This window comes from Ruditapes philippinarum, unplaced genomic scaffold (assembly GCF_026571515.1).
Source record: "Ruditapes philippinarum isolate M1 unplaced genomic scaffold, ASM2657151v2 ctg3574_1_1_1_1, whole genome shotgun sequence".
NCBI lineage: Eukaryota > Metazoa > Mollusca > Bivalvia > Venerida > Veneridae > Ruditapes > Ruditapes philippinarum.
In genome coordinates, this window is record NW_026857614.1 from 55,512 (window position 1) to 127,600 (window position 72,089).

The following is a 72,089-nucleotide window of genomic DNA, read 5'->3' on the forward strand; positions in this document are numbered from 1 at the left end:
CTTTGAAATAAATTTTGATGGAAAAAATTGAGGCAAAATAGTGATTTTTGGCAATTTTTAGATGTCCCCTCGTTGCCATGGTAACATGAAATTTAAGACTGAGCATGTTGTTACAAAGGCAATGGTCCAGTCAACATTTGTGCCAACTTTGATTAGTATTGAAGCATTTTTCATAGTTTCATAGCAGTTTGAACTTGTAACAGGAGGCTTTTCAGTGAAAACGGCAATTTTTCACAATATGCTCATGAGGGAAAGGGTTAAAAAAAATTTATACCTTAGCGGCAGAAGGGTGCGAAAAAGAACAGCCTTCTATGAAAATCAGCAATGTAATTAATCTCCACTAAAAACATAGTGTTAGTGATGTCCCTTATTCTATCCTGTTAGAATCAAAGTAATATCTGTTTGAGCTGTGTTTATCGGCTATTTAACACCAGTTTGTTGTTTTGATGTGTAGGAATTGACCACAGAGGCTGTTTCTTAAACATACGTAACGATAAAAATTATCATAAACTTACCAACAATACATGTTTGACTATGAACACTGCCGGTTTGGTCTATTTCTCCTAAAGGGAGGTTTGAGTATCTGGTCGACCCTAGTGGTAAATCTTGAATCTGATGAGCCAGGTTACTTTGTCGGAACACATGATCAGTTTCAAACTGTTGTTTCGAGAATCTTTTTATCATTAAGCACCGGTACGATATACAAGCAGCTCCGATCAGAAATATGGCAGCTACCACACAGATACCTATAACAACAGCTGACGATATACCTGCAGCCACTTCCTCATGATCTGTTAGATAAATAATATAAACATTAACATTTCATCTGCTGAATTTGTGAAATATCTTGTACTTTTTTTGAATTTAGTTTATATATATAGAATTTATTATTGTTTGATTATGTATAAAGATATAAGCTAAAAAACATTCTCTTGAGTCCGTTTTTGGAACCAACTAGTATTAGGCAATAAGAATGTAGGTAGTATGTGTGTGTGTGTGTGTATTTGAGTTTATTTATACTCCCCACCAGTTGCCCATATGGGTGAGTCCGCCAGAATAGTATCAGTCATTTTAGATTTTTGGAAGATAGTCCAAGATACAGTAACAGATACAGAAAAAATGCTGCCAAACTTCCAGAAACACCTCTTGGTTCTTTAACATGCCAAGTGTTTAAGCATTCATACACAGAACCTCAATTTAAATTCTCATTCAAAAGACTGATAAGTAATTTAAGTTGGCCAGCCTAGAAATCGAATCCACACTGTTGAGATTACACAACCGATTGAGCTATGCAGGCTGGCTAAAAAGGTAGTTGCCAGAGATTGTATTTTAGTCGAGGTAGATCTGCAAGAGAATGCTAAGATTTGTGCAGCCAACATTAGAGAGACTGGTTAGACACCCGCCTTAAACATTTAGCTATTTCACTAATTGTAGAAAGCTCATAAATCAAAAGTCAATTTCCTATATAAACCTCCAATATTTTTGAGACCTCCGAGACAACTGGTTCAATAACAAGGCTTGATAACATTCTGTTTTACTTCTTTACATAGTAGATCTGATTTTACTTAATGAAAGAATTTAGAAGAAAACATTAGCAGCATTCACAATGTCAAGTATATGATTACAAATCATACTCACCTTTCTTAAACTTCTGCCCTGTTCTACATTGTTATAATTTAATCAAGCAAAAAGCAAATGGATCATTAAAAAAAAATGTCTCACATAAAGCAAGCAGCAAAATTTGTGTAAAAATCTCACATATAACAAATATTTTTTTATTTATTTATATTTTTGGGGGTTGGGTTTTACCTCACACCAACACAGTAAAGGTCATATGGCGACTTTCCAGCCTTACTGGTGGAGGAAGAATTCAGGTGCACCTCTGTACATTATTTCGAACGGGCACCCTAGTAGAACCACTGATATTCCGTAACTTAGCTGGATATAAATAATTTATTACCATCCCAACAAATATACATCTGTTTATATGTAAATTCAGACTTAAATTATTTACACAATTTTCTGTGTCACTCATTTAACATTTATCAATGAAAATGAATGATTTCCAATTAGTCGTAAACATAATTAGAAATTTAAGTAAATTGCACAGCACAACTGATACTGGATAAATCAATACGGTATTACACTATTTACAGATAACATTTCATGTAATTATGCAGTACACATTTTGTATGAAAATAACATTTGACATGACATAATTATACATAATTATACTTTCATTCATTGTTAAGTTCCATTAATAATTAAGTGTTGTAAACGTAAAAACGAAGTTAAATCAACTTATTGGAAAATGGCCGGGCTGGTAATTTCAGAACATAAAAGACTGGTATATTTCAAAATCGCATTTCTTTACACACATTTGTTTTACTATTACTAAAAGTAACCCCTACACTTATAAATCTTCTTTTACAGATAATAATTATGTTTCAAGGCACCTCATTAAAATCTCTTTGTAAAAGTATGATTATAATTCCTTGAGAAAAGTACGAGTTAAGCATGGAAGATACTATATATCTCCAGTAAGAAGGCCTGCTGACATTCATCTATCTAATAGTAATAACAAAAGTTTTTCATCGGAAATCTTTGTTAAAAACTCGCAAGACTTCAAATGTACTTTATATTAATTAAAACCTATACGATGAGAAATGAACATCTAAATATACATTTATGATTGTCACTCTTTTCTATCATGATATACATGTATATTAAAAGGGAAAAACCTGTACTTACCAACTAAAGTGACGTTCAATATGAAGTTATAATCTAGCAAATGTCTGTTTTCTTTGAGTAGGAATATTTTTATATTGTTGTTAGCATCACCATGATACTCTAAATTTGATGCTGGCTTTGTATGGCACGAGAAATTAAACTGAAATCAATATTTTTATAATATACATTTTTGTATATGCTATTTAAAACATAAATTAAAACTGTTCTAATATTAGTTCTGTGAATTGGCTATGACATTGCAAAAATCATTGCAATGCTAAAAAGACACAAAATTGGACAATTTTTTTCAATGGCCTGTAGAACTATTTATCCTCAATATAATTATTGTTTTCAAATAAATACATGGTTAACATGAGACCTACATGAAGATTCACGAAGTCGAAAACGTTGCCAATTCAAACACTTCATGGTCAGTCTCTATATTGACAGCTAAGCTTCGATAGAAACCATCTTTTCTAAAACCAATATTATACACGCCTAGTGCTTTATTATTAATATCATTACATGTATTTAACAAGCAGATTTTATCTAAATTAATGGCATATTTAAACTAAGAAAAAAATACAATATTCTTTCTGTAAGAAGGGCAAACATTTTATTTATATGTTGTAATAATGGATTTAGAGCATATCAGATGCTTACCTTTAATATGAAAAAAAAAGTTGAGTGTCAAATACATATACATGTAATTTGTCATCAAAGTAGCAAAATAATTTTTTTGTCTTTCATATAAAATACTAAATCATGACTAGGAATCAAAGGATGGCTTAGCCATATAGCCAATGTGTAGCATATAGACACAAAATATATAGTTTTCAGTAAATAAAAATACAAGCATTTATAGGCTTTATGCGCCTTTAACATTATTATTTTATAAGCTGATGGTATAATACATACTAGCGTTGAAACATCTGTATCAAAAAATGTCCTCGGTGATTGTTCCACTGCTAGATATACTCCACAAGATGTAATATAGAATGATTCTATTTTTAGTTTCACTGTTTTTTTAGTTGAATCAGGGTCAGGCCCTAATTTTATGACACATTCTGGGAACAGTCTGTTTCTTTCCACGCTGCTTTTGGCATTAATTAACACAACATCATTTTCTAGAAGCCATGGTGGGGTGAATACATTAGCTGATTGACATATATTTTGTTGATCAAGCGTATCTGTAAAGTAAGAAATACACACCTGGAAATAAGTTAACCACACCCCAGAAATTTAAAATTGGTTGTGATTGAAAGCACTGTGAAGAGATGACGACTATTGAGCTAAGAAATAGAAATCTGATAAGTAGCGATACCAATTTTGTAATCATATACCAGTAAATTTATGAGATTAGTTTATTCTTAATCAAATTATTGAAGCATAAGCAAATGTGTTGTTTTTTACACAAAATTTAAGTGTGCATGGTGTTGGGAGCATTTACAAAACATTTACTGGTGGATGTTTTTGGTAAATGTTGAAGATTACATAACCTAAAATAACATTATGTAGCCAAATTCTTAATAACGTGTGTAATTGCCACATGCCTGGATGATAGCCACATAACTTCTCCTCATACTACCATGTAAGGCATCTAATATGATTTTGAGGTAAATTTTGCCATTCGTGGTGCAGTGCTTGTTCCAGTTGTTGCAGGTTGACTACAGGTGGTTTGTACCATTGTCCAAATAAAATTTCAGTTATGGTCATATCAAAAATGCCGGGTGTGAGGAGAAGGGTTGAAGCTATCATCCAGGCACAGATTCTAAAAGTTGTTTTTGGGAGGGTTTTTTGGTGAAGTTGTAGAATTTAAAACTGTTACCATATGAATTTGTATAGAAAATGCATATTTCTCGAATGGCCTTTTATGAGTCTCTCCTTATTTTACGACTAGTTTGAATCTAAATGTATGCTACTGTACAAAATGCATAAATGGAAACATTTTTAACTTTCTAGTTAACATCATTTACTGCTTAAGCATGGTTTTCCTCTTTTCTTTATACACTTGCGAAACTAAAACTTATATATAAATTAATATAATGGCATTTTTTGGGGCCAAAGAAAGCAAATACTTACATCTTGAAACTTTTCCAGACACTTCAAATGTTTGGGTTATTAAAACAGCACCAAGAAGGCGAACCATCCACATCTGAAATTAGTTAATACAGAATTTATGTTACTTTCATTCTGTAGGAAGATATAAACTAAAAGAAACACCATCAGATATGTTCATGAAAAAAAAATCAGTATTGAGCAATAAGTCTAAAGATCCTTGGTCAAGGAATAGTTGCTTGCTCCTGATTGGTTATATACTCATATGGAGACCAAGTCTAAGAATACTGGCCCGACATGTGACCATTTGGTTATGCCACCACACCTGAAATTTCAAAGGCAAGTGACATACATGTATCATTTTGCAGTTTTATGTAAGAATTTCATCTCATTTATAAATTATAATAACCAGTACTTACAACTTTTATTTGGTTTTGGTTGGGCATTACGTCGCGACAACACAGCAGAGGTTATATGGCGACTTTCCAGCTTTAATGGTGAATGAAAACCTCAGGTGTCCCTGCATGCTTTACTTTAAGCACAAGTGGGCACCTTAGTAGAACCATCAATGTTCTATATGCTAGCTGAATAGCTTCCTCACATGAATAAATCCACAAGTTGTTTGAAGGCAATGACCTTCACAACTTGGCCATGAGCTCCGCTTACAACTGCACACAGACATAAACTGGATATTCATAAAAACATATGTCAAACATATAGATTGTTGTATGTAATTTGTTAACAATAGTATGTAATTGGCTTATTTATAAAAATTTATACTTTATGCCATATATAATATCTATTCTATATCTCCTACCAAGTCAAAGATAATTATTGAAAGATTGTATTGGATTGGTTGAAAATGAAAGGAAAACTAAATATTTACTTACTATCTTATACATTTTAATTTAAGAGTTTTATCATACAGACATCTGTAGTTATTAAGGAGAATATAAAAAACTATTAAAGTAAAATATAATAATTGTCACAATTGTGTGTTAATTTATTTGAAAGATCTGAAAGTAATTTAATACAGGTGCATGTATTATCAAAACAAATTCAACTTAACCTATTAAGTCTTATTATAAAACTATCTATCATTTAATAATATATTAATACATGCACACTGCAGGGTGTTCAGAAGTCATGAAATCCTGAGGGTCATTTTGCCTAAGTTTTACCGACTACACGGCTAAATCCCCATGATTTTAACAAAATTTGACTCTCCAGCTAAAATCCTGAGGGTCAAATCAGACCTTTTGGAAATTTGAAGGGTCAAAGAGTCATTTCAAGGGTCAAACGGACACGCAGCTGACTTGTTGTAAAAGTCAAATACAGAGAAAACAAATCAGTTAAGGCCACTATTCATTGATATATAGTTTTTCATATCGCAGACCCTATTTTTTGGCAAATAAGAAAAAACAATTGAAATTTGAAGAGTAAAAAAAAATTTATACCATAAATTCTATTGTCCTATCAAAATTTAGCGGTGTTCAATTCTGGAGTGTCACGATTTGAAACTTACTTAGATTTGCAGAGTTTCATAACAAAAGCAAGATGACTTTGCTGCGCTTTTTGTTACTGCATGTCTTAACTGCATGTAATGTTTACGTAAATTAACACACAGTGCTTGTCAATAATTTTAGTTAGTAAATCCTACTTAAATAAATATGCAGTCACTGCCAATTCGAAGCAAGAACATATTTGTAATATCACTGTTAGTCCAACTAATTAGTCTCGATGAAAAGACATCAAGATAATTTTTCTATCTAACCTTCTGACAGTATGAAAAAAACAGTCTGTAAAATGGGTCAAACTGTTCATGCCTAATTATTTAAGCTACTAGGATAACTTTATAGTGTATGAGTTTCCCCAAAATAGATGTCTCAATATTTCGACTACAAGACCTAGGGTAAATCCCGGTAAATACGGACAATTCGGTAAATACGGACGCGAGCAACATAAATATCATTACCACCAGCGCTTGACAAACTGTAATGTCTATTAATGACGATGTCGCTTCTTTTAATATTCGTGTTCGAATATATCTAACAGTGATGATGTCATAAGGTATGTATGACGTCATTTCCTTTCTTTTAAACCAACCATCTACGCTTCCAGGCTATTTTTTTCAACATTTAAATCAAAGATATACCAGTCACCTTGGTTTTGAGGTCTCAGTTTTGAATTTATTGTATAGCCTTCTCTTTAAATTTGATAGATTTTTCTTAAATTACATTTATTTTTTTTAAAAATGTACTTGCACAAGACATTTTAAGATTAACTTAATAGATATTTGCAAAAAATAAATCGTCCGTATTTTTTCCTACGACTTTTTCTTCAGTACTGAAAATACAGACAACCTGATCGAAGAGCAAAATTTTTACGAGATTCAAATAAAAAAAAAATAAAGGCATTTTCTCAATTTTCAATGCATAGAACTGACAATGTTTTATAACAATAAACAACTACTCTTAATCTATCTTATAATCATTGCACACGCGCTGAATTTCAAACCTGACCCTTAATATGGGCTATAATTACAAGGCCACTTCCTCAAGGCCACTTCATCATGCTAAATTTATACCATTTTAATCTGTTTCTAATTAACCTATTATTCAAACATATCTTAATCAAACCTCTAATATCTTGGTCTGTCAAAAGTACATATTTATTTCCCTTTGCTCTTCCCTCTTTGACAATTTTCATTATAACTATAATTATATTATTTCATCATCCCAACCATTCCTTCTTTTTCAGGATGCCTAAAAAGTATACTTATAAAAATAGGGGGAAAACTATGAAATATGAACAAACGTCCCTAGAAAACGCCATTCGAGCTGTTGAAGCCGGGATGTCGGTACGAAATGCGGCATAACAGTTTAATGTGCCGAGGTCAACCATCGGTGACCGCAAGTCCGGAAAGCATGGTCTGAACACAAGTCATGGCAGACCCCCAGCATTACCTGCTGCTGTAGAAGCAAAAATTGTAGGTAGCATAAAGGCAGCTGCTAAACTTGGAGTTGGCCTTAGCCGTAAACAAATCTTGAGAAGAACACATGTGTTGTGCGACCGGCTTAAGACTAAGTCCAGTTATAATGACTTCAAAGCTGGAAAAGCATGGTTCGAAGGTTTAAAGCGCCGATTCCCGGACCTTGTTTTGAGAAAGCCCGAAAAATTGTCTTCTGTAAGGGCACGCATGTTAAATCCAGAAGTGCTTGGAAAGTACTTTGATACACTAGAGTCAGTTGTTGCTGCAAATAATCTGCTGGATAAGTCGCAATACATCTGGAATTGCGATGAATCCGGCTTTAATATGGAGCATAATCCAGTCAAGATTTACGCTGAAAAAGGAGAGAAATCAGTTGTGAGCAGGACCAGTAACAAGTCATCAAATATTACGTTGATGGCTTGCGTTAACGGTGCAGGTGATCGCATGCCTCCCATGTTTATTACCAAAGGCAAAACCAAACGGTCTTTACTCGGATTCAATACCCTTGGAGCGCCTGATAATTCTGTATGGACGTTTCAACAGAATGGATGGATAACAGATGACATTGCTGAAGAGTGGTTTGACACAGTTTTTCTGAACACTGTGGTCCTGATCGCCCGCAGCTTCTCATAATGGATGGTCATGGGTCGCATGAGAGTTTGGCTATAATAGAGCGGGCTATTGAAGAGAATATTGTCCTCCTGAGTTTACCACCCCATTGTACCCATTTTCTCCAACCCTTAGACCGCACAGTCTTTGGGCCGTTGAAAAAGGCATACAATGATGCATGTTCTTCTTTTTTGCAGGAAAATGTTCTACATGTAGTTGACAAATGGACATTTCCTGCTCTATTCTCACTTGCTTGGGAGAAAGCTGTGTCATCAACGAATGTACAAAATGGTTTTAGAGCCTGTGGTATTGTACCTCTCAATAGATGCGCAGTGCCAACAAGGGCCTTCTGTCCAAGTAAGCTTACTGATCAACCCGTCACTCGCATCACAAAATATGCCCGTTAAACAAGTTGTTAGTTCGCTTAAGTCTGTTATAGTTTCGGAAAATATCTCTTATGTACCAGTTGTCCCTCCACCAGAGCCTGTTTTAGCACTAGGCAATATTTCCATAGAGGAAGTGAGTATGCCGGCTCCGATCAATGAATCCCTCGAAGAAGTCACAATGCCTTTTACAAGTGTCTCATTCGATGGTGACAATCTGTCTTCTTCTGACAGCTCACTTGCTCCAATTTTAGATATAAGTGAACCTGGTCAGTTAATGAGTCTACTTGCTACCGGCGATGCCATTGTCATGGATATTATTCCTGAGGAAGAGGAAATTTCTGTTAACAGCAGCATCGACGCACTTTTTCTACCACCACAAATTGAAAAACGTTCAGAGTCTGTAGAAAAGCGTCGCTCTAAGCCGACAAGTCATAAATTGCTTACCAGCATAGAGGTTTTGGAGCAGAAACGGGCATTGATAGAGAAAAAATGTCAAAAAGAAAATAAAAAGGCAAAAAGGGGCCGTGCTCTGAAAAAAATTACAAAAACTGAAAAATAACTGACATTTCCATACAGTTTAATCCTGGATGAATCATAAACAGATTGATAATGAAAAAAACTTCCAAAGAGGTTGTTTTATTATTTTATAACCATACTCTTGTAGTACACATGTATATTTAAACTTTTACCCTGGGAGTGTTTTTGTACAAAATTAAGTTATTTGTGTATTTGATATTTAAGTCTAACAGGCATATATGAATTACTTTGCCTATAGTAATAATTGTATTTAACGGACAAATTAATGGGAATTTATACTATAGATGTTAATATTTGAGTAAATAATACTAAATAGTAAATGCACAAACTTTTATGTTCTAACAAATTTTTTATTGTCAATGAAATTATATATCTCGTGAATATATGTTGATGTGTTCTTTTTTCTATTTCCTATTTTTTTAAAATCGACCAATGTGTCCGTATTTTCCCTATCGCTAAGTTCTATGTCCGTATTTTACGTACCACCTGTCCGCATTTTCAGTACTGTGTCCGTATTTACCATGTTTCTACATGGAGCATAAAAAATATAAATACCGCAACGTTTTGGTCCAGAAACGCATTGGTTCAAATGAAAATGACCGAGGAATATGTATTTGCAAATAGCAACATCAACGAACATAACAGATAACGTAACTCTTCTGCCTATCAGAAAGCTTCTAAAGAACGTCATTCAAAATCTGTCCGTATTTACCGGGATTTACCCTACCAATGTTAGAAACTGATATAACATGGTATTGACCAAGGGTGACCATCATCTAGTAAATAAAAAGCTCTTGTGCACAAAATTGTTGAGCTACCAAAATAGAAAAAACAACACAAAAAAGATTAGCTAAAAATGAAAATTATATTATAAAGTGATATGTCTATATAGGAGTACAGGACAAATCTTTAGTGTAAAAGTGAGAGTGTATCTTGAAAATGAATCTTTAGACATTATTATAATGATTATAAATATGTTACCACTGACAAGTGACAGCTGAGCTTATTCTATTCAACTACAAAATAAACAAAATATTCACTGAATTTGCCCATCCTATTTTTGGTTATACTTTCTAGAAAAGCTAGTTTAGGTGAAAGCTGGATGATCCTTCCCGTGTTAATGTATAAGAAAAAAGAATCAAATTAAAAACTAATAAACGTAAACATAATCACTGACCATTAAATCAAATACAATTTTTTCAGTTTCAGTAACATTTCCAAAACATTTACAACAGCGATAAAGTACGAAAGTTCCGCATGTCGTAGACTGGTAAGTTAAAAAGATAAGATCTAAACTCAAACTGTAAAAATACATAAAAGGAACAATATATTTTATAAAGAGGGTGTCGTATCGATTTATTCAGGGAAATATACATAAGCACATACTATATTGTCGAATATATCAACACACAACACACAAAAAGCAACAAAAATAATTTTAAAATTAATTAGTATGTTTTATGTTGCCCATTAAGCTAAAAACATATCTTGAAACAAAGTGATCCCTCGGAAGCATTAATCACAACAAAATTACAAGAGAATTGCAGACTAGGTTTGATTGAGTCTGTACATGAGGGATAATGAATACGTGCAACATCCCTCACGCCCCCTAGCACCGGCTTGAGTGGTACTCAATTCTTAACACTTAATAGTGCTGGCATCAATGATCCCGAACAACCAGAAAAATATAACAACAGTGAAGTGAAGTACTGGGCAACTTTTTACAGCTGCCACACAGCACTTGACACCTGCTGTTGTGAAGTATAAAAACCTGGAAACAAAGTGATCCCTTGGAAGCATTAATCACAACAAAATTACAAGAGAATTGCAGACTCGGTTTGATTGAGTCTGTACATGAGGGATAATGAATACGTGCAACATCTCTCATGCCTCCTAGCACCGGCTTGAGCGATACTCAATTCTCAACGTTGAATAGTGCTGGCATCAATGACTTTGAAGGACCAAAAAAATATAACAACACTGAAGTGAAGTACGGGGCAAGCAAGTAAAAGCTTTTTTCCAATGGGGTCCAATTTCTTTAATAATAACGCACTTAATTATATAATGATAAAAGCATCATCATGAAGTTAAAATAAATGAAATATTTTTGTAAACATTGTACTACAATCAAGACACATTTATCGACATGATGAGACAAATACATGGAATACAATCAAACTAAATTAAATTCCGTAAAAACTAATTACATTGTCAAATACAACATCAGCATGGAAAACATTATCACGGAAGTTGCAAATCAATATGGTAATTTATAAACATACATTTCATCTTTTTGTCATTTTTAATTATTTAAGAAAAATTTTAACTTTCGTTTAAATTGTTTTGATATTTTCTATTGACCTAATGCTGTCTGGTATTTTGTGACATTGTAGAAAAACTTATTTTGTGGCAAAACAAAATTAAAACTATTGCATCACAAATTGGATTCTCTACGTACATACCTAAAACAAGTCCTAAATAGGAAGGGCTTTTGTTATAAGATACTTTATGAATATTTCCAAAATAGAGGTATAACCTGATTTAATCAAATAAAATTCATTCTATAAAATTCACTCTATAAATGTTAACATAAAATGATTATTTAAAAAAAAAAACACATATTTTTTTCAAAATTGCCATTTCGTCCTTAGTTTTAAAAACTTGAGGAAACCCATACCATATGCAATCAAAAATAAGAGCTCGATCTGTACTGAAACATGAAGATAAAGATCAACATAATAGAATAGCATTCAATAAACGTATCCCCAACAACAAAAACAAGCCGCGTGGACAGGTGTTCTTATAGACAATTCACTACAGGAAATCATAGAGAAAAAAAATCTGGGAACAAAGTGATGTAAAAGTAATGTTGTATTTGATCATGTTTTAGTTTATACGGAATTTATTTCATTTTGTTTTTGTACAATGTACTTGTCTTATAATATTGAAAAATGTGTATTGATTGTTGAACAATTTTGCAAAAATTGTCATTTATTTTATTTATTTATTTTAACATCTTTATAATTCATTTATTATTATGTAAGTGTGATAATTTTATAGTAAATGGATCCCATTGGAAATAAGCTTTTAGCTTAATGGGCAATCCTAGGGTAACATAGAACATACTCATTAATTAATCTTATAATTATTTTTGTTGCATTTATGTGTGTGTTTTTATATATATGCAAGTTGATATATGTGCTAACATTGTATTTGTTTATGTCTATTCCCTAAATAAATCGATACGATCCATCGGAAGCATTAATCACAACAAAAATAACATGAAAATTGCAGACTCAGGTTGAATGAGTCTGTACATGAGGGATTAAGAATAGTGCAACATCCCTCACGCCTCTAGCACCGACTTGAGTGGTACTCAATTTTCAACACTTAATAGTGCTAGCATCAATGATCCCGAACAACCAGAAAAAAAAACAACACTAAAGTGAAACCGACAGAAAAGTTAGGGAAGTCAAGTGATTAAAAGGTCAACAAAAGGTTAAGGGTAAAAGGAACGCGACCAAAGGACCGGGGAGGGTGGGGACAAAATAAGTAGGCATTAATGAAAATTAAAATAAAAATATATAAATAAATGCCAACAATCCCTTCAGGAGGAAATACAACATTTTGCAGCCTCCACACGACACAAAAAAATGCAGTTAAGAGCATAAAATATGAAAATAAAGATCAACAATGAAGTAGAGAATATGGCAGTAAATGTAAATTTAGATCTATTTTTGGCGTTTTTCTTATATCTTTGATTATATAGGCAGACAAAAATCTAAATCTGTTCCTTACATTATCAAATGCTTTTTATTTAAGTAATGGAAACATGATATGTAAAATACATTTATATTTTTATATAAAGATAGTAAAAAATGGAGACCTTAAAGTGAGTTGGTCCACAATTGGTTCATTTTCCATATCATCTTGATGAACGGGTGTTAGAGAATTGATTGCACCACTGTCGTCCATAAAAGTACTCAATAAAACTGGGTCATTTTAAAATTGTTTGCTGGTTTGGGATGTTCTTTAAAGAGAGATTGTCCATAATAAAAGTATTTTATCTGATAGTAATACGTATCAAACATGATAACAAACCACGATATAATGATATGCATGTATGGATGTTGTTGGTAAAAGTGAGATACACGATCCGATAAAACATATTTGTATGTAGCAGATAAAATAAATTGTTCTAGAACAAAATATTATTTTTCATCATTTAATAGTTCATACTAATCTTTTTTCTTTTTTGCAAGAAATATTTTGTAAGATCTCTATTTTGTTTTTACAAATATTTGAATTACTTGCATAATATTTTTTTAATTAAGATTTGTTTAATCACGGATTTATATTACAATCCGTGGTTTAATACATTTCTGGTGCATGTGACTGGTAAAGAAATAGCAAATCATCCAATCATCTTCAATACAAACAATACAACAAAAAATGCCAAATAATGTTCATTTGGCGAACAGTACCTATTGGCTTTTTATGAAAGAAGCAATTGATAAAATTTGTTTAATCCAACGGGCAAATAAGGAAAAAAGTCTTGGGCGTGATCTTTGATTTCGTAATGACATTTAGTAAACACACAACCAGTAAAAACACTAAGACTCATAGGAACCTAGGACTACATGTTAAAAAAATTACCTATATATAGGCTTTACCAATCATTTATCGGGCAACATCTTTATTAGTCCCCTACCGGTTTACCGGAGGGGACTTTAGGTTTACCCTCCGTCCGTCTGTCCGTCCGTCCGTCTGTCCGTCCGTCTGTCTGTCCGTCCGTCAGTCCGTCCGTCCACAAAACTGGATCCCGCGATAACTTGAAAAGTACTGAAAATATTTTTATGAAACTTGGTATATGGATAGATGGCAGTATGGAGATTATGCACGTCTTTTTCTTTTCTTCCTATGTTGAAAATTCTGGTTGCTATGGCAACAAATAGGCTGAAAATATGGCAAATTTTACACATAAACTGGATCCAGTGATAAAGCAAAAAGTACTGGAAATATTTTTATGAAACTTGACATATGGGTAGATGGCAGTCTTGAGATTATGCACGTCTTTTTCTTTTCTTCCTATGTTGAAAATTCTGGTTGCTATGGCAACACATAGACTGAAAATATGGCAAATTTTACACATAAACTGAATCCAGTGATAACTCAAAAAGTACTGGAAATATTTTTATGAAACTTGACATATGGGTAGATGGCAGTCTTGAGATTATGCATGTCTTATCTGTTCTTCCTATTTTGAAAAAATATCAGTTGCCTTGGCAACAAATAGGCTTAAAACATGGCAAATATAACAATATTTGTGATTAGTCAAAAAGAGCTGAAATTTTTTTTATGAAATTGCATCTTTAATTCAAGAGTTACCTCCTGTTTAAGAATTTTGCTTTTAAAATGTTATATTTTGGTAACAGGGATGTTTCAAATATTAACTTTAGAGTGTCCTCCAGTCTGTCTGTCTGTCTGTTCATAAAAACTGTTTCCTGTGATCACTTTTAAAGAACTTTTCCAACAAATTTACTTAAAATAGAGAAAAATTGAAACATTAGTGAATGGCCCTTCAGAATGTTGATGGGGTTCTAACCGGTAGGGGACTTATGGATTGCTTGCAATACTATGATAATTGCTTGTTTAAATAAAGATACAATAGCTAGTTTTACTAAACATATTTATATGTGTAGTTCTATCAGGTACATAAATTAATACCTGGTGATATACATGTATTTCATCAAATCGGTACTATAAAAGAGTGCTTTTCTCAGTCTGACTAATATTAGCCCTTAATTAAAGAACATGCAAGAAATAACTTAAATAGATCTGAAACTTAGTCAGATTGTCCTTTTCTTGATATGATGTGGGCACGATGAAATCTTAATGAAGATTTCAAGATTTATTCAATACTGTTATGGTTCATAAGAACATGCGACATAAAAACATGTAACAACCGGAACACAGAAAATAGTTCATAAAAACAGGAGAATGAGTGCCCGTTAAATAAATTAAAGATATGACTCGATTCTTTATAATAACCCAAATGTTTGCTTCATTAAAAAAAAATTCTAATAGACTAATGATAGAATGTTATAATTATTAATTGCATGTAGTAATTATTTCTAAAAATAAAAACAAAGCAAGATTTTTCCTATTGATTTTTCCTAAAATGAACAGTTTGAACAGTTTGAACAGTTTATTGAAAATGCTGGGCCTCATAGAGGCATCAGTCACATATACAATAATATATACATATAGTATGACATATAAAGAGATATCCACGAAATATGCTGGTGTATTACATGGCAAATATAAATCAAAAATGAAAGTGTTACATTATGAAAATAAGCTTAGTTATCAGTTACTTAAATGCTGAAATAATTTTTTTACAGAATACTGCAAGTTTTAACAATATACTCCTATCTGTGCTATTCATTAACATAGAAAACTTGATTGAATTAACATTAGTACTATACTCTCTAGTAATATATTTTTTTCTATCAGTATTAAAGAATTGACAATTAAATAAATAATGATATTCATCACCAAGTGAGCTATTATTGCATAAATTACACACTCTTAATTCTCTTGGTATATTACAAAATCTACCAGACTCAATAGGCATTTTATGGTTCATACATCTAAAGCGCAATAGTACCAAAGCTAAATGAGATGGTAAAATATCTAAAAACTTTTCAAATCTGAATTCACTTTTGTACATTCTATAATTCAGACATTTACTTGATTGTGACATTTCACTATGCCAATTTTGAATGAACTGATCTTTCAGTCTATTTTTAACAATTTTCTTAAACAATGGAAGAGAAGTGGCAACATTATTAATCCAAAAATTTGATAAACCCAGTTCTTGTTTGCTACTTAAAATCTTATTCCAAAAGCACAAAACTCTACTTTTTATATGAATAGATAAAGGTAATATCACTAAATCTCCATAAAGCATACAATTTGGAGTACTTTGCTTCAAATTTAATATGAGTTTATAAAATTTTAATTGAAATCTATCAATGATATTCACATTTTCAATTCCCCACACTTCGCTACCATATAACAATATAGGTGCTACCATGCTATCAGATAAATGAATTTGCATACTGATAGGCAAATCCAATTTTCTAGCCTTAACTATAATTGAAAACATAGCCTTCCTTGCCTGTTCTAATAAATGATTCTTTGTTTTAGCAAATTTACCATGATAAGAGAACTTAACACCCAGATATGAAAAATCATCAACAATTTCTAGCAAATTTCCTTCAAAACTAAAGGCTGGAATATTACATAAACCTCTTTTACTTTTACAAAAAACAACAATTTTAGTTTTACTAGGATTAACTTGTAAATGCCATAATTGACAATAATTTGACATTGCATCTAGTGCTTTTTGCAGTTCTTCAGCAGATTCAGCAAATATAACAGTGTCATCAGCATATAAAAGAATATACAATTTAAAATACATTTCAACATCAGAATCACTCAGGGTATCATTTACAATGTTTGATAGTAGATCCAGACCATTAAAATGTTGTGACAGGAAATAGTTTAAATCATTTAAAAATAAAGAAAACAATATGGGAGATAAATTTTCACCCTGACGAACGCCTGTATGACTTGTAAAAAATTCCGACATATGACTAAAAGAATTAATTTTAACACAAGATTTAGCTTGTAAATACATGTTATAAATGATCTTTATACATTTACCATCAACATGTGAATGAAACACTCAGCGTTTGGCAGTTGTGTGTCTTTCTTGTACTTCTATTGAGACCCAGTCTACAATTGCAAAACATTCAAAATGGCGGTAGCGTTTACTTTTCGCACATGCAATTTTTAACTTCTTGTTGAAACGAAATCTGAGATCGTCTTGTCATCTTCTGTTGTGGTAAAAATCTTGTTTCATAAATTATTGTTATAACGACATGACCAATTTACTGTTCATTACCAAATTATATTTGAAAAGTGGAAATTGTTTTTATTTTTTATTCAACTGTTCAAATTTTTTGACAATATGAAAATAAACAATGAACGGCTGTATTAAACACATTTAATTTTGACTAGGCTTAAAGCCACTTGCGATTAAGTCAAGCAGCTTAAAACAAAAATCATAATTTGCACTGTACGGTAAATTTTGGGTATTCAGTTTATCAATTTAAAGACGATGTCTGTGGCAAAGGGACCCGGCACAGTGTTGGGATAGTGTAAAAAAAGTAATTCTAGAAAAAAATTTATACTTTATATATAATATATAGACAAGGGGTGGAACTCGCCAAATCGGCCGAACGCCCCTAGTCCAGTATAAGTCAAAATTGCAAAGTCATTCTTGCGTAAATCATATAAAGCTATATATCAAATTACAGCTAAATGACACCACTAGACGTTGACAATAACATTACTATCCCAACTTAAACCGTTTTTGAACAACAAACCGATATTTCGGATGACACATCGTATTTTTGCTAGGTCGGACACAACTGTGCAACCTGTCCCCACTCGATTTTCTACTTGTAAAAACGCAATTCCAAACCATGACATTATATCAACCCGCAATAAATCGATAATACAAAACAAAAGAAACAACTTACCGCCGGAAATTGATTTTTAAAATGTTTTATAGCGTCTGTAAACAATTAATTCCTGAATGTGAAAATGAAAGTTGTAATCAGCATCCATTGGCTATCACGTGACCAATTTGAAACGGATTATTTCATTGGTTGATTAAAATACAAAGCATTGCTGGGTCACAGAATCGTCCAATCAAACGATGTCTTACAACCGTTGCCGAGTATGTATCATGGCTTCAAAAAATATTTTGACGGAAGAGAAATAAAAAGAAATGAATGTTTGCTATAATTGATTGGTTTTGGAACAATTTCCAGCAGTAAGTTGTTTATTTTGTTTTGTTTTATCGATTTATTGTGGGTTGGTATATTGACATGGTCTGGAATTGCGTTTTTACACGTAGAAAATCGAGTGTTGAAGGGTTGCACAGTTTTGTCCGACCTAGCAAAAATACGATGTTTCATCCGAAATATCGGTTTGTTGTTCAAAAACGGTTTAAGTGGGGACAGTAATGTTATTGTCAACGTCTAGTGATGTCATTTAGCTGCAATTTGATATATAGCTTTATATAATTTACGCAAGAATGACTTTGAAATTTTGACTTATACTGGACTAGGGGCATTCGGCCGATTTTGCGAGTTCCACCCCTTGTCTATATATTATATATACAATATATATTTTTTTTAAAAATTACTTTTTTACACTATCCCAACACTGTGCTGGGTCCCTGTGGTCTGTGGCTAACTGATGAATATCTAATGGTTATTATAATGTTGGACAATATTTTGAAAGTTCTTATACAAATATATACATCAGATCTCACACAGTGTTTCCGCTACTGTGTGTTTCTTTCGTTTTTGACGCAATAGTTACACAAATGACGCATTGAAATTTGCAAAGCGCCTTTTTTATGACGCAGTAACCAATTATCACACCAGGCTCCGCGATAGTCGCCGGACCGTCGGACATGTCCGGCAAAAATCAGGTCTGTCTGATATTTTTTCCGAGTTCCAGACCTTATGTTCGGTACAAATATCGGGATATATCCAAGACCGATCAAGACCGAGTTTTCTCCCTTAAATAAAAAAAAAATGTAAAACCAGTTTTGATTTGCCGTTTCATAATAAGTGTCCAATCAAATTCTAGATACATACGACATTCAATGACCTTGTACTCTGAAGAAAATGTTGGTGTTACTGCATTTATGATTATTACGATGGCGTTACGCCAGGCAAAAAACGTAAATTATCTAATGAAGAAAAAAATGCGAAACAAAAGGAATACGAGTCCAGGCGCCCGCCGAGAAAATTTATAGGTAAATGGAAAAATGGCCGCTTCTGGTTGGTTTTCAACGAGGAAGATTCGGTCAGACAAAAGATCTTTCGGTCAGACAAGAATTGAAAGTTTGTCTGACCAAATGTCAGGCGAATTTTTCAGCAGTTTTGCGAAGCCTGTCAAGCTGAATTGGAAATGAACGTTCGTATCAATAAGTTATTCCTTCGATTATTAACGCCATCTGTTTATTTGTTTATCCGAATTGTATTTATTTCCAGTAATTGTTAGTATGTATAAGTTGCTACCCAATTCAGTGTCGTTATTGGCACATTTTCTGTCCGACTTTCAACCATTCTATAACAGGTATCAGTATCCAGAATTTAGACATGTGAGTTTTTAAAATATGAATTATAGCGTTTCAATAGACTTTTACAATAATTATCAGAAATTGATAATATTTATCAAAATCTGCCAATTTTTTAGATGTACATATATGCCAATCTTATAAAATTATCACAAATGGCGTCCGACAGCGTGAGCCCTGACTTGATATTTGTCACCCAACTTGATGTTAGTTGTAGTAAGAGTTACAAGGTGTCAGTCTAATTTCTTTGAAATTTTTTATAATTTAAATAATTTTTAGCAATTATTCATTTGTTCATTTTTATGCAGTTGGAGAGTTATGTTTTGATTCTCTTTTCAGATTGACAAAGCACAATTATGGCAGCTTTAGACTCTTTAGCGGAGTTAAACAGTATTCTTGAAGAATGGAACAATGAGAATGCTGCTGCAGGATTTGCTACGTCTAATCCAGTTCCAAAAATAACCAAGTAATGTACCATACAGTTGTAACACTGGCCCTCTTACTTGGGTTTAGTGGGGGAAATAAGTCGCAGTTTAGTCATCACTCTGTCCCCATTCTGATTCTTTTGGCACTAGAATACTAACTAATGTAGTGTGTTGAGTATGGGTTTAACATATGACTTTTGTACAGAATGGGGCATTCACTGGGGTGTTTGATAGTCTAAAAGTCAAAGTTCCTGCTATTCCTTAGACTAATTGTTAGGGAGGTAGAGTTACAATTGACTGGTACATAAATTCATAATGTGTTGAATAATTTACATATTCTGTATAAAGTCTGCATGTATAACAATTATTGTCATATACAATTATGTAAAAAAAAATCACAGTCAACAATTTTTTCTTTCATTTTTGGTAAACATGTGTATAATCTCTACAATTGTTTTAATTTTTTATTTCTTTTTTTAAGTATTTTCATTATAATGATAGGTAATTAGGTTGTTTGAATAAAATAAGGTTGATCGACCAATATAGTTAAACTTAGCTTTACTATCTTAGAATGTTTTAATTGGAAGTATATTTTATACTTTAGACTGGCAGAGATAGTTGAGAGGGAAACTGAAGCCTACTATAAAATGGATCCTGACCCTTTTGATGACAGGCATCCAGGTATGTATACTTATTACAATAGTCTAAGTAATTTTGGTAAAATTGAAAAGAACGAGATATACATGTAATGTATATAATGATAACCAGCTTTGAATCTTTAAATTCCAAAGTCACTAAGTGCATGGAAATGAAAAGGAATAGAATATACATTCACATCATTAAAGTTTGTGATATTTTTTTTTTGTGTCAAATTTAACATATTCTGAGAAACAAACCAATGTTATGAAAAATACAGATACGGTAACTAGATAAACTGGTATCTCCATGCATCATGAAATTGAATAATTGCGTAAAAATTATATGATGGTAAATACTTTGTATAAAATGATATAATAACACTTTATGTGTTTATTACTGATATAATGGATTATTATATGTATTGTAATTTGCAGTCATTATGTTATATAGTGTTATAGCATACTATGCATTTCTTCTGATTATTTCAGGTAGAGCCAACCCAACATGTACACTTGGACATTTGTTTAAGGCCCTGTTTAAGAATGAGGAATTTATGAACAGGGTATGTGTAACAAAATTAATACATCATTAATAATAATAATTTAAGCCACTTTCAGTATTTTTTTACCGAACTATGAACTGTTCCAAAGTCACGAGTGGCAACTCTTATTAATTAAATTCAAAGCATAAAATGAAGTCTTGCATTTTCATAATATTCTGTAAGTTCTTATACTATGATTTGTTGTCATAATTGTGGGGAAATATACAATATATACAATTTATATGCTTGTATAAAAGATTTGATTCTTGGCAAAATTTATTAAATCTGTGACTGTGTGAGAGAGTACCTGCTAAGTGTTACATTCTCCTTAATTTGTTAATCTTACAGATTCAATGAAGACTTGGTATGTTGTTGCATTTGCGTCAAAATTTTTTGACAAAATACAATTGTGACTTATAAGCCAAGTCAGTCTTAGATGGATAAATTCTTCAAACATTTCATAGGCATTGATCACTCAGAAGGTTAATTTGTTCTTTTAATTGCTTTATTTCTTATGAGGGTATTCTTATTTTACTGTATATGTACAATGTATATGTTAAATATTACAGTTGGTCTGTGAATATCTGCTAGATCCCCATGGCAACACTGAATTATGTGTACAGACTGCTAGATTTCTGTATGGGGTAGCACATGGCATTGATAAACGTGATTTATATGTAGACACGGTATGCAAAAACGTGGTTGATGATGTTATAGACGTTAGTCTGACAATGTTATTAGTTCTTTATTACTTTTCGTGTTACATTAAACTGTTTATTGTTCTGATTTTGTGACATTGTCATGAAGTTCTCTGCTAATTAATAGCTGTCAGCTCGTATTTGAATACATTCATAAACATTAATTTAAAATCTTATTATTTTTTTTTAAGATATTTTCTTTTACACTGAAAATTGAATTTAAAGTCTTACATTTATTTTACACTGAAACTGATAATTTGATAGATTTGAAAGCAAAAATAGTTCCTTAGAATATCGATTTACAATACTACATAAGAGTAAAGCTGAGAAAAAAAAATGTCACAAAGTCAGAACGTTTCTGTCATTTGTTGTTGATTTTGTTATGTAAAGTTTTCATGTTATTTGTAATTTCTGGTTGTTTCTCACAGCTCGTTTCAAGTTACGTGTTACACGCACAACGTGATCTTACTGTACAGACACTAGCTTGCCGATTACTATATGATATTCTCCCAGGACTTGAGACGTCTGTTGTGTTTCAAGAAACGGTATGTTAACACACCCATACATATTGAAATATCTCACTGGTCTGTTGTCTTACAAATGTTGATAAAGGAATAGGATTTATTTATTGATATTTAACATAAGTATCCAGTATATATGGTTGTATTTGCAACACTATTTGCATAGTTAAATGACATCAGCAACAGATCTATAATATCTTGAAACCCAATTTTGATTTGTATAGGCAGATTTGTATGCATATTGTAACACTGATACAAGGGAGTAGTCTGCCCCTTTAACTCTTTAGGGAAAACATTGGATTACTAATCCAGGGTTTGTTGGTTTGAACCTTAGGTGAGAAAAATTTGACAATTGATCGCAGATATTGAGTCTAATGGTTATTTGTCTCTTACCACTGATTTAAAAATCATGTTGGAAAAGTTGTTAGTCACTTAAAGAGAAATTGGTAATTAATGGTTAGTTATACAGGAAAGCCAGTTTGGTGGATTGACAAAGAATATATGAAAAAAGGTATTTCAATCTGCATAATAAACCAGAAAAATAAATGAACATACACACAGTGATCATAGAAGACAATTTAAGGCCATTAATATAATCCACTGATTCCTCATAGTTTGGTGAACAAGTTAACACTGGTTCAGAATTAAGGAAAGAAAGTTTAGGTTGAATGAGCATTGGTACATGACAGAGATATTATATGAAAGACAAGGGCTAAACAATAAATGTTTATACAAGATAGACTTTCAGTGTTGATATACATTTGTAGGAGGGGCTTGTGGAGCAGTTGTTTAAATGGGCGGAGAAAGCAGATGAACCATTGAGAACATACGCTACAGGGCTACTTGCTGGTGCCATGGAGCTACAAGATGTGGCAGCTAATTTTAAGGAGAAAAATTCAGCATTGGTACTTACTTTAATTTTGATTTAGAAAAATGTATTTACAGTTGTAGGAAAAATAAAAGAAGGACATGTAAATAATTTAAGACCAACTTAAAGTGGCATGCCTCCAAATTCATGCTAATTTTCATGAAAATTCAAGATGTGTTTAAAAGAAAAATAAGATACATTTTGGTAAATTACATTTTTACCTAAATTATATGTAGATGCTAGCCCTGGCTATCTTTTGATCTAAGTAAGGTGAATTTTAATCAATGAGAAATAATTGTAAAAATTCTTGAGAATTAGCTAGATTTGAAATCATAATACCCAGTTCTTTATTAAGATTGCTACTTTCAGGTATCAGTGATGCTTCAACGTTTACATGCTCTTCAGAAGGAGATGCATGAAGAATTCCTGAAAGCGGAGGCATCTAGAGTGGAGGAGAACCAGAGAAACTTTTCCATGTTTGGTTCCCCTTGCAAGACTAGCTCAAATAGTGCTTTTTCTCCAGTAAAGGGAAAGAACTCTAAATCTCCTTCAAAGGGAGATCAATCAGTATCCGCAAATAAAGTGTCCCCAAATAAAGTGTCTCCAAACAAATGGGAAAAACCTCCTTCAAAGTCAGAACTGTATAATAAAAGTCCGGATAAATTAGTTTCAGTGAAGGAGAATGATAACAAAAGTGAAACAAAACTAAATGAAGTTTTGACAAATTCCAAAGTGGATGTTCTGGAGAACAGCATCACAACTTTGAATAACAGTAAAGGAGTCGGTGAGAATAAACCTATAGTCAGTTATAGCCAGACTCCTGGATGTAGTGATGTATTGTCAGAGAAGAACGTGAAAAATGATAACAAAATCAAGACTGATTTAGACATTGGTTCACATACAAATGTCGTGGAAAATGAGGAAATTTTGATTGAGAGTAATGGTAAAGGTTTATTGGATGGTGTAAATTTGACGGACAATTTGGATGATTCTGAATCTGAGGATGACGAACAGAAGAATGGTATAACTGTTGAAGAGAGACGAGCTAGATTGAAGCGTACTTTGTCTCCTAGTTTCTACAGTGAAGATGTGTACAGGTTGAAGAGACAACGAATTCGGGATGACAGCTTCATGTGTAAGTCAAGAAATCTTGATATTGTTAAACAAAATTTAAATGTCTCTTTAGACAATTGTAGCCTTTACTATATCATACTCATTCAGCAAGCTGGAATGTTCATAATACAACAAAAATTATCTTTGAGAGCTTCCTTTGAAAATATTAATATATATGACCTTGACCTGTAAATGTCTTGTCAAAGTTTTCAAAACTTAGGAAATATCTTTAAACATCTTTTGTAAAAATGCATTTTGTTTTGTGTTCAAAAAAGGATCTTCTTTCAGTATATTTATATCTTTAAAACTAAAATATTGTAGATCAGGTAGTGTAAGTTTCATTGACCGATCATTGTTAGTAAAATTACGGATGATGTTGTTGTTGTTATAGTGAGTGACGTCAGTAACAGTAGTTGGGCAGATATACAACCATATGTGATAGGATCATACAGTCTAGAACCACTTAGCCTCGGTATGAAACAGAGGCTGATCTTACAATACCTCACACCTATGGGAGAGTATCAGGAGGTATGTTACACTAATTGTCACAGAGTAATGTATTTTTACCATGTATTTACTATTTGTATTCTGTTATGTGTAAGGAAAAATTAGAGTTCCTGACTGGGCTTCCATTAAAGTTCTAAAATTTGGAAGTCTAGAGACTGCAAAATGTCTGACACTGGAAGTCACATTATATGCTGATAATACATACTGTAGGTAAAGAAGGAAAAGGGTCACAAGCCAAAATCAGGAGTAAATGACTCACAAACTTCCACTTATAAGCCCTGGTTCCTGATATGAAAATATAGCTAATTACATAGTTAAAAATCTAATCCAAGATCTATATTTGTTTTAAAACTGATTTAAAAATGTATGTAATCTTCTAAGTTAACTTGCATGGGCACTAGCATGGGGAGTACAAATTATGGCACAAGTACTTTTAGCTCTTCAAAGTCTGGCTTAATGCTGAAGTTTTTACAAGTTTTATGGCCATTTGCTTTGGCAGTAAAATTCTAGTACACATACTTTTTGCTTTTCAAAATGATTAAACAGACATTATGTTGTAGAATTTACAAGTTTTGAGCATACTATTTATTCCTTTTGTTACTTTACTATTACAGCTGATCAGTGCAGCATTTGAACATAGGGCAATGGATCTAGTATTTTACTATATTAACCTGAAGTACAACAGAGATGTGCGCTTAGCTTTTGAAGCTTTAAAAGTAAGTACAGGTACTTAAAAACAGAATATTTGGTTTTAAATGTGTCTATAGATTATATAAATGCATTTGTGAATTATGACTTTAAATTGCAATTGAAAGACATAAAGAAATAAAGTCAGTTCAGGGCGTGAAGATTTTTCCCTCTTCTTAGGCGATATTTAAGGCAATGTTGTGTTTCCTGTTCAGGGTTTATTGAATAAATTTAGATAATAAGGGCTTCAGTGCTAAACTGTTCTGTCTTCTCTCATTATATCAGACTGAGAGTTCAATTTCATATGACATGTATAACTAGGTGAATATGTTGAATGAAAATAATGTGCTAACTTAATGAATTTTATCAGTACAATCTAAGTTGTGTATATTATGTAAACATTTTTTATGGATGATAGATATACTTGTTGTATTTCAGTACCTGGCTGTGTTATTATGCCATAAAAAGTTTGCTATAGAGTTCTTGAATCGTGGAGGAGTACAGAAACTGTTAGATGTATATAGACCTTCTATAGCTGCCACTGGTGTATCCCTATGTCTCTATTATCTATCCTACTTTGAAGATGCCATGGAACGGGTAAGTTAATTTCACTATTTGCCTGTATGTGTGATAAAAGTTTTGATTTTACTAATGAAATATAAGTATTTGTGATGGTCTTTCAAGCTCAAAGTTGTCATGTGACCATCATTGTCTCTTCAGTAGCCCCAGGTGTTAAAAGTTATGTAATATACTGAGAGTGTAATGAATTCAAGAAAACATTTTCAAATCGTTATAATCTTGCATGAGATAGAAAAATTATCTTATAGTTTTTGATTATGTTATACAAATTCATAATGATTATTTAGTTTGAAATGATGCCTTTTGATCAACATTTTTAAGACATTTTTTAGTGAAATGTTTTTATTGCCTGTACTTGTTGGTTATATTGTGCATCTTATAATTTCAGGTGTGCCTGCTATCAGATCATATATTGACCACACTTGTAAAGTAAGTTTACTGTGTTAGAAAGTGTTATTACTATTAGTTAAATTATTTATCGGCCACATAAAATTTTACACTTTTAATAAGTTTTACCAAAAGAATAATTATATTTCACAGAAAAATCATGACTTATACTTAGTTGAAAGGTCATAATTATAAGTATGTAATTATAAACACTTTGCTGACTTGAAATTTAAAGTTGTTAGAATCTCTTGTGATCATAGGAAATGTTTTTCATATGTTTAATTTATCTGTTGAGAATTTCCATCTGACTTACACATGGCTGTAACAAAAAGTATGAAAGTTATACATGTATTTCTTAATGAGGGCATCTGTGGCTATGTGATTCTGGCTGCTTACCTTTAACCACTTGCCCCTAAGAGCTGTTGCTTTGAATACTAAGATTGACAAAGGACTCTTTTCACATGTGGTAACTTCTGCTACCGCTATAAAGGTCTGTGATTCTACCTAGGTGCCAACTAGTCACTTCTATAATCTGTTAGAATATGAAGGTCACCATATGATTCTAACTATGTTATAAGGTCTTGAAATACACCCAAGAAAAGAAGAGGAAAAAGCACATTACAATTAATGCACTTTTATTTCATTTCATAGTTATGTGTTATGGTTGATGGAGTGTTCCCATGACTCTAGTAGGTGTCACGCTGCCATGTTCTTTACTCAATCCTTCACATTCCTTGTCATACTGAACAAGTTTGATACACACGATGGTCTACGCAGACTCTACAATGTTGTATGTATTACTTACTCTTTCATTATTACCTCCTTGTGAAGTGTATTGAATTATAAGATTTAATTTGAAAATAACTTTAACTTGTGGCTGTAATGAAAGATAAATTCTTTTGGATATACATCTGCAATAAAATAGGAAAATGAATGGTCAAAATATTATTTTAGGAGACTTCTTTTATGAAACAAAAATAGATATAACAGATTAGGATGATTCTTATGACAATAATTTTCAAATAATTTTCATGTGTAATACTTAAATTATATAAGCTTTAATATAACATACATTTCTTTTCATAGCTTTTACATTTCATTTGAAATATGCAGGTAAATATAATAAAACTCTAAAAAAAATCAAGCATGCTTGAAGATCTTGTTTTGCAGCAGTATGAACATTCTACTTCTGAAGCTGAATTGAATTAGTCTTGTGCATCTTTGCTTAAAATTAACACAATATAACTATCTCTTTGATTGATTGTACTTTATGTTAACATAGAAAGGTAATGTCTGTCAAGGCCTGAGCAATGTCAGCAAACCATCTGTCAAGCTTTTTAAGGTTGAATATTCTACTACCCTTTATGCTTGTATCTTGAATAAGACAAAGTCTTCCCTCACAAGCATTTTTTACAGATCTCTGACCATATCCAAAGGAAAAAAAACTTCATAAAATATATATCATGTTGTTTTATTATATATAGATCAGTACACTGGAGATTATGAACATAGACAGTAGTTCCTCTCCGAATGAAGATCAGATATTCACCATGAGGCAGTCAGCTAGGCATGTATGTGTAGCACTCAAGAGATATTTTGAGGCTCATCTTATACTGAAGGTGAATGAACTGAAGAGATCTCATGCCAGGAATGAAGGCGGTTCCCCGCAGCCGGAAACTCCAGCTTATAAGGTATATATTTATCCCTGAACCTGTTGGTACCCGAAAGTGATTAGCCTTTTTGCCACCAGTATAGAACCAAGCCAGCCTACACTAAATATTCAGCAGTCTGGTCAGTCTATAATGTTGGTAGCTCAATTTTGGTATCATGTTCATGATATCCTTTAATAATCCAGATTCAAAGCAGGGTGAAATCTATTACACAAATTCAGGTTAATGGTTAGGTTTATATGTGAGATATAAGGGAGTTTAAGGTTTTTCTTGATTCTTACACATTCAGCTATTCCTTTTTGGTTCTGTATGATGGACTTATAATATTGTTGCTATAATTATTTAGTAGTCTATTGTCAAATGGGTGAGATTTGGCTTTCTTCACATGTTAAAAATCCTGATATTAAATAAAGGTTATCAAGATTATGTATGAAAAATGATGTGAGTTGTTTTTCAAGGAACTGACTAATGGTTAAAATTATGGTAACAATTATTTTGTGGACGATTTTGACATTTTCTTGAAAGAATCATTCTGACAAATATTAACATATCTAAATAATTAAAATCAATGAAACTGGTAAGCATTGTTAAATAAAAAGATTGCATTATCCCTTAAGTTTTTGCATTATCTCTTAAGCTTTAAGTTTGCATTGGCTTTAAATAAAGATGGTTAGAATGAATGTTGAATAAATTCAGGAAATATGAACATTTACTATAGTTTTTCATTTTGTATATATCATCATGTTACTATGACAGGCTATGAAGATAACACCAGAGTTGGTACAGGAGAACATTGAGATCTTGATGGAGATGATGCCAGTAAGACAACAGTGGCAACCTGAGGCTACTTTCCATAAACTAGGGGGAATTACTCTACTTACACAGCTTCTAGGCATTTCACCTGACTGGAGTAGCTACACTGGAAAGTATGTGTTATTTAACTGCTGTTTTCTTTAACTCCTACGTAGTTGAATATTTATTCATATATTATTATCATATTTCATTATCAAATGTTTTGTGACTAAGTGTTGAAGAGAAGAAGGCTTGGAATCATTTCCTTATCATGTAAATCCTGCCTTTGTAGAATTTTAGCGTAATGAAGCCCTTGTTCTGTTATTACGGAATGCAACTTGTGCCAGACCTGGCATGTACATGTATAATTATTGGTCAGTGGCACTTCTGTAGGTCTGTGCTTTTGATGTTCTTAACATTTTTTATGCTGGGACTCTGGCATAAATAGATTTAAAGAGGGTTGTTTGAATGGTATGTAGAAATTTGTGTTACTGCTCTATAACTTTGTAAGGATTATATTTTATTTATCACACACCCGTGCCGATTTCGCGACTCCGTAAATATGGTATTGCACGGCCATGCATATATTTTGACGTGACATCATAAGCGTTATACAAACATAGTGTAAAGATGCGCTAAATGTTAGCGTTATATTATAGGCGCGTCAATGAAAAATGACTTTTATTTCACTTTTAAGGGTCTTTATTTCACTTTTAAGGGTCTTTATTTTGGGTATGTGATAAATAGAATATTGAATTCGTGCAAGTTCATTACTGAATTTATTGCACTCATTGAATAAAATAATATTATGCTCGCCAGAGGCTCGCATAATATAATTTTATTCAACTCATGCAATAAATTCAGTACTGAACATACACTCATTCAATATCCTCTATGTAATAATATAAAATTTGAATTTTATGAATATGCATAAGTATTTACATGTGTAATTGTGACAGCTAATGAAGTTTGGGTGTAAGCGTCCATAGATTTCTAGTTATATGATTATATGATGACTGTTAATTGAATTATAAGGTGGTTTTGTGAATGTATGTAACCATTTACTAGTCTAAAATGTTAAAATGCTATATGAATTAATTACAGGCCGGAGACATTGAAGGCAGCTTTGGATGTTATTGGACTATGTTGTGTTACTCCAAAATCCCAGCTTCAACTGCTGGCCCCTATACCAATGCCAGATGATGCCACAACTCCAGGCATCAGGTAGAATTTGATCCTTGAACATTTGATTATATGCTTATTCCTTCATATACTATATGTTTCATGGTGTTGTACACAACAGATAATAATATACCGTATACTCCCGTTCAAACGCCCCCCCCTCTAATAAACGCCGCCGCCCCCCCCCCCCCCCTTCAGGCAAAAAAAAAAATTTTTTTTTCCAAACAGAAAGAAATTGACAAAATAATATGAAAAGTCCTACCTTAATCTGATGATAATCCAAGTACCATAAATCCAAATCCGAATTTTAAACACAAAACACTTCCTTAAACTGCTTATTTAATAATAAAGATTCAACAATTTGAACAAAAACTCCATGTATTTAAACACTGATGAAATATACCGTAGTATAACTTGTTAACTATCACTTCACAAAAATGTCTGAACAACACTTGCACTCAATGTCCACTACTATCATAGTCTGTTTCAATGTTACTGTCATGATCTGAGTCACTGTCAGACTCGGGCAAGAGAACTTGCTCTTCAGGTCCCCCAATTGCCTCTTGTACCATTTCAGCAACTTCCAGTTCATTTCTGTCAAAACCTTCAAAATCATCTTCTCCTTCTTCTCCTTCCTCTCTTTCATCATCACTTATCATCCCAAACAAATGGTCCTCACTTCCATCAAGCTCTGAAGTAATTCCACATTTCTTGAAAGACTTTCTGATAATTTCAGGGGTTATACTGTCCCATGCCTCCTTGATCCAACGTAGAAGAACTGGCTTAGATGGAGCCCGCCTGTTGCCCTTGGGTGTTGTACTTACTGGGCCACGAAATAACCAGTCATCATACAGCTCTGCCAGTTTCGCTTTAAATGGCCTGTTCCAAGAAACATCAGCAGGTTGTAGCTTGGAGGTGCACCCCCCTGGAATTACACACATGTCTGTATTATAGACAGTTTTTACCTGCTCCTTCACAGATGGTGTTATGTGTCCCCTAAATGCATCCCACACTAGCAAACGTCTACGTTGGTTGTTGCGGCCCCACAGTTTATTCAGCCAAAATTTAATACTTTCTTCGTTGGCCCATGATTTCTGCCCTGACCCACACATGTAGACGACCAAACCTCTAGGGATATCATCCTTATTTGGTGGTCTCACTCCAGGTAGATGTACCAGAGGTGCCATTTTAGTCCCATCTGCGTAGGCCCCCAGGGTAACTGTCAATTTTTGTTTTTCATGTCCAGTTGACGAGACCCTTACTTCACTGTCCCCTTTACTAGCAAATGTGGACTTCCCAGGCATTTCCAGCCATACTGGTGTTTCATGCATATTTCCAATTTCACCCATGTCATATGAACGACTGCGGCGTAACTTTATTACAAACCTCAGGAATTTATCAACCCTGTCATCAGTTAGTTCCTTGGAGTGTTGGGCTATGTGGGTCGATCTTCTGAAGGAGAGATTATGGCGCCTTTTAAATCGATTAAACCATCCCTTGGAAGCTTTGAAAGACTGGTTGCCATACTGTTGATGAAGATGTAATGCTTCTAGACGAAGGGCCTTTCCTGTCACCCTTACCCCCATTTCTCGTCTCTCAGTAAACCATGTAATGAGCCTCTGTTCAATGTCCTGAAAATAAAGCAAACGACGAAAAATTAGAAAAAGAAAAGTCAATCTTCAGTAATTTTTAGGCAAACAATTCATTTCATTTTTTTTAACATGAACAAAATTAATCGCGGTTCAATTGTAGTCTACAGTATTTTACCTGAAAACGTGGTTTAGCAAGATCTGTAATTAGTGCTTTTTTCTGGCACCACTCCCGAACCCTCTTACGGTCCACTTTAAAGAATTGACTAGCATAATGCTTTCCTTTCTCTTCTGCTAGCTGAATAACTTTCAATTTAAATGCTGCAGTGAAAGAGCGATGCCCTCTGGAAGCCATTTCTTCGAAATGCAGTGATAAACCGCCAAAGTTTCGGCAACACACGCAGCAGCGAACATGTGACATCATCCGATACACTAAAATGCTGTTAACCGGATTACCTTATTTGGGAAGCGATGCGTACATGACTTGTGTCAAGCGTGTATACCGTTAGGTAGAATCAGCTGATTTAAACTTTACCTAGAGTGTACACGTACAGGGGTCGACTCAAACGTTAGTTTCAAGGTAGTAACTGGAAGCTGGAAGAGGGGGCGTTTAAAAGGGACCGGTAAAAATTGGGAACTTTGTTTTGGTAAAATGTAATGTAACGCCCCCGGGGGCGTTTAAACGGGGTTATACGGTAATAAAACTATGCATAAAGGAACTGGACTAAGGACATTAAAGGAACTCAACTGAGGTCCAGAAGCCTTTAACTGTTACATAGATCAACTGAAGATTATAAAATGGAAAGATGTGCAAAGGGGTAATAAAGTAATATATACTCGTATATAAGAATCAAATTGAAAATTGTATTTTTGTGCGATTCTTTGCCTGATTTGAGTACAAAGTATTTGAAAGCTTGGCAGTGTTAGGTTATTTTCACGCTTAGAATAGGGAGTTAATAAATGATCTGACATTTTGCACACAAGTTATTGGTCGAGAGCGTATATCTCAAAAGCTTGATGGAGTCCCTTAAATGATTTAACATTTATGGTGATAATAATAGATGTAGCCACTAGTATTGAAGCAGGCCAGCTTGCAGATCCTTGCAGACGCACTATACTGTTTGTTGCTTTGTGTTAATATTTTGATTTCTAAAATCACATTAAATAATAATGAAAAGTTCTTAATTGAAAGCATAACAAGTCTATTTCACAAATTTATTTTGGTTTAAATGTTAGGTCAAAGTATGAAATTATTATAACATAATGAATGATTTGGTTATTTTACAGTATATTGATTGGTCTGGCAGATGGTGAGATTATACAAGACCCTGATGTACAGAGGGCAGCCCTTAATGTTATCATTAACTGTGTATGTGGACCTCTAGAACGGGTAAATAATACCACATTTTTTGTTCATTTATATAGAATTTATATCAGTTCTGGTCAAATAGCATTGTTTGTTGCCAGTTATAAGTTGAACTAATTTTGATATGCACTTATCCACCGTAATATACCCTTTAGTTTTGCTTTACGTGTTAATTCATATACTATTATTAAAGCAGTTTTTGTCAGTTTTATGTTTTTAGTCCCCTACCGGTTTACCGGAGGGGACTTTAGGTTTACCCTCCGTCCGTCTGTCCGTCCGTCTGTCCGTCCGTCTGTCAGTCCGTCCGTCCACAAAACTGGATCCCGCGATAACTTGAAAAGTACTGAAAATATTTTTATGAAACTTGGTATATGGATAGATGGCAGTATGGAGATTATGCACGTCTTTTCCTTTTCTTCCTATGTTGAAAATTCTGGTTGCTATGGCAACAAAGAGGCTGAAAATATGGCAAATTTTACACATAAACTGGATCCAGTGATAACGCAAAAAATACTGGAAATATTTTTATGAAACTTGACATATGGGTAGATGGAAGTCTTGAGATTATGCACATCTTTTTCTTTTCTTCCTATGTTGAAAATTCTGGTTGCTATGGCAACAAATAGGCTGAAAATATGGCAAATTTTACACATAAACTCGATCCAGTGATAAAGCAAAAAGTACTGGAAATATTCTTATGAAACTTGACATATGGGTAGATAGCAGTCTTGAGATTATGCATGTCTTTTCTTTTCTTCCTATGTTGAAAATTCTGGTTGCTATGGCAACACATAGACTGAAAATATGGCAAATTTTACACATAAACTGAATCCAGTGATAACTCAAAAAGTACTGGAAATATTTTTATGAAACTTGACATATGGGTAGATGGCAGTCTTGAGATTATGCATGTCTTATCTGTTCTTCCTATTTTGAAAAAATATCAGTTGCCTTTGCAACAAATAGGCTTAAAAGATGGCAAATATAACAATATTTGTGACAAGTCAAAAAGAGCTGAAAATTTTTATGAAATTGCATCTTTAATTCAAGAGTTATCTCCTGTTTAAGAATTTTGCTTTTAAAATGTTATATTTTGGTAACAGGGATGTTTCAAATATTAACTTTAGAGTGTCCTTCAGTCTGTCTGACTGTCTGTTCATAAAAACTGTTTCCTGTGATCACTTTTATAGAACTTTTCCAACAAATTTACTTAAAATAGAGAAAAATTGAAACATTAGTGAATGGCCCTTCAGAATGTTGATGGGGTTCTAACCGGTAGGGGACTTATGGATTGCTTGCAATACTATGATAATTGCTTGTTGTGATTAAGTTCTGCCTGTATAATTTATCAAATTGTGAGTATATAGGGTATCCTACTTACACATAATTAACCCCTTTAACAATAGTAGCAAAAGTAAAGCCATGTCATCAATAAGATCATAGGCTAGCCATCTGACCATACTATTGGCTTCTTAGCCTGAGCATCAGCTACTTTATAATGTGGAGACTTGTATTTGTAATTGATATCTGTAATGGATGATATTTGTTTCTCTTATTCATGTGTATATTTACAGCTTGGAGGAGGTGTAGGAAGATATATGGGATCAGGGTCAAGGAAGAAAATTAACTGGAAGCTGGGAGAAGATGTTCTTACCAAGATGTGGAACAGTGTGAGGGAGAATAATGGAATTATGGTAGGTTTTACCTTATATCTTTTTGTATACATTTTGTATCTAATGTAATAGCTTGAACAACATTTACTTGAATAACTTTCCCCCTGCTGGACCTGACATTGTACAGCCTGTGCAGTCTGACCATGCTCTATACTGTTGACCAAACAACTTCCAGTTTTCATCTGGATATCCCCAAAATTGATAATGGATTGTTCCATAAACAGGAAGGGGGGAAGCCCATTTATACCATTGAGCTACTTAAAGGTTATAATACTCAGAATCATTAAAATATTGGCTGGTCATTTTTTTCTGATCTGTGCAAATCTGAACAGGCTCCATACTGGTAACATCCATTTCTTCATCTTGAAATAGAAAAATGTTATTGTCAATATCCTTGCTTAAAACTAATCATACTGTGCATTAAAATTATACAATTTGAAGTTATTGTGATGCATGATGCTGAACATGTCCTTTTTATTTATTTTTAGTGAAGATTCTAACTAGGTTCTCATTTTGACCTTAGTAAAGAAGTTAGCTGTTTATTATTTCAGGTGCTATTAAAGTTGCTGTCAATCAAGACTCCAATAACAGATGCTGATTCTATCAGAGCTCTGGCATGTAAAGTAAGTTCTTGACATGTCTACATGGACAGTCCTGAGGTTTTGTGGTTTTCATTAATTAAAAAAAGAAAAAGAGAATTGAAATATGACAACCAGCTGTGAAGAATTATAAGATTGCCAGAAGAAAGGCAGAAAGGCATGAATTAATACTGCTTGTATAGGTTAGTGTTAAAAGGAATTTAGTAGCCAGGGGTTGTGGTTTTAAGTCTTGGTTTATACAGAATTCATTTTAGTCCATTTGTGTAGGAAGCTATAAGCTTATTGACACACTTTCGAATCTGTTCCTTAAACCAACCAGTACTGAGCAATGAGTTATAAGTTTTCTGCTCAAGGAAACAACGACTTGGCTCTGACAGGGTTTTAAGTCTTAACTGGGTAATCCCCATTTGGCACCTGTACTGGTTAGTTTCAGTTGTTCAATAAATTTCAAACTTTCATCACAGTCAAACTAGAATAGGTAACCAGTCTATGAACTGTTACTTATGTCAGTATATATTTTTCAGGCACTGGCTGGTATGGCAAGATCAGAAACTGTGAGACAGATTATCAGTAAACTACCTCTTTTCTCTAATGGCCAGTTACAATGTAAGTTTATACGTGTTTACAATATTAACATATCATTTTCTTCTATATGTATATCAGTTGGATGGTTTTTTCCTAAATCCTTGAGAAGATTAATTTTCTTAAAATCATTGTAAGGTTACTCAGGAAAATTCAAATTTGATGAGCTATGATTGATGCTAATGCAAAGAGTAAAATATTTTGAAAAAAAAGACTGTCAACCACTTGAGTAATTTTGACTTAGAAAACTTTGTTGCAAATCATTTATGCTCTTTGCCCATAACCATGCTCAATATTTAAAATGGACTTGTCCTGCTGTAAATTTTGAGCTGTCCATTGATGTATTTTGAGACTGACTATATGAAATACCTTAAACAGAGAAGCAAATGAGATAGAGTCTGGTCAAATTAGATTGTTCTTTATTGCCATCAAAAACTTGATTAATGTTGAAAACAAGGTTGAGATTAATTTTGATCAATTTAAAATAAAGCTTGTTATTTTCTGTTTTAAGCTTTAATGAAGGAACCTATTCTACAAGATAAGAGACAGGAGCATGTGAAGTTTTGTAGATATGCTACAGAACTTATAGAGAAAGTCTCTGGAAAACAGACCAATAAATATAGTGATGCTACACTGGATGATATTAGAAAGGTATGAAGCTCTGGCTCTGTTTCTGGTCCTTCTAATTACTCAAATTTTTGAATCCCCCCTCAACTTTTTATTTGCCTGTTTAGCTTTATCAAAATCTTTGAATATTGATACTTTTTTGTGTATTTATTGTACTTGTATGTATTTCAACGATTGGAAATGCGTTACTGTAGCTAGGGCGTCTGTGGCTGAGTGATTATAGTCAATGACCTCAAACCACTTGACCCTTAACAGCTGTGGGTTTGTATTCCTCTGGGGACTTTGGATTTTTACATGTAAGGAAACTATCTAGTGATAGTTTACAGAACGTCAGTGGTTCTACTCAGGTTCCTGTTCATGCCTGAAATAATGCTTGGACGGACATCTGAGGTCTGTGAAGCTGTGGTCATATGATTATTACAATGTTTGTGTGACATAGAACCCAACCAAAAACTGTAGGCTTAACCTTAAAAGTTGTTAAAATAAGTATTAAAATGAAAGCATTAATATGTTTTCTTCAAGAAAATTTAAAAAAAGAATAATTATTTAATATACATTATAACATTGTCGTATTTTATGTTTATACAATTGACAAACTAATATTAAAACATTTCTTGCCAAATAAAGTGGAGCTGTGGCCCCCAATTTGTAAAGATTTCTGTCTTATAGACCTTAGATCACTATGGGCTGTGTCTCTACCTAAGTGATGCTCATAGTATTTAAAGCTTCTGTAAATGAGGATGATCAAATTTGATATGACTTTAAAAAAAATGAACAAATTATATTTATTGGCAGCAATGTTTTATTATTACAGGCAGATATTGTTGCCCAGTCTAAGATAATCTATAATGAAAAGGAACTTCTTCAGCTTATATATGATCATTTACAGAGTAAAGGTGAGTATTCCTTAAATTTGAAGACCAAAAGGTGTTATTTTAGTGTTTAAATGATTACAAGTAATGGATTTCTTGTACTGAAATAAAAACTGCCAACATAACATAGTCATTTACCAGGCAGGTAGATTCTTAAGGGTTTATTACAAATTTACAATGAGTAACATTTATTATAAAGAAGATTTGCTTTTAAAATATGTATGGCTCTCACATCTTACTTGAAACAGTCATGAGCCTTTACCTTATGTTGAATAGTTTATAGTGAATTTTTTTTATGCCCCCGAAGGGAGGCATAATATAATCGCACCGTCTAATTATCCGTCCGTCTATCTGTCTCTGCGTCCCCACTTCATTCGTTTCCGGACTGTAACTTTGTCATACATTGAGGGATTTTGAAATAATTTGGCACAACTGTCAACCACATCTGAATGGTGTGTTGCGTTCAAGAACCACGTCCCTACCTCAAAGGTAAAGGTCACACTAACATTTTGAAGTTACTTTCATTCTCTTTTCTTTTTAAAATACCTGCATGCTTAAGAAACCTTTTCGGGGGCATTCGTCACTTGGGTGACAGCTCTTGTTTTAACTGTTCATATAGGGGGAAAAAGTTCAAATGTGATATAGGACTCTGCAGGTTGGGCCGTAGTACATAAACTGGTTCCTTATACTGTGTAAAATGAAAAAAAAAGAATTCTATTGAATGAGTGTGTTTAAATTGTTTCAGGATATCATGAAGCTGCAGATGTGTTACACAGGGAGGCGGGACTACCAAGATGTGTTACCCCTCCTCCAGCCCACCCCTCAAACCTTCAAGTGTTCCCTCCAGCACATGCTGGAAGCCCATGTCTATTTTCACCTTCAAATCCAGGAATATCAGCCCCTAGAGCATTAGTAAGTCAATTAATACATGTCTTTACTATTATGGTTTTTGTTTGCCTTTTGTTGATGCATTTTCCCATTCTTTTCAAATAAGATTTTGCTTGTACAATGTAATTACTGGGGGAAAAAAAATCTTATAAAGTGTCTTTGTATCTTATAAAGTGTATTTCAAAACAATCAGTTCGAAAAAGAAACCCTGAAGTGTAAGCTATATCCATTCTATTTACTAAGTTTGGATTTTGGTAGTAATTTATGTATGTGATGATATCTTTATATTAATTTTTTCTCCATGTTATCTTATTTTACTGAAAGAATAATGTCTGACTTTGTTGTTACAGAATCGTCAGCTAAGTCAACCAGCTCCTATATTATCCATTGGTGTCACATCCTTGCCAAATTTGCCAGCCTCCCAGCTCAATCCTAATGGTGTAACTCCCAATACTACATCAACAACTAGATTACCATCCGCGTATTCCAGTCAGGGGAGTCAACCTTCTCTGTCACCTCAGGGAGCATCATCGTCAAGGTTACCAAGTTCTCAGTCAACGTCAACTCAAGGGTCAAGTGGTAGCCAGATTGCAGGGTCAACCGCAGGACCTATCAGATTTAGTATAGGTAGACAGACACAACCATTACAGCCCCCTAATACACCAGTTTCTTCAAGCAGAGTATGTCCACTTTATACATATAGTAAAAAAGTAAAAGACCTTTTTTCAAGGGCAGTTGTCTTTAGTTAAGATACATGTATGTGATGCTTAGGTCTTGAGTCTGATACCAGGAACTTACCTTTCACTAATATCATTAAGGAAACAGGGTCAATTCTCATTCATGTAAAATTTACAGTAAATTTTGAACAGATCTATTGCTCAGGCAATTATGATAGCAAGAAATATTTTTACCTATACCTTGACTATCATTTTTTGAGGAGTCAAATAATTAGGCATAAATTTGGCATTTCTTTTAAGCTTAATTTTTATCAGCTTATTAAAATAGAAAAATCCAATGTCACCTCTGACAAGGTCTATAAATGGGCTTTTCATTTTTCAATTTTTACTCAAATGAGGCACCAAAGGTTTTAAAGTAAAAAAAAAACAACCAATCTATAGCTATCAATGCAACGGTAGTTTGATGTTTTTGTGGGTTTGTGTTAGTAAGGTAGGGTCTTCACTTCTATCTGAGGCAACAGATGTGCCAACAAAAACAACCGATTTGCCCAATGGTCAAGGGGGATATTAATAATGAAAATGAAAATCCTGGTAAGGGAGGTCATTGTTGGCAGCTATGTCATACTGAAGAAATAGATCAATTATAGAATTTAACTCAATGGAATCTGTTTGTTATTATTACAGAGTTTACAGCATAGATGTAAGTACGTGAAGGAGAGGGACAGCAGCTTGTTTAGTCCAGCAATAAGGAAAGGGTTGTTACAGAAATCTCAGATGGATTATGAGATGAGTCTAGACAAGATAGTAACAGAATATCTACGTAAACAGCACGCCTTGTGCAGAAATCCGGTTGTAACATGTCCACCAATGTCTCTATTCCAGTAAGTTATTCTGTGTTTAATTTATTGAAAGATAGCTTCGTTTAAGCACTTTGATGATATAATATTTGATTATTTTAGGAATCTATCTAGCCAGCATATAAATGAAGTAGCGGTTTTGGGATAGAGTCTTTTATTTATCTTTAGCTAGCCCACAGAAGTCCATCTAGTCTGTATATAGATGGAAGTGTGGTTTGGTGGATGGAAATTTTTTTATAAAAGAGCTCTTAAGCTAGCTCAAAGAGAGTCAATGATTCCACCAATGTGCCTGCTTTTACCCAAACTTATAGAATCTATAGAATAGATGTCTGCCCCTTGATCTTGAACATTGAGCCTAATGGTCATATTTCTATTATTTGTCACTTTCACAAATCATGTGGGGTTAGTAGATGGTCAATGGCCGAGAAATTGGTAATGACTGGTTAGATTTACAGGAAAGCTGATTAAGTTGACTTACTGCCAAGATATTACTTAAAATGTGTTGAAAACTGTGTTGAAAAAAAAAAAAAAAAAAAAAAAGACAAATAATTCAGGAATGGATACCTAGGCTAAATGTATTAATTATATTGCAATGTCCTTTGAAAATAATGTTATGTTAGTTCATGTTGTATTTGAATGATTTTATAAGATAGTATACTGTTTGTATGTACATGTAGTGTTGTTATATTACAGACCACATCAATGTCCAGAACCTAGAGGTAATACCAGTGCACCACTTAGCTTTACTTCCAGAACTTACATGAAAATGGTACGATAATTAATCTTACCGGAAGAATAATATTAATATCTATCCTAATAGATAGAATTAAAATATTACTTTAAAAATTCTTCATGGAAAATGTTTGAAGGTATTTCTTGAAATCAAGAGATTACTTTGTAGGTTGAAAATATTAACAGTATCAATTTTACAAAAAAAGTAGACTTTAACTCTTTCTATGCTAATTATTCTTTAATAGACTTGTCCGTCATTTAATCTTGATAAAACCGTTCATCATTTTAAGAGAAAAGTTCAAAATATTTTCTGACTGAATAGTGCAGACCATGATCAAGGAGAATTTTATCAATTGGGGTATATTCAGTTGCTACTGAATGTCTTGGGGGTAACTTACAATGTAATTTAATTAACCAAATTGTTTGTAAGTATGATATTTATAATTTTAATTAATTGAAATGTTTTATCTTGTGTTTTTCTTATCTATTTTCTAGTTAAAACCAAAGTATGGAGGTGTAGATGGGTGTAAATTAGACAGGAAATTTATTTATAGCAGGTATTGATATATTGGGGTTTATATTTATAAATAAAATTGTTTTATTAATGAAACATAAAATCTAAGAAATTATTATTGTTTCCTTCTGTAGAAAGAGCAAAGATAGATTTAGATTTCAAAGGATGTAATACTAATCTACTGATTAAAGTAGCACCAAATATAAATTAACATATCATATACTAAAAGGTTTTGAAAGAAAGTCATCTTTATTTTTTTAGCTTAATGGGCCTTTAAAGACTACAAAAAGATATTTTACTTTAAAGAATTTTATGAATGTTATGCAGTGATTGAGTTTATATAAACATAATTAACATTACATGTGTATGATGAAATATTTTTGATCTTGTAACAGCTTATTTTTGTTAAGTTAGAATTTATTTCTACGTTAGGTTTAAGGCAATGAGAACGTATAAAGAGTCGGAGGACGATGGCTTCTCCTGTTGTACATTTGCTGTAAGTACAATACCTTATTTACCATCATATGATCATGATATGAGCCGCGTCACGACAAAACCAACATAATGGGTTTGCGACCAGCATGGATCCAGACCAGCGCAGTCTGTTTCTCTACTTGTTTAAGGGTTTGTAAGCGAACAGCATGGATCCTGATCAGACTGTGCGGATGCGCAGGCTGGTCAGGATCCATGCTGGTCGCAAACCCATTATGTTGGTTTTGTCATGACCCGGCTCATATGTTTGAAGATAAAAACAAACTAGCATGTGTATCTCAGCAGCTTCTATGTTTGTCCTATATTAACCCTTAACCTGCTGGAACCAGAAATGACTTGTCATCTGTATAGATAGTGTGTTTTCTCACTTAATTAGAAAGAGGCTAAAACCTATTGATTTTTGGTCCAATGTGAACAATTATCGCTAAAATTTGCAAATTTGTGAAGTAGAAATGCAGGTGCAAGTTCAGAATTTTTTGGAAAAAAACTGCATGATTTTAAAGAAATTTTGATTTGGGAAGTGGCCTTTTATAGGGCTCTGTTATATAGGGTGAAAAATCACTAATAGAACCCGGTCAGCCAAACATTTGTGCGGTCTGACCAGGCTCTATACTGTTAGCTGACTAACTTTGACTAACTTTTAAATTTTCAAAATTAATGATTGACAGATCCAAAAAAGGAAGTTGAACAAGTTCATTTAATAAATTCAGCAGGTCAAGGGTTCAAGTATTTTGGTATCGAGGCTGCAACTGGCTGAAACCTGAAATGATCCGCTTATCCCTGGAACTGGCAGGCAGCTTCATTATATACATTACATGCTTCATTTTTATTGGCTAATTTGTTTTGGGGGCGTTTGTCTGTAAATGAATCAACATGAATGTCATTATGTCCTTGAATGACGGGCATATATTTATTGTAGAAACTCTTGTCTTGTTTTTTAGTGTGTCTGATTTGAACAAAAAGTTCAGCTATTATGATCGCTGCATTGTCGTCATTGTTATTGTCATCATGCAAAAAACTTTCATGTGGCCCATTTTTCAAACATTTCAAAAGATAAAAACATGAAACTTCACAGTAAAATGAAACTTTTACTGACAATATGCAGTTTTTACACAAAGGACACAATTCTGAAGCTGTATTATTAGAGTTATGCCCCTTTTTAACTTAGATTTTTTTTTTAACAGACGAGCGTTAGCAACACATGCGGTGCTTTTGTTTTTTGATATATCAACTTGTCTATGTCTGATCTTGTCGAGGAATTTCAAGTGAATGAGTATGAAGAGTTAATATGTTATCTGTGATGAATGAAAGATATATAGAAACATGTGAGGGTAAACCCTTGAAATATTCTCAGTTTAAGTCAAATATTTGTTTTCTGTTTTACATAATATACCACATATACCCATATATGTGTTGTTATTTGAGAAAACACAAATAATTACCACATACATATGTGTTATGTTTTTCAGAACACAAGGGTAGGTATAATATCATCAGCATATTCATTTTCATGCTTAGCTTCTTGATGTCAAATTTCTGCATAGATCTATATAAAAATGGGGAGAAAAATAATTTACAATAATCTATAATTTGTTATAGGTTTATGTTAATTTTTTTTTTTTGGGGGGGGGGGGGGGGGGGGGGGGGGGGTAAATTTACAAACAGATGTGGACTTTTTTGTTTGTAAAAGTATAAATCTTCCAATTCAAGGTACATTGATTTAGCCCTTAAGCTGTAGAATTCGTGTAATGGATTTTTCCTGCTTTGAATTGAAACAATATATTTAAAGTTGAAGGACTAAGTATCAATTTACAAGTATATACAGCCTCATATCAGATTACACATATGTATGTTAAGGGAAAGACATGATATTATGGCATTATGGGATTATGACACCATGAGATTATGGCACCATCTGATTATGACACCATAATATTATGGAACTATGAGATTATAATGACATCATTGATGATGTCTTAATCAGAATTTTGACATCATTTTCCAGTTTGTATATTTATCAGCTTGGAGTTGGTAGTTCCATCACTTGTTATCTTGTTGTTGTTGTATTTTAGAGAGCATCACATTTTACTTTTTGTAAATGTTGTTTCTCTCCCTATTTTTAACTTTCTGTTTTTTTGAATGTCTTATAGAAAAATAACTATAGATATCAAGGGGATATCAAATGGAGTCAGTGGTGGCCAAGTGGTCAATGTATCTAACTCTATACCCTGAGACTGTGGGTACTAGTAGTGCTGGGGTCACAGCCATTTTAGGAGCATGTTTTGTTAATTGCATGAAGCTTTAGTTCAATTTACAATGTTTATATTTCTTTACATATTAGAACAAGGTAGAAAAACACTTAAAACTTCCAGTCTAGAGGTACACAAGATTTGATGATGAAATTGGTTTATCTCATTTATTTTCTATGGAGTAATTGATAAAGGACTGCTGAAACATGCAAAAGAAAAGAAGGTATAATAAAATAAAATAAACACTGTTAAAAAGGGAAACTTGTTACTAAGCAGCAAAGACATGTGGTTAACATGTCAGACTAGTAATCTAAGAATTGCTTTTCAAGTGGGCTCAAACATTCATGTCCGGGGCTAGCCATTGTTTCCTAGAGCAAGAAACTACACTTATAGCTCAGTATTGGTTGGTTCCTGGAATGGTTTCAGAATGTCTTTATAATAAGCCTCCTATACAGTCAAACTCAAAAAAATTTAGTATAAACTGAAAAGGGTTTTCAGATAAGAAAGCAAAGTAAACCAAGTTCAATAGCAATATATTTAGAAAGACAGAAAATGGTTCATCATTGCTAGTTGCCAGTACTTGGAATTTTGAACATGACTTACAACCTCTATCTTTGTTTGACTGCATGTTTGTTTTATATGTAACCAGACCTTGCAAGGTAAAAAGTTCCTCTAATGCATGAAATGTTGTAATGTTCACAATAGTTACCTAATAGCACTCACTTATAATGGTAAACCTTATATAGATATGTTATCTTATAATAAGGCTTAAACCCATTACCTGATGGAACCAAAGTGATCAGCCTTTGCTATTAGTATAGAGCCAGGTCAGCCTGTACCTATGTGCAGTCTGACCAAGCTCTGTTCTGTCGGCTGACTAACTGCCAAATTTACATCTTGATGTCCCTTCAGTTGATAATGGACAGTTCCAAATATAGATGTTGACTAGTCCTCATTAGAAATTCAGCATAATCAGGTTTAAAAATCTTATAAATGGTATACATTTTGTTTACCAGGCTTAAGATTGGTTGGTTCAGTAAGTGATAAAGAACGAGAGTTAGACATTGTTTGAACTGATGAATTCTTACATGTATGTGAAAAGAGTTGTTAATGATACTGATTATGAAGAGCTTGTATGTTAATATGATATCTCACAATTCTATAAACCTTTAACCAGCTAAATTCCTTAAATGGACCATTTTTTGGAACTGTTTATTATTAATTTTGGGGAAATCAAAATGAAAATTTAAATTTAGTCAGCCTACAGTATAGGGCCTGGATAGACTCACAGACATGCAGGCTGACCTGGCTCTTTTATTGTGATGGCAAACACTATTCACTTTCGGTTCCAGCATGGTTAAAGTTAGATACAGGTAAGTTGGGGTATCTCTGTTTTATTGGCCGAAGATATTTGGAAAGATTTGGGTGAACTGTAAATGCTGTTTTACTTTTACATGTTACATACTCTTTGGAAGATAATGACTGTAATAGTGAATTATATTTGATTATTTCACTGTGTAATTATCAATATGATTTCACTTCAGCACAACTACATTGTGTATATTTAAAAAATAAAATGGCATATAATTATAAGATATCTTCTTTTCAGTAGAAACACTATCTATAATAAATATAAACACATGACCATTTGTACACTTTGTGTCAAAATGTCAAAAAATAAAAACCAAGCAGATCTCTTAGAATTGTTATTCAACTTGTATATTTCAGTCTAGTCAAAAGTATTTAATGTTAGGAACGTACGGGGGAAATCTCAAGCTTATCAATACACAGAGTACTGAGGTAATATTTAGTTATTTATCATTTTACCTTTCTTTTAGTTTTTCGTTTGTTTTTAACTTATATGGAGTAGGTATAAAATGTCATAGTACTGTATAAACAAAGGTTAGTTAATATGTATACATTATGTAGTTAACAAATGGTAATAATGTATCAATTAATTGATAAGAAACATAAAATATGAGACAACCGACAAATACATTTATGTCTCATCTCTTATTGTGTAGTTAGGAGGGGCGTCCATAGCCGGATAGTTAAGCTTGTTGACTTCAAACTACATGTACAAGCCCCTCAGTGCTTTGAGTTCGAATCCAAACAGGGAGGTCTTCGTCCACCACCAGTAAAGCTGGAAAGTCACCATATTACATATATTGTGTTGATGCGACTTAAAACCTAACCAAAAAAAAGATAGAAAGAGCTAGGCACCCAAGCCCAATGGGAATGATCTGTAAATGTTATAACATAATTGTCTACTACTAATCTCTGTAGTCCAGTACACAGGGTTAATAATGTTGTTGTTGTTGTTTTCTTTGAGTATTATTTGATAGTCAAGGTAATGCATTATGTAATATTTCAGGAGACAGGAAGTTTTCACTGCCATTCATCTCCGTTAACTCATTGTGAACACTCAAGGGTAGGTTGTCAAGTTATGTGTTTGGTATAAAATATGCTCTTGTAATATGTGGTATCTTAGCAAGTTTCCTTTTTTAATTGATAGGCAATAATTTATGTCATATGAACTTACATACTCATACATTGTTAATTTATATTAGTTGATCCATTTGTGTTTAGATTGGAAAAAGTTTGATTCCTTAAAGACGTTTCCAGGAGTAGTGCATTTTTAGCTCACCTGTCACAAAGTGACAGGGTGAGCTTTTGTGATCGCTTTTCGTCCGGCGTCCGTCCGGCGTCCGTCCGTAAACTTTTGCTTTAAATGACATCTCCTCATAAACCACTGAGCCAATTTCATCCAAACTTCACAGGAATGTTCCTTTGGTGGTCACCTTTAAAAATTGTTCAAAGAATTTAATTCCATGCAGAACTCTGGTTGCCATGGCAACCGAAAGAAAAATCTTTAAATATCTTCTTTTAAACAACCCTAAGAGCTAGAGCTTAGATATTTGGCCTGAAACATCTTCTAGTGAGTGTCTACCAAGTTTGTTCAAATAAAAGCCCTGGGGTCAAAATTGGCCCCGCCCAGGGGGGTCATTGATTTTCCCTATATGCATATAGTAAAAACTTAAAAAATCTTCTTTTAAAGAACCGTAAGAGCTAGAGCTTAGATATTAAGCATGAAACATCTTCTAGTGAGTGTCTACCAAGTTTGTTCAAATAAAAGCCCTGGGGTCAATATTGGCCCCGCCCCAGGGGGTCATTGATTTTCCCTATATGCATATAGTAAAAACTTAAAAAAATCTTCTTTTAAAGAACCCAAAGAGCTAGAGCTAAGATATTAAGCATGAAACATCTTCTAGTGAGTGTCTACCAAGTTTGTTCAAATTAAAGCCCTGTGGTCAAAATTGGCCCCGCCCAGGGTTTTCATTGATTTTCCCTATATATATGCATATAGTAAAAACTTAAAAAATCTTCTTTTAAAGAACCATAAGAGCTAGAGCTTAGATATTTGGCATGAAACATCTTCTAGTGAGTGTCTACCAAGTTTGTTCAAATAAAAGCCCTGGGGTCAAAATTGGCTCCGCCCCAGGGGGTCATAGATTTTCCCTATATGCATATAGTAAAAACTTAAAAAATCTTCTTTTAAAGAATCCAAAGAGCTAGAGCTAAGATGTTTAGCATGAAACATCTTCTAATGAGTGTCTACCAAGTTTGTTCAAATAAAAGCCCTGGGGTCAAAATTGACCCCGCCCCAGGGGGTCATTGATTTTCCCTATATGCATATAGTAAAAACTTAAAAAATCTTCTTTTAAAGAACTCAAAGAGCTAGAGCTAAGATATTTAGCATGAAACATGTTCTAATGGGTGTCTACCAAGTATGTTCAAATAAAAGCCCTGGGGTCAAAACTGTCCCCGCCGGGGGGGGGGGGAGGGGGGGGTCATTGATTTTCCTTATATGTGTATAGCAAAAACTTTAAAATCTTCTATGAAAAAACCCAAATAGCTAGAGTTTAGATATTAAGCATGAAACATCTTTAAGTAAATATCTACAAAGTTTGTTCAAATAAAAGCCCGGGGGTCAAAACTGGCCCTGCCCCAGGGTGTCATTGTTTTTAACTATATGTGTATACTAAAAACTTTAAAAATCTTCTTTTAAAAAACCCAATGAGCTAGAACTTAAATGTTTAGCATGAAACATCCTCTTATGGGTGTCTACCAAGTCTGTTCAAATAAACAAATAAAAGCCCTTGGGTAAAAATTGGCCTGGGGGTGGGGGGGCCTATATACAGGTGAGCGACCTCAGGGCCATCATGGCCCTCTTGTTTAACAAAGGCAAAGGTAGAAAATTTAAACTAGTGCCGAGAATTTCTTAAATTGTGCATGACTAGATATTTAAATTGATGGAGAGCTGTTCGCTTACCAACTTTATTACAAGTAGAGAAACTGATAGTGAACAGCATGGATCCTGATCAGACTGCGCAGATGTGCAGGCTGGTCTGGATCCATGCTAGTCGCAAACGCACTATGTTAAGAGCTTTATATATCCCATACAGGATGGTAAGATGGTTATAACTGCAACAACATATGGTATCATGAATTGCTCAGCATTGTGGACATGGGGAGCTGAAACTCTTGACAAAGGGTAAACTATTAGTTTATATATTACTTTACTACAGATAACTATACTGTTCCTTTTCATTAAGTATTTCAGTCTTTGTACAATTTAGTCTAAATTAAACAGTGACATGCTTTCCTTGGAATGACTGAAAAGATTTTGTTTATACAAAGTGTATATCTGACTTACAGACTGTTTTAATAGGAAAGTTTATCATAGTTTTTGTTTTAAAAAAAAGATCAACTTTCTTTGTAAGAGAGGAGAATTAAAAGTAAAATATTTGTAACAGGACTTTGTCTTATACTCAATCTTCCATATATTGATTATATATGATTATACATGGTGGAGTATTTGGATATATAGCATTATTTATAAATTTTATAGCAGGTAAGCATGAGTGTAATATCATGGTTTACATTGATGTTGTTTATGCAATGACTTAGTCTAAAAACATATTTTGTTTACAATTTACAGATTTGAGTTTGAAGATCATCACCTGGAGTTTAGCAGACATGTACAAGATAGATTAATAGGCACCAAAGAGGATGTTGCAAATGTAAGTTGGTCTATAAATACAATTTTCTGTCAATTAAGCTTTCAAGGGAGAAAATTTGAACTACACACATATTTCAAGTATGAGTTCTTGGCATGGTGCATGCTTTTCCTAACTAAGGTTGGAAGGAGTATAATACCATATATTTTATATGAACATGTTCCTTCTTTATTTATATATGTGTCAGAGGGCCTTTAAATAATATTTATAATGACATCAGCGGTCAGACAAAAAGGTATGAATGCCTAAACAGGCATTATTATGCTTATGTTGGACCACTGAAGTTTAGCATTGTATAACTGTTTTTACAAAAAGAAATTACAATTATAAACACTAACATCAAGGAATAAAATTTATGTGTATATATATTGTAGATGAAATAAGTAATTTACATTTTTATGCCCCCGCCATGTAATGGCCGGGGCATATAGTGTTACCCTGTTCCGTCATTCCATCATCATCAGTTTCCGTTCATTATCTTAGCAACGGTTGCACACATTCAACTCAAATTTGACATATGGATATGTCATGAGAAAATACAGGTCAAGTTCGAATTTGGTCATGGTTTGATGTTTTTTGGCAGAGTTATGCCCCTTTTACTTTGAAAATAATATGAAATTTTCAGTTTCCGTTTATTATCTCCCCTACGGTACAACACATTCAACTCAAACTTGACATATGGATATGTAATGAGAAAATACAGGTCAAGTTCGAATTTGGTCATGGTCGATGATTTTTGGCAGAGTTATGCCCCTTTTACTTTTAAAATGATATGAAATTTTCAGTTTCTGTTCATTATCTCCCCAATGGTACAACACATTCAACTTAAACTTGACATATGGATATGTCAAAGGAATGCGCAGGTCAAGTTCAAATTTGGTCATGGTTCAATGATTTTTGGCAGAGTTATGCCCCTTTCACTTTGAAAATAATATGAAATTTTCAGTTTCTGTTTATTATCTCCCCAACGGTACAACATATTCAACTCAAATTTGACATATGGATATGTTTTTGGAATGCCCAGGCCAAGTTCGAATTTGGTCATGGTTCAATGATTTTTGGCAGAGTAATGCCCCTTTCACTTTGAAAATAATATGAAATTTACAGTTTCTGTTCATTATCTACCCAACAGTGTTACATATTCAACTCAAATTTGACATATGAATATGTCAAAGGAATGGGCAGGTCAAGTTGGAATTTGGTCATGGTTTGATGATTTTTGGCAGAGTTATGTCCCTTTCACTTTGAAAATAATATAGATACATCTTAGGAATAAGCAGTTTAAGTTTGAATTTGGTCGTGGTTCAATGATTTTGGACAAACTTATCTTTCCTGAATGTTGGAAAAATTTTGAACTTTCAGTTTCAGCACTCATACTTTTGTGGAAATGTATGTAGCCATTATTTTGGCTACAAATATGCAATATGCTATTTTCAAAAGGTTAAGACTGAATAATTTCAGTGCCTTGAACATTGTATGAAAATGGTTTGTGTTAACATTGAAAAGTTTTAAGGGCTTTGAACTTAAAATGAAAAAAATAATTTGTGCAAACAAATTTGGAACTAAATATTATAACATCTGAAATTTTGGCTGCATGCGGGGGCATCCGTGGCATGATGACACATTTCTAGTTATCATTATATTAATTGACAGATATATGACATCACTACGGGTGACAGAATAATACGACTATATGACGCAGATAAAGCCAACAATTATAAAGCTAACCGTGCAGTATTCAATCCTACAGACGACCTAGTTCTCAATGATGGTGTATTGTGGGATATCAGGACACCGAAGGCTATACACAAGTTTGACAAGTTTAATCAGTATGTTAGTGGAGTGTTTCATCCTGTAGGATTAGAAATAATCATTAATTCTGAAGTTGTATCCTTTAAGAAAAACATTGTCAACATTAACTAATAACCAGTCATCTTTATATAATAGCCAGTATACACAAATCATCTCTTTGTTCAGTAACTAACCAGTTATTGCACTAAGGTGACAAAATGATCTTATTTTAAAGCTTCATGCCTCCAGATGAGCCAACATATTTCATGAAATCAAAAGAGAAAAAAGTATCGAGATTTTAAGAAAAGCAAAGAAATTCAAGATAAAAATAACAATTCTCATGTTTTGTGCAATTTATGTCTGATTTTGCAGTATTTTTCACCTTATTTCTACTGCGTTACTAATACAGTAAGGGCTATTCGTGTATATATTGAAATATTTTTGGTAGTTTAAATTACTTGTATGTGCTGCTTGCAATGTGAAAATTATTTTCTTAGTTCTTTTCGCAATATTTAATTTTTTTAATACATTTTCAAAAATTTCAACAAAAAAATAGCATGAATCTGGAGGTATGCTGCTTTAAAACTTTTGTTATGATATTAGTGGACTTGAGCATACTGCTTTGTGTAAATAATTAATTCTATGCAAAAAATACTCCAGCATTTACTTTTAACTCAACTTTGACAAAATGATGGTTAAGCAATTGTCCTGGAGAATATTTGTCTGGATTTGCATATTTGGCAAAATATGGCAGTTTGCTTTTTTCTCACATAATTGTTATTTGCAGGAATTTTTTTTTTTTTCTTTGAAGATTGTCTTTCTTTTGATTTAAACATAAAAATGTTTATGTGAAAACCATCTGTGATCTAATTGTTTGTTACAATGTATTGCTCAGAAAGTCATGGTTGTATTTTAATTCCTTGACATGTGATATAGTGGGATATACGTTCATTCCGACTGTTACATACAGTACCTGCCCTAGATCAGTGTCAGATACGCTTTAATCACCTTGGTGATGTCATGTATGGTAAGATAATATTTATGTTTTAAAAAGTGTTGGAGCACCACTCTAAAGTATATACTGTATTCCCGTGTATAGTGAACAAGGTGCTTGATTGAATGATTAAATGCTACAATCTCATCTTTTCACAAGCAGCTTATTCTTCTCCGTACACCAATTTATATTGGATCATATATATATATATATATATATATATATATATATATATATATATATATATAATATATATATATATATATATATATATTGAAAAGAGTAAGATCTTCGAAAAAAGAAATTTTCTTCTACTTAATGATCATGATTTCAGTCAAGCATCCAGAGGTATTACTCCAACACTGTAGTGAGTTAAATCCATTTATTACATGCTTTTCGGTGGTTTATAGAAATATATCAGTGAAATAAAAACTGATAATTTAACTGTTTTACACTGAACTAAACAAATATCCTCTATATTTTAATGTTAGATATTTTAATTCAAGTTATTTATATTTTCTTGTTTAAATGCCCTAGCATAAATAGAATGGGGGTTATATCATAGTGTTACCTGAAATTTTAAATTTTCATGAACATGTGTGAGCATAATTGACAAAAGTTTTGTTATATTTTTACAGCTACACATATAGATGAAGAGTTAGAGTTAGACTCAGACAGACATAGCCCGTATGGTTCAACATTCAGGACATTTGATGCCACTAACTATGCTGCTATAGGTAAACTTGGTGTTTTTATGCAAACAGTATATCTGTGATTCTATGAAAGTGCCTTCTTTTATCTTAAATAATACACATACAGGATATCAGGATCCTTGCTTTTAGAATGAAAGGTGAACAATCAGTAATACTGTGACTTTTAATTCTTCCAAAGCACTCATCCTTATCATGCTAAATCTCTTAAATGGACTTGTTCATCTTTGGATCCAGACAAAACCAATCATCAGTTTTAGGTTGAATTAAAAAAAACTTGTTGACTGTAAAGGGAACTGTAGAGATGGCTTGGATAAGCCAGCTGAACTTGGTCTGCACTGATATAATGGGTTTAGAGCAAATAAATAAAGAGCATCATAGTTGCAATGAACAATACATAATTAATTAATTATAACTAATTAATTATGTATTGTTCATTGCAACTATGATATAGCCACAAAGTAGTATTAACTTTGCAACTATAGCCACAAAGTAGTATTAACTTTGTCAGTAGTAACTTCCTGTTTGATTTATTGAGAAAACTTATTTTAGCTATTTGCAAATCATCTATTGGTGATTCTGCTATATTTTTTTCTCTTTCTTAAATTAATACGAAAGGAAATACATAGTACATGTTATTGTATATAGCATACTAAAACCTCAAAAAAGAAAATATAATGTTTTAAATCGGTAACTGGAAAATGGAGTAAATAAATTTTGCCACACAGTAATGAGTTAACAATAGAAATTAAGCTCATGTCCTGCTGAATTTGTTAAATGCACTTGTCTAGCTTTCTATTTTTCTGGCCTTGATCTATGGGCAGTAAAGACTGTTTGTTCCAGAGGTAAATGTTTATTAAGCATACACAGTGAAAATTCTGTGCTAAAGTCTAAGAGTGACAAAACAGATTGTAGATTTTACATTTGTTGTATGTGTTGTTTTATTTTACAGCAACAATGGATGTAAAGTCAAGGAGTATATCTGATCTATGTACAGATACTGCAGATACCTATCTAGCTGTAGTAGAGGTATGACCAGATTATTCTCTTATATTATACTATCATTGTCAACATATACATCACTTAAAGTACACATAGAAACTTAAATTAGCCACTGAACAATAAATCTTTGATATGTGTTATGTTTGTCAAAAGGCAGTGACTTGAGGAAAGGCTGTTTAGTGCTGGTACAGAACTCCGGAATGTTTATAGGCTGTTTTACAATAACTGTAGATACACCCAACCCAAAAAATAGGTTTTAACCCTCAAAGGCGCATTATGCCTCAGAAAGGAATATTTTTTTACTTACTTAGAAAGGGCAGACATAAAAAATAAAAGCATTTCTTGGGTATAATCGGCCTTTTACCTGCTGAAATTATTGAATGGACTTGTCCAGCTTCCATTTTAGAACTATCCATTATCAATTTTATGGTTATCAAGATTGGCATTAATTTTTAAGTTTGTCATTCAACAGTAAAAAGCCTGATCAGATTGCTTTGATGTGCAGGCTGGGCCTGGCTCTATAATGTTGGCATAGAGTTATCACTTTCAATTGCTGCAGGTATTAATGGGTTAAATCTGAAAGATTCTGTCTATTTTGGTACATAAGGACAATGTTCAGTTTTGGATAATAGTAAGTGTCATTCTTTGAAATGATCATGAAATTGTCCAGATTAAGGAAAAGTCACTTACGTGTACATGTATAACGTAAAGATGTCCTTATTTTAGCAGATTCAGAAGGTATTACCATGTTTTGTTAAGAGTTTATTTCTGTTTTGAGTTTTAGTTCATGACATTCATGAAGGATTGTTATGCCCCCCTTCGAAGAAGAGGGGGTATATTGTTTTGCTAATGTCGGTCTGTCTGTCTGTCTGTCTGTCCGTCGGTCTGTCGGTCTGTATGTCGGTAGACCACATGGTTTCCGCTGATTATCTTGAAAAGTATTTATCACCAAGTCTTCATATTTCACATAGTGATTGGTCATAACTAGTAGATGACCCCTATTGATTTTGGGGTCACTAGGTCAAAGGTCAAGGTCACAGGGACCTTAAATGTCAAAATGGTTTCTGCTGATTATCTTAAAAAGTATGTATCACAAAGTCTTCATATTTCACATAGTGATTGGTCATAACTAGTAGATGACCCCTATTGAATTTTGGGTCACTAGGTCAAAGGTCAAGGTCACAGGGGCCTTAAATGTCAAAATGGTTTCCGCTGATTATCTTGAAAAGTATTTATCACAAAGTCTTCATACTTCATATAGTGATTATTCATAACTAGTAGATGAGCCCTGTTAATTTTGGGGTTATTAGGTCAAAGGTCAAGGTCACAGGGACCTTATATGTCAAAATGGTTTCCGCTGATTATCTTGAAAAGTATGTATCACAAAAGTCTTCATATTTCACACAGTGATTGGTCATAACTAGTAGATGACCCCTATTGATTTTGGGGTCACTAGGTCAAAGGTCAAGGTCACAGGGGCTTTAAATGTCAAAATGGTTTCCGCTGTTTAACTTGAAAAGTATTCATCACGAAGTCTTCATATTTCACATAGTGATTATTCATAACTAGTAGATGACCCCTATTAATTTTGGGGTTACTAGGTCAAAGGTCAAGGTCACAGGGACCTTATATGTCAAAATGGTTTCCGCTGATTATCTTAAAAAGTATGTATCACAAAGTCCTCATATTTCACATAGTGATTGGTCATAACTAGTAGATGACCCCTATTTATTTTGGGGTCAATAGGTCAAAGGTCAAGGTCACAGGGGCCTTAAATGTCAAAACGGTTTCCGCTGATTATCTTGAAAAGTATTCATCACAAAGTCTTCATATTTCACATAGTGATTGGTCATCACTAGTAGATGACCCCTATTGATTTTGGGGTCAAAGGTCAAAGGTCAATGTCACATGGGCCTTAAATGTCAAAATGGTTTCTGTTGATTTTTCCATAACTGAACACTTTCATGTACCCATTTTTGGCAAGTTTCTGTAATAAAATTACCAATTATGTGAGTTAATGGCTAGAAAGGGGGGTATATGTGTCGTTCGACATTCTTGTTGATATTTTATCTTTGATTTATTGATTGTATTGTTCTGTTTATTATTGAATTTTACAAGAAATTTTGGCTTCATACAGTCATAATGTTCCTTTTCACTATAGATATTTTTGCTTATCTTAAAATGAATGTTCACATTCTGACAGGGTATCTGTTTGATGCTGTTAAATGTGTTAACAATACAATTTAATGTATGCTGTTGGCAATCTATGAAAAACCAACTAAATGAAACCTTTTTATTATTTTAAAGAAAAAGTTGAGCTATTGTGATTGCTACAGCCTTGACATTGTTATGCAAAAACTTAAATGAAGCCCATTATTTCAACAATTCACAAGTTATCAACATGAAACTTGGAATATACTTGCTTATAATGACATGGTGCAGTTGTTACACAAGGGGCATTATTCTGAAAGCTAAATTTTGGAAGTTATGCCACTATTTAACTTAAAATTTTTAACAGACAAACTTTAGCACCACATGCGATGCTCTTGTTTATCTATTATAATAATATAACAACCTAGTTTTTGAGAGACTCATCTATCTTAAAAGGTCTTACCCCTTGACTTTCTGAAGACTGATAATATATATATCTATATATAAAGGTTTGACTGTATATTTTGTTTGTTTATATAACAGAATCAGCAGTCAGTAGATGTAGGTGCGGAGGAGAATATCTGTAGACTGTATGAGATTGGTAAAATGAAGGATGATGAAGATGATCAGGTGAGGCCATTCTGTCATGTTTACCTGTAACGAAAAATAATAATCTTAGAACAGGATTATAGAAATTGTGAAATCCTTCTGAATTTTTGGTTTAACTGTATTGCTGCTAACAAGACCAGTTTAGAAGAACTATTTGAAATTATATCTATGATATCCAGGGTTTTCATTATTAACTGATTGGCGATCCAAACTATCGGTTAAAATGCTGTATTTTATCCTGTATATTAAAAATATCACCCTTGAACCTTTGTAAAATCAGTTGTTTTCTTTGGAGCATCTGTTGCCTCAGATAAAAATTAAAACCCTGGATATTACTTCACTGTGAGTGTTATTAGTTTTTCTGGCTGGCAAGGTAATTCTGTTGTTGAACCATCATGTGATAAATGGCTTCATATGTGTAGGATGAATGTACTTAAGTAAATTGTTCTGTTAAAAAGTTAGAGGGGGTAAAGTTATGCTTTAGGACTTTATAATTCTGTATAGGAGATAAAAAACTGGGGGAAGGAAAGACAAAAGGAGATTTCGAAGAAATTGCACAAGTTAATCAAATTTTTATGAAACTTCAATTTTCATTAAAAGTCTATATTCACTAATTAAATTTTATTCAAGTAAAAGTGTAGCCATTTCATATTTCTTGTTAAGATGATAATTTTTTATGGACCTCATTGTTGATATGATTGTTTCTAAGCAACACATGATTGATGTTTTGTTTCTATTCCAGCAAAATGAAGAAGAAGAGGAGCAAGTTGCTGAAGATGACGATGATGATGATGATGATGACGACGATGATGATGATGACGACGATGATAATATGGAATTTATAATCAATGATGATGATGATGACAATGATAGTAAGTGTGCTGTCTGTAAATATTAATATATCCCTGCACAATAAAGTGTAATGCAGGTATACTGGTTTGAGGCTGTTTGTTTACCCTTAAGAAATAAATGACGTGAATAAGTGACCTTGACCCTGAAAGTCAAATTATTGAATTTTTGTAAAATTGGTAGAGTCTCTGTTATTAATGACCAACATATTTTTGAATTCATTAAATTTGCTGTAAGTTTATTATTTATTGGTGGATTCGGTTTATGCATAGACAAATCAACTTTTAGAGCCAAACTATAATATAAAGTAATATGAACTTGACCTTTGAAAAAATTGTTACAGATTTTTTTGCATGTCATACTCGAAAACATTGTTATCTCATGCTATGTTTGTTACAGATAACAGTGGTGATAATGATGATCTTGGTGGTGATGATGATGACAACGACGACGATGATGATGATATTATTTTATCACTTGGAAGTGACGAGGACGATGATGATGATGACGACGATGATATGGATTTAGATGGTGCTTTTTTTGAACTTGCTGATCTGTAATGCCAAAAGTAATGAACTTTGTAGAATTGACTTGTAAAGTTTGTGTTCTAAAAGAACCAAATATGTCCGGAAAAAGTCATTCAGAGATTGATTTTTACAGGGAAAGTGGTGTAAATTGGCAAGGGAAATTTTTATCACAAGCATATCTCTACTGGTCGGGGACCACCAAAAAACCGGACAACCATTAAACCCGGGACGACCCCAAGAAAATGGCTTAATTTAGTATTTTCTTTTTCAGTGGTTTGTTCGGTCCACTTTTTTATCAACAATAAAATTCAATTGTTTCTTCTAAAATTAAGTAAATAAATTAAATTTCAACCTCTGTAAAAATGGTAATATTTTTTAATGTCTATTTCAAGATGTTGACGTTTGAATATTTGGGGGTCAAGAAAGCAATGCCTGACCTCATGTACCAGCTAATAATCATTTGCAGAGTAAAAAATAGAATTATCCAAAACTTTCAGCATTTGTTGTGACATATTGTATAATCAATGTTAAAAAATCAAAACACCCAAGCTTTTATCTGAATTAAACATGTCATGGTTACTTTATCTTCGGGAAAAAATTGGTATGTAGTTTTTGGGAAAATTTAGGAAATTTTAAAAATATACTCCTTTTTGGGGCCTCAAAATGAAAAGTGTTAATACAATCAAAATAAACAAACTATTTTGTTATTTAAAGGAGAAAAAACCCTAGCTGAACTGTGCAGTTTTTTTGGGTCTCTAAAAACTGTATTAAAAAATGTTAAAAAAAGGGGGTCCTTTTTGAGGGCCCCCAAACCCAAAAGTTTTTGACATTTTTTTTCTTTTTAAAAAATGTGTACATTTAATAATTTTTATCACTGTTGTTGGATGAACAAAAATATAAAAGCTACTTTATTTTTTTTCTTTAAAAGGGTGCCCCTTTTAAAAGGTGCTTTTTTTGATTATGTGTTTTTATAAAAATGCAAGTGAAATTTAAAGGGATCCCTTTTTTTTTTGGGGTTTGGTTTTTTGGTTTTTTCCCAGGGGTTTAAAGTAATCGGGAAAGAAAAAAATCATTTTTGGGTTTTTTATGGGTTCCCCCCACTGTTGCTTTCAATCTCCCCGTGTCCCTTTTAATTTTAAAAATTTTTAAATCGGGGTGATGTAAAAATGTGTTAATGATTTAGGAAAAAAAGGCTCAAATTGAAAAGTTTTTTTTTAGTTTTGTAAAGGGGGGTTTTTTGTTTTCTTCATATTTTTTATTTTTAGGGTACATAATTTCTTTTTCTAAATTTTTTTCTTTTTTTTTACTTTAAGGAAATAATAAAAATTATGAAAACAGCTCTTTTAAACAAGAAAATTGGGCTCAACATTTATTTAACCCTGTTTATTTGCTTAAAAAGGGAAGATTTATTGGCCCTTTACAATGGGGGGGTAGATTTAATTTTACACAAATTCGGGGAATTTTTTCTCCTTCCCAAATTTATCCCAAATAAAATTGTTTCTAATTGAATGTTTGGGTAGATGTTCATATCCAACATTGGTAAAATTAACTATAAATAGCTTGCTGCAATGCTAATGAAAGTGATGATGTCACAATAAAGTTAAGAATAACGTAAATATATAAGGCCAATTAGCTCAAAGAAATCGCAAAGTCCTCTGTGGTGGAGTGGTTAGCATACTGGACTGGCAGTCCAGAGAACTGTGGTGCCAAATTTTTGTTTTATATTTCATAAAAAGAGACTGTGAATACAGAATAATGAATTGCATGTATGTTATTAAAATGCAACAAAGAAAAATGGAGTCCTCTGTTTATCATCTGATAGAGGTGAATTATTACATCAGAGGTTACAGATAAAGGTGTTTTATTACCTCACCAGTAAAAGTAACAGATAAACTTTGGGGAATTATTTCTCCCCAGAAATAATAATAATGTCTCATCAGGGAAATAACAGGATAAGCTGTAAATCATCTAAATTTGTTTCATATCATTGTTAAAGTGAAAGCTTGCCAGACTGAAATCTTTCAAATTTCTGTCAAACATCAGTGAAAACAGGGGTCTCTCTATTTGAAAGACCTGATCAAAATAATGGTAGTTTTACATGTATATTTGTATATAAATTAAAGTGAAGAACAGGAACACATTTAGATAATTTTTTTTCCAAAGTCACTGAATTTTGGAAAAATTTAAACCGGGACTAAAATTCTTAAAAAAGGGCCGGTTTCCCAAAAAAAAATTTTCATTTTTTTAAAGGGGAAAATTTCAAAAAAAGTTTTTAAAAAAGAAAGCAACATTCAAAATTAAAGAAACAGAAAAGAAAGAATGTGTTCCAAAAAAATCTTATGTTGCAACTGTGACAAATTAGGGGGGTTTTTTAATGTAATTTTAAAGGGGATAAATTAGTAAAAATTAACCTTTTTAAAATTTTAAAAAAGGACAAAAAGGTTTTTTTGAAAAGGGGGAAAAAGTTTTAAATTTATTATTTTTAAATTTTATAATGTTGCACAAAGGGCATTTAAAATAAAGAATGTTCCTAAAAAAAGTTTAAATTTTTAATTTTTTTTGTTTAATTACATTGGGGGGTTTTTGTAAAACCTATATTTGGGACCCAATCTCTAAAAATGCTTATTTCAAATAAATTTTCTTTTTGGAAACTCAAATGGGCCCGCCCAGGGTAACATGGCTTCAAAAAAAAACAGCTATGAGTTAAATAAATGGTAAAGTGCTTAAAATTTGAAAAGTTTCCCAAAAAGATTTTCATATTACTCAAAATTTTAATTTTTTCAAAATGTTAGTTAGTTTTTTGCTAATCTGATACACAGTTTTCCTTTTATAATTGTGAGATAAAAAAAAGTTTTAAAAAAATACACAGAGTAGAAAAAATTTTGTTTTTTTAAACACCACACACTTTAAAGAAGACCCAAAATTGGGGCTTTTGTAAAAAAACTGGCAATTTTTTTTTTAAGGAAAAAAGGGCCAACAACTTTTTCCCGTTTTTTCCCGGGAAAGCATGGGCGGGATTAACATTTTTCAAATAAGAAAATTTCAAAGGATTGCAACAAATTTCTGGGAAAAAGAGTATTTTACCTAAAAACAGCATAATGTACTTTTAAATTTTTATTCTTTTTTGGGTGTCTTGATTTTAAAAGTTTCCCTAAAATTAATGCAGTAATATTCTTTTTGTAAAATCCCCCGGTGCAAATAATTTGACAAGTGACTGAATAGCATTAGACTTAAAAGAATGTAAGGTATTTCTTTTATAGATGAATATTAAACTGAGAAGTTGAAGTGTTGCTAACTGTAGTATTAAACTGGATTTTTCTGGGGCATGTTGTTTTGACTCATTGGGCCCCAAAATTAAAAGTTAAATTTTAGAGATTTTTTTACTGGTTTTGTTTTCTTGATGTTTTTTTGAAAATGGGGATTTAACCCTTGTTAAAAAAGTTTTTAGAAAAAAATTTTTTTAAACCCCTTATGTTTTTAAAATTTTTTTCGGGGAAAAAAAATGGGCGAGAATTACAAAAAAAAATTTTTAGTTTTAAAAAATTTTCTGTTTTTTGTTTCTTTTTCCTTTTTTAAAAACCTGTGCAGGGGATTCATTTTTAAAATCACATATTTTTTATTTATTACTGGTATAATTTGGGTCAAAAATAAGCAATGGTTTTTATTTTTTTTCTGTTTATTTTGCAAATTTATTTATTTTTACTTTTTTATTTATATTATTGTTTAAATTTGCTAAGAAATTTTTTTAAAATTTTTTTTTGGGGGAAAAAAAATTAGGGGCAATTTTTTCTTTAAAGTAAATTAGGGAAAAATAAACAAAACTTCTTTAAAAATTAAAAGACATTTTGACCTATTAATTACCAGCCCTTTTTATTGTAATGTTGGGTTAATTTTAATTTATTTTTACCCGTTGAGTTTTTAAAAAAGTAAAAAATAAAAAAATAATTTTTAGGGCAAAACGGGTTTTTCCTTTTTTTTTTAGTTTTTAACCAAAAAAGAGAAAAAGCTTAGTTTTATTGCAAAACTTGGGAAAGTTTATTTAAAGAAATATTTTTTAAATTTTACTTTTATCAATTTCCAAAAGTTAATCTGTTTTAAAAGACTGACCAAAGACTGGTTTCAAAGGCAAAGGTTTACTGTGGTTCTAAATTTAACCAAAAAAATTTTTAAAATTTAACCTCTCATTGTTTTTTGCCCAAATTTTCAAAGTGATTTTTTTGTTTTCCCCTTTTGGTACTTGCCCAAATTTTCCCCGTGTAAAATTTTTGGGTTTTTAAATTTTTGAGTCTTGCGTCATGGGGTTTTTTCGCGTATTTTTCTTTTTTAGTTTTTGACATAATTTTTGCCCCAAAAGTTTCCCAAACGTGTATTTTCGTTCAGGGGGATTTACCTTAAAATTGCCCTTTTAAGTGTTCCAAAGCCCTATTTCTTTTAGTTTCCCGAAAAATTAACCCCTTGGTTTCCCTCAAATTTTTCCCCAAAAGTTTAAATTTCCTTTTTCAGGGTTTGATCATAATCTTCTTCCCAATTTTTTTTCCCCTGGTTAAAATTTTTAGTTCAAATTTTATTAAAAGTAAATTGCCCCAAAAGGTTTCCCAGGGCCCCTTTTTGTAAAAAAGTTCAAATTTAAAAAAAGGGGGGAAAACCCTTTCCCAAAAATTTCATTTTCCCCCAAAGCGGGATTTTTGGTCCCGGGTTTTTGACGCTAACTTCGGCCAAGTTTCAACGGTGGAGTATTTTTTCGTTTAGTTATAAAACATAACTTCCCACATGTTTTCACACGCGTATTTTCGGTTCCGTGTTATGAAACAAATAAACTTCGGCTCATGTGGCTTCCACCACCATATTTCTTTCAGTTAATAGACTAAACTTGAGACCTCATGTCTTTTCCAAATCTGCGTATAAATCTTTCGTTTCAGTTATATATCGAAAGCAACAATATAAACACCTGATTGCCCCAAGTTTCACGTGTATTTCGTTCAGTTATGACATACTTGCCCAAGTTTCACGTGTATTTCGTTCAGTTATGACATACTTGCTCATGTTTCACGTGTATTTCGTTCAGTTATGACATACTTGCCCATGTTTCACGCGTATTTCGTTCAGTTATGACGTACTTGCCCAAGTTTCACGTGTATTTCGTTCAGTTATGACATTTACTTGCTCCATGTTTCACGCGGTTTTTTTCGTTCCCGTTATGACGTAAAATTCCCAAAATTTCACGTGTATTTTTCGGGTTTAGGGTTTAGACCCGGGAACTAGCTTTATGTTTTCGCCTGGGGAATTTCTTTTAGTTTTGGGCTTGCCCAAATTTTTTACGTGTAATTTTGTTCAGGGAAGCTGTCCCTTTTCACGTTTTTATTTCTTGTGTTATTTAAAATACTTTGCCCCCAAATTACACGTCTTTTCGTTTTACTTTTTAGGGCGTTTTAGGTTTAAAGTTTTCGCGTGAAAATTTTTTTTAGTTTAAAGACGTCTTTTCTCAAAATTTTAAGGTGATTTTCGGGTTTATTTTAGACGTACTACTAAGGGTTTTACCTGTATTTTTGTTCAGTTAAAGGACATACTCCGGGAAAAATGTGAAGAAAATTTAAAATTTCCAAGAAATAATTTTCCCCTTTTTCCCTTTTCTTAAATTTTTCACTGCACTTGGCGTTATCTCAAAACGTATTTACATAACAATTTTTGTCTCACAAGTGAATAATGTAAGAGGTACAAAATATACTCAAAAATAATATTGTGTTTCTGACAGAAACTGGTGGATTTTAAAAAGTAAACAGCTCTGTGATGATGTAAACGATTAACTTTATTGTGGATTTGCAAATTTGTAAATTCTCTGACTGTAACGTATGTGGTAATGTTTGTTGATAGATGACGTGACACGATGTGAGGATGCCTATATTTCAACATGTTATAAATTAAAACCACAGTCTAAATGCAGAAACTGTTCCAGATAAAATCTACATCAGTTCTAAAAGCTGGCAGGTTGCGGAAACTGGGCGATAAAAATAGATGTACATTGTAAAACGACACTTGTTTATTTTTCCCTGGCGCGTTTTCTGTTTTGTTTATTGCATTTGTGAATATTTCTGAATTACGTCTGTAATTTTGTTGAAATGTAAATGGGGTGTGTTTAGTTTTTAAAACTTCAACGGTAAGGTTTAAATTAAACCGCATGACTGTAATAAACGTTTATACCAGTAAAAACCTGTAACTGGAGACTTTTAAATGTCCCGACCGCGGCATGCTAAACACGTGGTAAACTCCTTTTAGGCTTTACTACAAACTTATCGGGGGTGGTGTGGGTAGTTTTTTCACTCCGGGAATCTCGGGGGCAGAAGGTCACCCATTGCATTTAAAGTGTCAAGCAGTTTACCCAGTACAGTTGCCCATTAAATTTTTTCGCAAAGGAACTGTAAACTTAACTTTGCCACTTTACAGAAAGCAGAGGAGAGGCAAATGACCGTAGATCAATCACAACGAAAGTGATCTGCACCGTTCGGGAATCGAACCCGAATCCCCCGCATTCATCTCCAACCTAAAATTTTTGAGCTTTACCGGAAAATTTACGTCCTTCTTTGGTCTATAAAATGAATAATATGCATCGATTAAGATTGTCCAAATTTTTCGTTTTGCACTAAAAAAGGAAAATTTTTTTAAAGGGGAAAAAACTTTTGGGGTTGGGGGCTTGTTATACTCCAGCTTTGATGCCTGGATTTTGTGGCTTTTTCTTTAAAATTTGATCATTATGAATTTTTCTAACCTATTGAAATTTTTTAAAAATCGTTTAAAAAAAAAGGGTTTTAAATGCGTTCTAGTTATTTTCAGCTACAAGAATGACATTAGACCCGATATTATAGTATAGTTACAAAACTATTTTAAGAAAGTTTTCTACGAAAGATATACTTTAAACCGAGGCCGATGATATGTAAAATATTACCCATTAATTTATATATTTTCGTACAGTTTCTACTCATAAGAAAATATAAAAAAATGTCCTGACGCAGCTAAATTTCCTGTACATGATGGTTGTCACAGTTTGAGATTGCTATCTTTTTAAATACGACTGTAAATATTTACACTATTCAAGTTAAAAACCACAAAAATGCAATTTGAAATTTCCGGTATCGAAAACGTTATAGCCCACACACCAAAAAAATCAGCGCAACGAAAATGGAAAAACCACGTGAAGCGCCCTCTAACTAGGCCAGATACCAGCTGATTAGTGAGGTTTCCATTCATAAATAGTCCACGATAGCGTGGGAATTAGGTCGTGACCTGACAAATAGTGGTGATACTGTTCGCGACAAAGGCAATCAGTGAGAGAGAAGGGTTTATGTGGAGATTTTACTTTCAAAAGTAGTTTAATCACTGGGTCTTTGAAGTGAGATAAACTACCAAACGTGAAGTTCAAGTAGGCACATTTTTGGTAACATCGTGGTCGTCTTTATAGTAGGAAGTGTTAAAAGATGGTTTTAAACACAGAGCTTTACATGTTTCATCGTATTATCTGACGTGAGAGATCGATGAATGAACTGTTATCTTGATTTTCATCGATTTGTGAATACATGCCTTTGTGTACATATAAAAACAACAAAGTGTGCCAGAGAACATAGAAACACTGGATTCTAGTTTTTCTACAGTTTGTGTATTATAATTAAAAAAAACTTGTCACATGTCAGACCAAGAAGACGGAGGGGCCACAGGCTCTGCAGAACAGACAGGGGAAAAGAGGGGACGTGGAAGACCCAGAAAACCTAAACCGGATCAGGTTATTTATGCTATTTCTATTTTCACTATCTTTCCCAGGTTAAAAGTAACAAGGTCAATAACCTTTCCTAATTGATGTTTATATACAGTACTGTATATTGATTAGTGCGTGAATAAATTATTAAATTAACATTATATATGTCACGAACTAGTTGTGTTTCACATAGCTTGTCCCGATTTCTGAAAAACGTTTTAACATTTTTTCAATTTACATATATCCTATAAAAGTGTTTTTATCATAATTTTACTTTTAATTATTAAGTTACGCATTTATTAAAGGCAGACGACACGTTTACATTATTGACGTCACATTTGAGGAAGCATATGATATGTATTGTTTTTGGCGGGTTCTTTGTTCAAAATATCATGTCATTTCTGACAATGAGTCTCGGATGGCAAACGGACTTGATATAAATTTGATTTTTTATGTCATAAGTAGGCCAGTGTTACTAAAGAACATCTTTCCATTAACAATTGATCATTTGCGTTCTGTTAACAAAGCAGGCAATTTTCACAAACAGAACATATTCGATCAAAACCCAGGTTTATTTGCTATTCACACTACGAACAAAGTCGTTATCAATGTCTGTGCATACAAAAGTTGCAGACAACATCCTTTCCTTTGTCTCCATAGAAACAGCCATTAAAACTGACGCGACAGACGACAACTGAGGCTGTCTAGCCTAGCCGAGCGTTTGATAATTTTCTTTCTACACCAGCCCTAGTTCCATCGTTCATTATGTTTATGCTAATTTTTTGTGACAAATGTTTTTCAATGAACAATACAATTGGAATGTGATGTATGTAGAGTTAATTAACATAATAATGCAACTTCTTATTAAGTGTTTTACGTCGATCTATTATGAGCCATGTTCATAATCTAGCATGTCCTTATACCATGACAGTTGCACTAATTTCTTGTCGTACTTAAATATATATAATTTGCGCCACAATTGTTAGCAAATGTAATTTGGGCAATTGCACGAGAACATTGAGAACCAAGAGATTTATATTGCATTTAACAGAATAAGACAAATGTGTACAAATGTAGAAATGCAACGTCCTATTCAAATTTTCTTTTTAACATTTACAAGAGACCCATGCTTGATATTCGTGAATGTAAAATGATGCGCGTTCAAAACAAACACAAATAGCCATTTTCTCTCTCTCAAAATGTAGTGTTAAAGTGGATTCGTATGCAATGAGCACATTTTCCATAAGTATCTCAAATATTATATAAAAAAACGATAGAAATTATATAAAATGTATGAATTTTGAACATTTATTAAAGATGTATGAATTTTGCTCTTTCTGCTAAACATACATAATTATGTGATATAGGACAGTACAGATCTATCTCGCATTTACCAACATCATCATACATGTATAATTCTTGTGTGATTTGGTGTCACTTATAATACTTAATATGATTATATCAACAATATTATGAAAAATTTATTTCGCGGCGCTGCATTTTAATATTTCACTTTTCACTCCCTTTCAAGTCGTTTCATTTGAATGTGAATATATTCTGTCTGTCAGTGCCATAGAAAAAACTGTCATAAGAAAACTAGGAGAAACATTATTGATGAAATAACGCTGATTGTATCAGGTACTGTATTTCCGTCAATTATTGACCCCATTCGGTCCCCTTAGTTTCGTTTGTTATTTGAAAATGGGGGTCGAGTGTTTGAGATGTTCCCATAGGTCAACATAGTCGGATGTCTCACTTATATCAATTTCAATTGTGGAAATCGTGCAGATGTTAATCATTGTAGAGGGGGGAACTTGAGATTCCGTGAACCCTTCTCAACTACACACGCATGGTGATTTTGTAGACGAAAACAGGTCTTCATGTAGGTTTAGTCAATATGGAAGATTACATGAATAAATGTGCAATGACCTCTGCACTGTGCACTCAAGAAAAGTTAACATCAAAAAGTGTGGAAGTAAACTTTTATGACAGTAACATGCGGGTTTTTTAATGAAGTGAACTGTTTTTGGTGAAGGGTAACTAACCTTGCATGTGAAGGTTAATGAAGACATTCATAACAAAAGGGGGAGAGGGAGATTTGATTAGTACCTAAAATTGTGAGCAGTCTGTATTAAAAATGGAAAGAAATGATTATAAAGACCAAGCACAGAATTTTCCATGACAAATGATTTAATTTTTAATTTGCGAGTGTATTCTATGGTTAAAGAGGGTCCACCAGCTCTTTCAGGCACTGAGAGTACGGATCACGTTTTGTGTTTGATTGTATGCATGTCATGTATCAAAAATGTGTTTCCATATAATATGGAATAATATAATGTAAAACATTTTTTATAGAATTATTAAGCACGAAATGATATTATATATAAGTATAAAAATTAAAGCAATCTGTAGTCTTTTTTCGGATTTCCACTCAGTCAGAAAAATTATTGTCTCAAATTTGTTTTCTTTTATTTAATGGACAAAGTAAGTTTGAATAATACAATATTAATAACCTAAAATGCCACCTTTTTACAGTATTTACGATCGGACATGTATATCTATTAAATCCAGAAGACGTTTTTATATTTTATATGAATATTTGTATTTTCAGCCAGAAGAACCAAAACCGAAGCGACCTCGCGGGAGACCTCTGGGTAGCAAGAAGAAACCTCAGGAACCTGTATGTTTATCATTTTATGTTACTCTAAACTATTTTGGCGGGAACTGATTCTTAACGACAAGCGACCAGTGATGACCGAGATCAGCCTCCACATTTGTGTCGTCTGATCATGGTCTGCACTGTTCGTATAGTCTTGACATTTTCCCCTAAAAATGATGAATGGTTTAGTCCAGACTGAATGTTTCAGATGGACGAGTCCATTTGGTGGGTGTTCTGCATTAAAATATCACAAGACACTCATGTTTGTATGATACATCTCGCAGGTATGAATTATTACGCAGCTTATAAGTGAGAAATATAACCAAAATATGGGAATGGCGACACCTACGAATGTATTCATGATTTAAAAATACATGTATTTACTTTGTCCGGCCCCTTGAAATAAAAAACACTTTAAACACTGAGTAATTCATTTATATTGTGAAAAACCTTAAATGATGTAGGTTGAATTTGACGTAAAAACTACCGAAGTCAATGGAGAAAAACATACAATTTTTAAAAGCTATATTAAATTCTTTTTAACATGTGTTCAACACGGGTTTGAAATGAGAGATGGTACTAATTCAGGCAAGTTTATTTACATGCTTGTTGAACAAATACGTTTTTTAAAAGAACAACAAAAAAAAAACAACATAAAAACTGTCCTATAAAAATGGTGTATATAAAAATGAACGTATGGCTTCGGGGGATGATATCAAAATTTCCATTTTAAGTTATTTAATACCCGCCCCACGGACGAGAGTTATAGATTTTGTCTATTTTTTGAGTACTTGTATTATAATGAAGTTTGCTACTGATTTTAACGACCACCTTCATAAGCCTGTTGACGCTAAATGAATTTATTCATGCGACCAGTGCAGACCAAGATCAGCCGAATCATCCGTGGCGTCTCTGTGCTGGTCGCTACTCAGTCAGTACATATATAGAAAATTTCCCTTAAAATGGTGAATGGTTTTGTCCAAATTGAAAGATAGACAAGTTCATTTCCCAGGTTGAGGGGGGAAAAAAGATATTTTATGTGATAATGTTTCAGTCATATTCATATGTACATTAGTAATTTTAATTTGAATACTAGTGGTTTTGAGGATGGGTTTTAAGTGTAAAGAAATTTAACTGTAATAATTCATAAAAAAAATATTTCATTAAAATTTATCCTCACGTTTTATTACCTTATTGTCATACAAAATCTTTGAAAATAACATCGTCTTGCGGGAATAGATTTATTACGCCGCGCAAATAATTATTTAAGTCATCATTTTCAAATGAAAAAAAAATTCATGACTGTAATATTTTGTATTATCTCTTCAAATGGTTGATGACTAAAGACGGAGAAATTTCATTAAATAATTCAAATGAGCCGCGTCACGACAAAACCAACATAATGGGTTTGCGACCAGCATGGATACAGACCAGCCTGCGCATCCGCGCAGTCTGATCAGGATCCATGCTGTTCGCTATCAGTATCTCTACTTGTTATAGGGTTTGTAAGCGAATAGCATGGATCCTGATCAGACTGCGCGGATGCGCAGGCTGGTCTGGATCCATGCTGGTCGCAAACCCATTATGTTGGTTTTGTCGTGACGCAGCTCAAATCATCCTAGCATAACGTGGTTTAAATATTTGAAGTGACAGATAGTATATTCTTATACAAGAAAAACGCACACATAAAAATACATGATACATATACACCATTACATATGACATTTGTGGACAATATTAAAACGTCCGAGGTGATTGATATATTTGCACCGGTCAAATATTTTCAACGCAGACGCCCTCAGAACCTAAAATAAAATAATATATATATATGATTAAATCATTTTTAGCACTTTTCTTCGCCGTATGGAAATTAATCCCTGTTTAGACTCACAAAATGTTTACACAAGACTTCTTCAAACATGGTTAAATATTTACCTTTTTAATGTCCCCACTACTTTGGGGAAAAGCAAATAGTATTGCCCTTGTCCGTGCCGCTGGCCTGCTGTCCATCCGGAGTCTGGTCATGTGGACACATTTTAAGAGATGCTGTTAATTTTCATTGAATGATTAAAGAAAGTTAGTAAACTGTTATAACCAACGCTTTCGTAATATATATTGAAATGTAATGAAAACTATCATTATATATACATTTCTCATCTCGTTATAAATCACATCGTATATGCATATGTATGTTTTAGTTTGGTTGTTACAAAAGCTGTACATACATTGCAGGGTTATTTAAATCACTCCCGAGTACGTTAGTTAGAATAAAGAGTACAGTTGTAATGTACTGATTTATGGTCGTGACCCATGTTGGACTCGAACCCACGATTCCTTGGTTAAGCGCCAGGAACCATAACTACCAGGCCATTAAACCCTTATTTCTTTCAATTTGTCTTATTTGATAAAGTCGTTAAGAAAAATTCAGTACGAAAAATAGAAGTAGAAAACTCGCTTAACATTTGGAGAGAGGCGGTTATTTTGACAAAACTTAAAATATTTGTGGTGTAAATAGGATTATTTAATTGACTTAATACTGTCTTTTTTATTACATGTATATCAGTCTCTTTGAATTTATTTTAAAATATTTCGTAGAAGATGCTACAATATATGTTAACTTGTCATTGTGATGTAACTTGCTTCAAATTCGACACTTTCATTTCAATATTCACGTGCATTTTATTTATTATATCATTCGCCTTTCCGTTATTTTATTTTCTTTAATTAAATGTTTATCTTCTATTGTTACAGCCAAAACCGAAAAAACCTCGAGGGCGCCCACGGAAAGCGGTAAGTCACCAGTCTTTTGATATAAGTCAACATTTTTGCTCAATTTTTTCTGTTTTTGAAAAACGGAAATAGATAACCTCATAATCACGAGGATACAGTTACTTAAAGTGACTTTGTAAATATCAATTTTATCATGATCTTTTTTTTAAGAAATCATTTATTCCAAAGATAACCCTACAAAGAGGCTAAGCTTAAAAGTGCGTTTTCCCAAGATTATTGCAGTTCAATTTTTTTTTGCGCAGACAGTCAAGGTTACAGTGACACTGAGTTATTTTGCCGAGACCATGGCCATTTAGAAGCCATGTTACAGAGACCTTGACCTTGATTGTGAACGTCACTAAGCCATGTTGCAGAGACATTGACCTTGACCGTGCAAATCACTGAGCTATGTTGTATTGACATTGACCTTGATTGTGAATGTCACTCAGCCATGTTGGAGAGAGTTTGACCTTGACCGTACAGATCACTGAGCTATGTTGCCAAGACCTTGACCTTCGTCGAGCAATCACTGAGTCATGCAGTAGAGACATTGGCTTTGATTAAGCAAATTATTGAATCATTCTACAGAGACATTGACCTTGGTTGAGTAAATCACTGAGTCATGTTGTTGCCATGACATTGACCTTGGTGGAGCCAATCACTAAGGTATGCCGAAGAAACATTAACCTTGGTGGAGCCAATCACTAAGGCATGCTGAAGAAACATTGACCTTGGTGGAGCCAATCACTAAGGCATGCTGAAGAAACATTGACCTTGGTGGAGCCAATCACCAAGGCATGCTGAAGAGACTTTGACCTTAGTGGAGAAAGTCAGTAAGCCAGTGTGCAGTGACATCGACCTTTTTGTGCCTGTTATAATTTAACAGTAGCATAATGCAAACTAGTTTGATTTATCAAATACGGGTACACATGTACTGCGACCTTTTTCCGGATATTTTAGTGATCTCTTCAAGCACATTATCAAGTTTTGATTAAAATGTTTTTAAAAAAATTTGAGTGGCATTTATATCGAATAGAATTATTTTTGTAGCCATATTTTCTCAAGTATGTCCCCATTGATCAAGTTTCATACTATGTAAACAAAATGAAACATTTTGAAATATCCTTGAAAGTCGAGGAAAACTAAGGTGTCATTTGGTTCGTGTGCACAAGAATGCGTGTTTTAATACAATTTTACCTTTATTTCGTAATACGACCCACGAATGTAATTTAACTGGAGGCCCGCTATGAATGGATATGTAGGCGTTTTGTAGGGTGTTATAGTATATAATTTGCCCAATGAGCTGTGTTACTAGGCCTTCCATGTAAATTTGATAT

General features: G+C 33.0%; 3 protein-coding genes across 4 annotated transcripts in view; 2 read left to right on the forward strand and 1 right to left on the reverse strand.

The window, feature by feature from the left end:
- Positions 1 to 5,441, reverse strand: part of LOC132750325 (uncharacterized) — a 6,503-nt gene extending 1,062 nt beyond the window's left edge. Inside the window, exons 1-5 of the mRNA XM_060740283.1 lie at positions 5,208 to 5,441; positions 4,813 to 4,885; positions 3,649 to 3,920; positions 2,752 to 2,890; positions 516 to 791 (exon numbers count right to left, since the gene is read on the reverse strand). Of these exons, the coding sequence (XP_060596266.1) occupies positions 516 to 791; positions 2,752 to 2,890; positions 3,649 to 3,920; positions 4,813 to 4,885; positions 5,208 to 5,234 (787 nt within the window). The 5' untranslated portion in view covers positions 5,235 to 5,441. The remainder of the gene's footprint in view (positions 1 to 515; positions 792 to 2,751; positions 2,891 to 3,648; positions 3,921 to 4,812; positions 4,886 to 5,207) is intronic.
- An 11,674-nt stretch (positions 5,442 to 17,115) lies between these two features.
- Positions 17,116 to 57,701, forward strand: LOC132750332 (DDB1- and CUL4-associated factor 1-like). Of its 2 annotated transcripts, none has more exons than XM_060740290.1 (38): positions 17,116 to 17,224; positions 19,880 to 20,006; positions 20,570 to 20,646; positions 21,093 to 21,166; positions 22,272 to 22,388; positions 23,132 to 23,269; positions 23,602 to 24,367; positions 24,737 to 24,873; positions 25,467 to 25,568; positions 25,978 to 26,136; positions 26,507 to 26,547; positions 27,157 to 27,295; positions 27,990 to 28,196; positions 28,932 to 29,101; positions 30,072 to 30,191; positions 33,026 to 33,128; positions 34,679 to 34,798; positions 35,329 to 35,400; positions 35,901 to 35,982; positions 36,470 to 36,609; positions 37,400 to 37,481; positions 38,203 to 38,369; positions 38,696 to 39,025; positions 39,707 to 39,903; positions 40,573 to 40,648; positions 41,107 to 41,168; positions 41,558 to 41,621; positions 45,595 to 45,666; positions 46,241 to 46,297; positions 48,333 to 48,421; positions 48,869 to 48,950; positions 50,601 to 50,834; positions 51,675 to 51,765; positions 52,371 to 52,469; positions 53,395 to 53,471; positions 56,139 to 56,225; positions 56,947 to 57,076; positions 57,453 to 57,701. In XM_060740290.1, exons 2-38 carry the CDS (start codon positions 19,897 to 19,899, stop codon positions 57,611 to 57,613), a joined length of 5,031 nt encoding a protein of 1,676 aa, XP_060596273.1. In that variant the 5' UTR covers positions 17,116 to 17,224; positions 19,880 to 19,896; the 3' UTR covers positions 57,614 to 57,701. The 2 variants fall into 2 exon arrangements, with proteins under 2 accessions (XP_060596273.1, XP_060596274.1); XM_060740291.1 differs by lacking the exon at positions 22,272 to 22,388 and adding an exon at positions 21,715 to 21,831 and having other exon boundaries at positions 17,190 to 17,224.
- Positions 57,702 to 64,579: 6,878 nt separating this feature from the next.
- Positions 64,580 to 72,089, forward strand: part of LOC132750333 (high mobility group protein HMGI-C-like) — a 9,549-nt gene continuing 2,039 nt past the window's right edge. The window contains exons 1-3 of the mRNA XM_060740292.1: positions 64,580 to 65,351; positions 67,936 to 68,004; positions 70,735 to 70,773. Of these exons, the coding sequence (XP_060596275.1) occupies positions 65,256 to 65,351; positions 67,936 to 68,004; positions 70,735 to 70,773 (204 nt within the window). The 5' untranslated portion in view covers positions 64,580 to 65,255. The remainder of the gene's footprint in view (positions 65,352 to 67,935; positions 68,005 to 70,734; positions 70,774 to 72,089) is intronic.

Bases quoted from the DNA above. Each gene is read 5' to 3' on its own strand.
- LOC132750332 (XM_060740290.1), top strand. From the start codon at position 19,897: ATGGCAGCTTTAGACTCTTTAGCGGAGTTAAACAGTATTCTTGAAGAA. The intron at 29,102-30,071 runs GTATGTGTTATT...AATTAATTACAG, and splicing joins TGGAGTAGCTACACTGGAAA to GCCGGAGACATTGAAGGCAG. The intron at 51,766-52,370 runs GTAAGATAATAT...ATATTTTTACAG, and splicing joins CCTTGGTGATGTCATGTATG to CTACACATATAGATGAAGAG.